This window comes from Procambarus clarkii, chromosome 43, assembly GCF_040958095.1.
Source record: "Procambarus clarkii isolate CNS0578487 chromosome 43, FALCON_Pclarkii_2.0, whole genome shotgun sequence".
NCBI lineage: Eukaryota > Metazoa > Arthropoda > Malacostraca > Decapoda > Cambaridae > Procambarus > Procambarus clarkii.
Window position 1 is genome coordinate 2,073,221 of NC_091192.1, and position 70,437 is coordinate 2,143,657.

At 55.5% G+C, this 70,437-nt stretch overlaps 3 protein-coding genes across 3 annotated transcripts in view; 1 reads left to right on the top strand and 2 right to left on the bottom strand.

Moving 5' to 3' along the window:
• The first annotated feature begins 9,628 nt into the window (after nucleotides 1-9,628).
• On the top strand, nucleotides 9,629-10,624 carry LOC138350054 (serine/arginine repetitive matrix protein 1-like). The gene has a single exon (XM_069300336.1). It carries the CDS (start codon nucleotides 9,629-9,631, stop codon nucleotides 10,622-10,624), a length of 996 nt encoding a protein of 331 aa, XP_069156437.1.
• Nucleotides 10,625-26,709: 16,085 nt separating this feature from the next.
• Nucleotides 26,710-49,816, bottom strand: LOC138350055 (trichohyalin-like). The gene is made up of 3 exons (XM_069300337.1): nucleotides 49,697-49,816; nucleotides 46,908-48,638; nucleotides 26,710-27,498 (listed from the first exon to the last, which is right to left on the bottom strand). Exons 1-3 carry the CDS (start codon nucleotides 49,814-49,816, stop codon nucleotides 26,710-26,712), a joined length of 2,640 nt encoding a protein of 879 aa, XP_069156438.1.
• A 14,516-nt stretch (nucleotides 49,817-64,332) lies between these two features.
• Nucleotides 64,333-70,437, bottom strand: part of LOC138350056 (protein abnormal spindle-like) — a 6,808-nt gene continuing 703 nt past the window's right edge. The window contains exons 2-3 of the mRNA XM_069300338.1: nucleotides 68,608-68,850; nucleotides 64,333-65,067 (exon numbers count right to left, since the gene is read on the bottom strand). Of these exons, the coding sequence (XP_069156439.1) occupies nucleotides 64,333-65,067; nucleotides 68,608-68,850 (978 nt within the window). The remainder of the gene's footprint in view (nucleotides 65,068-68,607; nucleotides 68,851-70,437) is intronic.

Here is a 70,437-nt window from a genome sequence, read left to right on the forward strand (position 1 = left end):
TGCAGGTGGCACAGGTGGTACAGGTGATGCAGGTGGTGCAGGTGGTACAGGTGATGCAGGTGGTACAGGTGATGCAGGTGGCACAGGTGATGCAGGTGGTACAGGTGGTACAGGTGGTACAGGTGGTACAGGTGGCACAGGTGGTACAGGTGATGCAGGTGATGCAGGTGGTACAGGTGGTACAGGTGATGCAGGTGGTACAGGTGGTACATGTGGTACAGGTGATGCAGATGATGCAGGTGGTGCAGGTGATGCACGTGGTACAGGTGGTACAGGTGGTACAGGTGATGCAGATGATGCAGATGGTGCAGGTGGTACAGGTGGTGCAGGAGCGGGGCAAGTGGTACAGGTGGTGCAGGAGCGGGGCAGGTGGTACAGGTGGTGCAGGAGCGGGGCAGGTGGTACAGGTAGTGCAGGAGCGGGGCAAGTGGTACAGGTGGTGCAGGAGCGGGGCAGGTGGTACAGGTGGTGCAGGAGCGGGGCAGGTGGTACAGGTGGTGCAGGAGCGGGGCAAGTGGTACAGGTGGTGCAGGAGCGGGGCAGGTGGTACAGGTGGTGCAGGAGCGGGGCAGGTGGTACAGGTGGTGCAGGAGCGGGGCAGGTGGTACAGGTGGTGCAGGAGCGGGGCAGGTGGTGTAGGTGGTGGGCAGGTGGTAGAGGTGGTGCAGGAGCGGGGCAGGTGGTGTAGGTGGTGGGCAGGTGGTAGAGGTGGTGCAGGAGCGGGGCAGGTGGTACAGGTGGTGCAGGAGCGGGTCAGGTGGGACAGGTGGTGCAGGAGCGGGGCAGGTGGTGCAGGAGCGGGGCAGGTGGTGCAGGAGCGGGGCAGGTGGTACAGGTGGTGCAGGAGCGGGGCAGGTGGTACAGGTGGTGCAGGAGCGGGGCAGGTAGTGCAGGAGCGGGGCAGGTAGTGCAGGAGCGGGGCAGGTGGTACAGGTGGTGCAGGAGCGGGGCAGGTGGTGCAGGAGCGGGGCAAGTGGTACAGGTGGTGCAGGAGCGGGGCAGGTGGAGCAGGAGCGGGGCAGGTGGTGCAGGAGCGGGGCAGGTGGTGCAGGAGCGGGGCAGGTGGTGCAGGAGCGGGGCAGGTGGTACAGGTGGTGCAGGAGCGGGGCAGGTGGTGCAGGAGCGGGGCAGGTGGTACAGGTGGTGCAGGAGCGGGGCAGGTGGTGCAGGAGCGGGGCAGGTGGTGCAGGTGGTGCAGGAGCGGGGCAGGTGGTACAGGTGGTACAGGTGGTGCAGGAGCGGGGCAGGTGGTGCAGGTGGTGCAGGAGCGGGGCAGGTGGTGCAGGAGCGGGGTAGGTGGTACAGGTGGTGCAGGAGCGGGGCAGGTGGTGCAGGTGGTGCAGGAGCGGGGCAGGTGGTACAGGTGGTGCAGGAGCGGGGCAGGTGGTGCAGGTGGTGCAGGAGCGGGGCAGGTGGTGCAGGAGCGGGGCAGGTGGTGCAGGTGGTGCAGGAGCGGGGCAGATGGTGCAGGTGGTACAGGATCGGGGCAGGTGGTGCAGGTGGTGCAGGAGCAGGGCAGGTGGTGCAGGAGCGGGGCAGGTGGTGCAGGAGCGGGGCAGGTGGTGCAGGTGGTGCAGGAGCGGGGCAGGTGGTGCAGGAGCGGGGCAGGTGGTACAGGTGGTACAGGTGGTGCAGGAGCGGGGCAGGTGGTGCAGGTGGTGCAGGAGCGGGGCAGGTGGTGCAGGAGCGGGGCAGGTGGTACAGGTGGTGCAGGAGCGGGGCAGGTGGTGCAGGTGGTGCAGGAGCGGGGCAGGTGGTACAGGTGGTACAGGTGGTGCAGGAGCGGGGCCGGGTCTCAGCACGGTCATAACAAACCACAGTGAACTCCGGTTAATACGGGAGCGTGGTGGCCGTGGCCCCTCCCCCGCCTGGTGGAGGGGCCTCGCGCCGCCCCTCGCCCCCTGGGGCCTGGCTGACACACTGCCCGACACCTGTGTCATGATACATGGCCAGGTGAGGGGACGGTGGCTATGTGTCTTGAGGGCCCTATACTCCTCACACACACACCGCTCACCTTCTCCCACAACTGACAATTTTCATTGTGTTTCGTCCAGTTTTGTTTACATCAAGTTATCGATCAACGTCCGTGAGATGCATTTCGTGAATGTTAGTGTTCAGTTTTCCTGTTCAATGTGGGATGTGTAAATGGTGTTGTGTGTGTGTGTGTATGTGTGTGTGAGGTGTGAGTGTGTGTGTGTGTGTGTGTATGTGTGTGTGAGGTGTGAGTGTGTGTGTGTGTGTGTGTGTGTGTGTGTGTGTAGCGTGTGAGGTGTGAGTGTGGAGGCGTGACACAATATAAGGTGAGGTCGGGAGCACAGTTGAGAGGAGTAGATGTGGCACAAGAGCGTGGCGGACTGTTGCCACCATACATGCATGTGAGGTGGCTATTCTGCCCCCACCACACCCACACCTCCCTCTACACCCTCCACACACCTGCTATCTCTCCCTTCACCCTACCTGACAAAATGACCCGAGTACCGCAAGCAAAGTTTGACACGCCAAAAAAGAGTACAAAGGGAAGACAACAACAACAAAAAAATTAAATTCCTGGGAGTTGCGGCATTTTCTGGCTGGGCCAACTCAAGGTCAAAGTCTCGTCCCCAGCTGGTTACTCCCGGCTGTGGCCAGGCTCGTCCCCAGCCACTGTGACACATATAATGCAGATAAGACCCAACAGTTGTATATGGAGACCTGCATTACCCTGTGGGCCCCTGCACTCTCCCCGGGGCCCAGCACTCTCCCCCGGGGCCCCCGGCACTCTCCCCCGGGGCCCCTGCACTCTCCCCCGTGTCCCAGCACTCTCCCCGGGGCTCAGCACTCTCCCCCGTGTCCCTGCACTCTCCCCGGGGCCCCGGCACTCTCCCCCGGGGCCCCTGCACTCTCCCCGGGCCCCTGCAATCTCCCCCGGGGCCCCTGCACTCTCCCCCGGGGCCCCTGCACTCTCCCCCGTGTCCCAGCACTCTCCCCGGGGCCCAGCACTCTCCCCCGTGTCCCTGCACTCTCCCCGGGGCCCCGGCACTCTCCCACGGGGCCCCTGCACTCTCCCCCGGGGCCCCAGCACTCACCACCGGGGCCCCTGCACTCTCCCCCGTGTCCCTGCACTCTCCCCGGGGCTCCGGCACTCTCCCCCGGGGCCCCTGCACTCTCCCCCGGGGCCCCTGCACTCTCCCCGGGCCCCTGCACTCTCCCCGGGGCCCCAGCACTCTCCCCCGTGTCCCTGCACTCTCCCCGGGGCCCCGGTACTCTACCCCGTGTCCCAGCACTCTCCCCGGGGCCCAGCACTCTCCCCCGTGTCCGTGCATTCTCCCCGGGGCCCCGGCACTCTCCCCCGGGGCCCCTGCACTCTCCCCGGGGCCCCAGCACTCACCACCGGGGCCCCAGCACTCTCCCCGGGGCCCCTGCACTCTCCCCCGTGTCCCTGCACTCTCCCCGGGGCCCCTGCACTCTCCCCCGGGGCCCCTGCACTCTCCCCCGTGTCCCTGCACTCTCCCCGGGGCCCCGGCACTCTCCCCCGGGGCCCCTGCACTCTCCCCCGTGTCCCAGCACTCTCCCCGGGCCCCTGCACTCTCCCCAGGGGCCCCTGCACTCTCCCCCGGGGCCCCTGCACTCTCCCCCGTGTCCCAGCACTCTCCCCGGGCCCCTGCACTCTCCCCCGGGGCCCCTGCACTCTCCCCCGGGGCCCCTGCACTCTCCCCCGGGGCCCCTGCACTCTCCCCGGGCCCCTGCACTCTCCCCGGGGCCCCAGCTCTCTCCCAAGGGGCCCATGCACTCTCCTCCGGTGCCCCAGCACTCTCCCCCGGGGCCCCTGCACTCTCCCCCGGGGCCCCAGCACTCTCCCCCGTATCCCAGCACTCTCCCCCGGGGCCCCAGCACTCTCCCCCGTGTCCCAGCACTCTCCCCCGGGACCCCTGCACTCTCCCACGTGTCCATGCACTCTCCCCCGGGGCCCCTGCACTCTCCCCCGTGTCCCAGCACTCTCCCCCGGGGCCCCTGCACTCTCCCCGGTTCCCCAGCACTCTCCCCCGTGTCCCAGCACTCTCCCCCGGACCCCTGCACTCTCCCCCGTATCCCAGCACTCTCCCCCGGGGCCCCAGCACTCTCCCCGGGGCCCCAGCACTCTCCCCCGTGTCCCAGCACTCTCTTCGGGGCCCCAGCAATCTCCCCCGTGTCCCAGCACTCTCCCCCGGGGCCCCAGCACTCTCCCCCGTGTCCCAGCACACTCCCGGGGCCCCTGCACTCTCCCCGTGGCCCCAGCATTCTCCCCCGTGTCCCAGCACTCTCTTCGGGGCCCCCGCACTCTCCCCCGTGTCCTAGAATTCTCCCCCGGGGCCCCTGCACTCTCCCCGGGGCCCCAGCACTCTCCCCCGTGTCCCAGCACTCTCTCAGGGGCCCCAGCACTCTCCCCCGTGTCCCAGCACTCTCCCCCGGGGCACCTGCACTCTCCCCGGGGCCCCAGCACTCTCCCGCGTGTCCCAGCACTCTCTCCGGGGCCCCTGTACTCTCCCCCGGGGCCCCTGCACTCTCCCCGGGGCCCCTGCACTCTCCCCCGTGTCCCAGCAATCTCCCCCGTGTCCCAGCACTATCCCCCGGGGCCCCTGCACTCTCCCCGGGGCCCCAGCACGCTCCCCCTTGTCCCAGCACTCTCTCAGGGTCCCCTGCACTCTCCCCGTGGCCCCAGCACTCTCCCCCGTGTCCCAGCACTCTCCCCCGTGTCCCAGCAGTCTCCCCCGGGGCCCCTGCACTCTCCCTCGTGTCCCAGCACTCTTTCCGGGGCCCCTGAACTCTCCCCCATGTCCCAGTCTCTCCCCCGGGGCCCCAGCACTCTTCCCCGTGTCCCAGCACTCTCCACGGGACCCCTACAATCTCCCCCGGGGACCCTGCACTCTCCCCGGGGCACCAGCACTCTCCCCCGTGTCCCAGCACTCTCCCCCGGGGCCCCTGAACACTCCCCGGGGCCCCTGCACTCTCCCCGGGGCCCCAGCACTCTCCCCCTTGTCCCAGCACTCTCTCAGGGTCCCCTGCACTCTCCTGGGGGCCCCTGCACTCTCCCCTGAGGCCCCTGCACTCTCCCCCGGGGCCCCTGCACTCTCCCCTGGGGCCCCTGCACTCTCCCCTGGGGCCCCTGCACTCTCCCCGTGGCCCCCTGCACACTCCCCCGGGGCCCCTGCACTCTCCCCCGTGTCCCAGCACTCTCGCCCGGGCCTCTGAACTCTCCCCGAGGCCCCTGAACTCTCCCCGGGGCCCCAGCACTCTCCCCCGTGTCCCAGCACTCTCCCACGGGCCCCTGCACTCTCCCCCGGGGCCCCCTGCACTCTCCCCAGTGTCCCAGCACTCTCCCCCGTGTCCCAGCAGTCTCCCCCGGGGCCCCTGCACTCTCCCTCGTGTCCCAGCACTCTTTCCGGGGCCCCTGAACTCTCCCCCATGTCCCAGTCTCTCCCCCGGGGCCCCAGCACTCTTCCCCGTGTCCCAGCACTCTCCACGGGACCCCTACAATCTCCCCCGGGGACCCTGCACTCTCCCCGGGGCACCAGCACTCTCCCCCGTGTCCCAGCACTCTCCCCCGGGGCCCCTGAACACTCCCCGGGGCCCCTGCACTCTCCCCGGGGCCCCAGCACTCTCCCCCTTGTCCCAGCACTCTCTCAGGGTCCCCTGCACTCTCCTGGGGGCCCCTGCACTCTCCCCGGGGCCCCTGCACTCTCCCCGGGGCCCCAGCACTCTCCCCTGAGGCCCCTGCACTCTCCCCCGGGGCCCCTGCACTCTCCCCTGGGGCCCCTGCACTCTCCCCTGGGGCCCCTGCACTCTCCCCGTGGCCCCCTGCACACTCCCCCGGGGCCCCTGCACTCTCCCCCGTGTCCCAGCACTCTCGCCCGGGCCTCTGAACTCTCCCCGAGGCCCCTGAACTCTCCCCGGGGCCCCAGCACTCTCCCCCGTGTCCCAGCACTCTCCCACGGGCCCCTGCACTCTCCCCCGGGGCCCCCTGCACTCTCCCCAGTGTCCCAGCACTCTCCCCCGTGTCCCAGCAGTCTCCCCCGGGGCCCCTGCACTCTCCCTCGTGTCCCAGCACTCTTTCCGGGGCCCCTGAACTCTCCCCCATGTCCCAGTCTCTCCCCCGGGGCCCCAGCACTCTTCCCCGTGTCCCAGCACTCTCCACGGGACCCCTACAATCTCCCCCGGGGACCCTGCACTCTCCCCGGGGCACCAGCACTCTCCCCCGTGTCCCAGCACTCTCCCCCGGGGCCCCTGAACACTCCCCGGGGCCCCTGCACTCTCCCCGGGGCCCCAGCACTCTCCCCCGGGGCCCCTGAACTCTCCCCCGTGTCCCAACACTCTCCCCCGGGGCCCCTGCACTCTCCCCCGGGGCCCCTGCACTCTCCCCCGGGGCCCCTGCACTCTCCCCCGTGTCCCAGCACTCTCCCTGGGGCCCTAGCACTCTCCTCCGTGTCCCAGCACTCTCCCCCAGGGCCCCTGCACTCTCCCCGGGGCCCCAGCACTCTCCTCCGGGGCCCCAGCACTCTCCACGGGGCCCCAGCACTCTCTCCCGTGTCCCAGCACTCTCCCCCTGGGCCCCTGCACTCTCTCCCGTGTCCCAGCACTCTCCCCCTGGGCCCCTGCACTCTACCCATTGTCCCAGCACTCTCTCCCGTGTCCCAGCACTCTCCCCCGGGGCCCCTGCACTCTCCCCGGAGCCCCAGCACTCTCCCCCGGGGCCCTTGCACTCTCCCCCGGGGCCCTTGCACTCTCTCCCGGGGCCCTTGCACTCTGGCCCGGGGACCTTGCATTCTCCCCCGGGGCCCTTGCACTCTCCCCGGGGCCCTTGCACTCTCCCCGGGGCCCTTGCACTCTCCCCGGGGCCCTTGCACTCTCCCCGGGGCCTACACCATCCCTCACCACTAAACATTTCTCTACAACACAAATAAAAGAAACAATTACGGTGGTGAGCCGCCTGGCCTGGTGACCTGCTCCACCCTCACCTGGTGACCTGCTCCCCCCTCACCTCGTGACCTGCTCCCCCCTCACCTGGTGACCTGCTCCACCCTCACCTGGTGACCTGCTCCCTCCTCACCTGGTGACCTGCTCCCTCCTCACCTGGTGACCTGCTCCCCCCTCACCTGGTGACCTGCTCCCCCCTCACCTGGTGACCTGCTCCCCCCTCACCTGGTGACCTGCTCCCTCCTCACCTGGTGACCTGCTCCCCCCTCACCTGGTGACCTGCTCCACCCTCACCTGGTGACCTGCTCCCTCCTCACCTGGTGACCTGCTCCCCCCTCACCTGGTGACCTGCTCCCCCCTCACCGGGTGACCTGCTCCCCCCTCACCTGGTGACCTGCTCCACCCTCACCTGGTGACCTGCTCCACCCTCACCTGGTGACCTGCTCCACCCTCACCTGGTGACCTGCTCCACCCTCACCTGGTGACCTGCTCCCCCCTCACCTGGTGACCTGCTCCCCCCTCACCTGGTGACCTGCTCCCTCCTCACCTGGTGACCTGCTCCCTCCTCACCTGGTGACCTGCTCCCCCCTCACCTGGTGACCTGCTCCACCCTCACCTGGTGACCTGCTCCACCCTCACCTGGTGACCTGCTCCCCCCTCACCTGGTGACCTGCTCCACCCTCACCTGGTGACCTGCTCCCCCCTCACCTGGTGACCTGCTCCACCCTCACCTGGTGACCTGCTCCCTCCTCACCTGGTGACCTGCTCCACCCTCACCTGGTGACCTGCTCCACCCTCACCTGGTGACCTGCTCCCCCCTCACCTGGTGACCTGCTCCACCCTCACCTGGTGACCTGCTCCTCTCTCACCTGGTGACCTGCTCCCCCCTCACCTGGTGACCTGCTCCACCCTCACCTGGTGACCTGCTCCCCCCCTCACCTGGTGACCTGCTCCCCCCTCACCTGGTGACCTGCTCCCCCCCTCACCTGGTGACCTGCTCCCCCCTCACCTGGTGACCTGCTCCACCCTCACCTGGTGACCTGCTCCACCCTCACCTGGTGACCTGCTCCCCCCTCACCTCGTGACCTGCTCCCCCCTCACCTGGTGACCTGCTCCCCCCCTCACCTGGTGACCTGCTCCACCCTCACCTGGTGACCTGCTCCCCCCTCACCTGGTGACCTGCTCCCCCCTCACCTGGTGACCTGCTCCCCCCTCACCTGGTGACCTGCTCCCCCCCACACCTGGTGACCTGCTCCACCCTCACCTGGGGACCTGCTCCACCCTCACCTGGTGACCTGCTCCCCCCTCACCTGATGACCTGCTCCCCCCTCACCTGGTGACCTGCTCCCCCCTCACCTGGTGACCTGCTCCACCCTCACCTGGTGACCTGCTCCACCCTCACCTGGTGACCTGCTCCACCCTCACCTGGTGACCTGCTCCCCCCCCTCACCTGGTGACCTGCTCCACCCTCACCTGGTGACCTGCTCCACCCTCACCTGGTGACCTGCTCCACCCTCACCTGGTGACCTGCTCCCCCCTCACCTGGTGACCTGCTCCCCCCTCACCTGATGACCTGCTTCCCCCTCACCTGGTGACCTGCTCCCCCCTCACCTGGTGACCTGCTCCCCCCCCCCCTCACCTGGTGACCTGCTCCACCCTCACCTGGTGTCCTGCTCCCCTCTCACCTGGTGACCTGCTCCCCCCTCACCTGGTGACCTGCTCCACCCTCACCTGGTGACCTGCTCCCCCTCACCTGGTGACCTGCTCCCCTCTCACCTGGTGACCTGCTCCACCCTCACCTGGTGACCTGCTTCACCCTCACCTGGTGACCTGCTCCCCCCTCACCTGGTGACCTGCTCCCCCCTCACCTGGTGACCTGCTCCACCCTCACCTGGTGACCTGCTCCACCCTCACCTGGTGACCTGCTCCACCCTCACCTGGTGACCTGCTCCCCCCTCACCTGGTGACCTGCTCCCCCCCTCACCTGGTGACCTGCTCCCCCCTCACCTGGTGACCTGCTCCCCCTCACCTGGTGACCTGCTCCACCCTCACCTGGTGACCTGCTCCCCCCTCACCTGGTTACCTGCTCCCCCCTCACCTGGTGACCTGCTCCCCCTCACCTGGTGACCTGCTCCCCCTCACCTGGTGACCTGCTCCACCCTCACCTGGTGACCTGCTCCCCCCTCACCTGGTGACCTGCTCCACCCTCACCTGGTGACCTGCTCCCCCCTCACCTGGTGACCTGCTCCCCCTCACCTGGTGACCTGCTCCCCCTCACCTGGTGACCTGCTCCCCCTCACCTGGTGACCTGCTCCACCCTCACCTGGTGACCTGCTCCCCCCTCACCTGGTGACCTGCTCCACCCTCACCTGGTGACCTGCTCCCCCCTCACCTGGTGACCTGCTCCCCCTCACCTTGTGACCTGCTCCCCCCTCACCGTGGGGCTCTCACCACGTCACCCTGGGGCCCACACCACGTGACCGACACCACGTCACCCTGGGGCCCACACCTCGTGACCCACACCACGTCACCGTGGGGCCCACACCACGTGACCCACACCACGTCACCGTGGGGCCCACACCACGTGACCCACACCACGTCACCGTGGGGCCCACACTACGTGACCCACACCACGTCACCGTGGGGCCCACACCACGTGTCCCACTCCACGTCACCATGGGGCCCACACCACGTCACCATGGGGCCCACACCACGTCACCATGGGGCCCACACCACGTCACCGTGGGGCCCACACCACGTCACCGTGGGGCCCACACCACGTCACCGTAGGGCCCACACCACGTCACCGTGGGGCCCACACCACGTCACCGTGGGGCCCACACCACGTCACCGTGGGGCCCACACCACGTCACCGTGGGGCCCACACCACGTCACCGTGGGGCCCACACCACGTCACCATGGGGCCCACACCACGTCACCGTGGGGCCCACACCACGTCACCGTGGGGCCCACACCACGTCACCGTGGGGCCCACACCACGTCACCGTGGGGCCCACACCACGTCACCGTGGGGCCCACACCACGTCACCGTGGGGCCCACACCACGTCACCGTGGGGCCCACACCACGTCACCGTGGGGCCCACACCACGTCACCGTGGGGCCCACACCACGTCACCGTGGGGCCCACACCACGTCACCGTGGGGCCCATACCACGTCACCTTGGGGCCCACACCAAGTCACCATGGGGCCCACACCACGTCACCGTGGGGCCCAGAGTACGCCACCGTGGGGCCCACACCACGTCACCGTTGGGCCCACACCACGTCACCGTGGGGCCCACACCACGCCACCGTGGGGCCCACACCACGCCACCGTGGGGCCCACACCACGCCACCGTGGGGCCCACACCACGCCACCGTGGGGCCCACACCACGTCACCGTGGGGCCCACACCACGTCACCGTGGGGCCCACACCACGTCACCGTGGGGCCCACACCACGTCATCATGTGACCCACACCACGTCACCGTGGGGCCCACACCACGTCATCATGTGACCCACACCACGTCACCGTGGGGCCCACACCACGTCACCGTGGGGCCCACACCACGTCACCGTGGGGCCCACACCACGTCATCATGTGACCCACACCACGTCACCATGGGGCCCACACCACGTCACCGTGGGGCCCACACCACGTCACCGTGGGGCCCACACCACGTCATCATGTGACCCACACCACGTCACCGTGGGGCCCACACCACGTCACCGTGGGGCCCACACCACGTCATCATGTGACCCACACCACGTCACCGTGGGGCCCACACCACGCCACCGTGGGGCCCACACCACGTCATCATGTGACCCACACCACGTCACCGTGGGGCCCACACCACGTCACCGTGGGGCCCACACCACGTCTCCGTGGGGCCCACACCACGTCATCATGTGACCCACACCACGTCACCATGGGGCCCACACCACGTCACTGTGGGGCCCACACCATTTCATCATGTGACCCACACCACGTCACCGTGGGGCCTACACCACGTCACCGTGGGGCCCACACCATTTCATCATGTGACCCACACCACGTCACCGTGGGGCCCACACCACGTCACCGTGGGGCCCACACCACGTCACCGTGGGGCCCACACCACGTCATCATGTGACCCACACCACGTCACCATGGGGCCCACACCACGTCACTGTGGGGCCCACACCACGTCATCATGTGACCCACACCACGTCACCGTGGGGCCCACACCACGTTCATCATGTGACCCACACCACGTCACCGTGGGGCCCACACCACGTCACCGTGGGGCCCACACCACGTCACCGTGGGGCCCACACCACGTCACCGTTGGGCCCACACCACGTCACCGTGGAGCCCACACCACATCATCATGTGACTCAGACCACGTCACCGTGGGGCCCATACCACGTCACCGTGGGGCCCACACCACGTCATCATGTGACCCACACCACGTCATCATGTGACCCACACCACGTCACTATGGGGCCCACACCACGTCACCGTGGGGCCCACACCACGTCATCATGTGACCCACACCACGTCACCATGGGGCCCACACCACATCACCAGTTGGGCCCACACCACGTCACCGTGGGGCCCACACCACGTCACCGTGGGGCCCACACCACGCCACCGTGGGGCCCACACCACGTCACCGTGGGGCCCACACCACGCCACCGTGGGGCCCATACCACGTCATCATGTGACCCACACCACGTCACCGTGGGGCCCACACCACGTCAATATGTGACCCACACCACGCCACCGTGGGGCCCACACCACGTCACCGTGGGGCCCACACCACGCCACCGTGGGGCCCACACCACGTCATCATGTGACCCACACCACGTCACCGTGGGGCCCACACCACGTCACCGTGGGGCCCACACTATGTCACCATGGGGCCCACATCAAGTCACCATAGGGCCCACACCACGTCACCGTGGGACCCACACCACGCCACCATGGGGCCCACACCACGTCACCGTGGAGCCCACACCTCGCCACCATGGGGCCCACACCACGTCACCGTGGGGCCCACACAACTCCACCGAAGGGCCCACACCTCGCCACCGTGGGAGCCACACCTCGCCACCATGGGGCCCACACCACGTCACCATGGGGCCCACACAACTCCACCGAAGGGCCCACACCTCGCCACCATGGGGCCCACACCACGCCACCGTGGGGCCCATACAACTCCACCGAAGGGCCCACACCACGTCACCATGGGGCCCACACAACTCCACCGAAGGGCCCACACCTCGCCACCATGGGGCCCACACCACGCCACCGTGGGGCCCACTACAACTCCACCGAAGGGCCCACACCACGTCACCATGGGGCCCACACAACTCCACCGAAGGGGCCCACACCACGTCACCGTGGAGCCCACACCTCGCCACCATGGGGCCCAGAGTACACCACTGTGGGGCCCACACCACGTCACCGTGGGGCCCACACCACGTCACCGTGGGGCCCACACCACGTCACCGTGGGGCCCACACCACGTCACCGTGGAGCCCACACCACGTCACCATGGGGCCCACACCATGTCACCGTGGGGCCCACACCACGTCACCGTGGGGCCCACACCACGTCACCGTGGGGCCCACACCACGTCACCGTTAAGCCCACACCACATCACCATGGGGCCCACACCACGTCACCGTGGGGCCCACACCACGTCACCGTGGGGCCCACACCACGTCACCGTGGGGCCCACACCACGTCACCGTTAAGCCCACACCACGTCACCATGGGGCCCACACCACGTCACCGTGGGGCCCACACCACGTCACCGTGGGGCCCACACCACGTCACCGTGGGGCCCACACCACCGTGGGGCCCACAACGTCACCGTGGGGCCCACACCACGTTACCATGGGGCCCACACCACGTCACCGTGGGGCCCACACGACGTCACCGTGGAGCCCACACCACGCCACCGTTAAGCCCACACCACGTCACCATGGGGCCCACACCACGCCACCGTGGGGCCCACAACGTCACCGTGGGGCCCACACCACATCACCGTTAAGCCCACACCACGTCACAATGGGACCCACACCACGTCACCGTGGGGCCCACACCTCGCCACCGTGGAGCCCACACCACGCCACCATGGGGCCCACACCACGTCACCTTGGGGCCCACAACGCGACCGTGGGGACCCACACCACGCCACCATGGGGCCCACCACATCATCGTGGCGCCCACACCACGCCACCGTGGGCGTGGTGTGGGCGCCACATCAATACGGAACAAGTGAACAAGAGTTTGTTTCAATGATGTTGACTGAAGTCCGCACTCCGCCACACTCAGTCGTTACAAACAATAAGAGCCTGAATAGAGTTAGACAGGTGAATGTTGAGAGACTCTTACTCCCGCCAGTTTCTTGCCACTGTTCAATATAGAAGAGGTTAGGAAAACAGTGAACATATCCAGAGCAACGGCGGGTATATCCACCACCAACCATAGTCCAGAGCAGCTGCGGGTATATCCACCACCAACCATAGACCAGAGCAGCTGCGGGTATATCCACCACCAACTGTAGACCAGAGCAGCTGCGGGTATATCCACCACCAACTGTAGACCAGAGCAGCTGCGGGTATATCCACCACCAACTGTAGACCAGAGCAGCTGCGGGTATATCCACCACCAACTGTAGACCAGAGCAGCTGCGGGTATATCCACCACCAACTGTAGACCAGAGCAGCTGCGGGTATTGTAACACCGCTCTTTGTACCACCACTCTAAAATGTACCACCACTATAATGGAACACCCAACTAATAATGTAAACACTACTTATCCTGAGTAACACTTCCCCATTGGTTGCACTTGATAACACTGTTATGAAACACGGTAATGTGAGCTGACATATGATGGTTACACCGGAACCAAAAGATACACTGCCAATAAGGAAATGCTAACACCAGGATTAAATACGCTGCCACCATCTGCCTTTTACCATTGAAACTATATCAAGCAACGAGGCAAGAAACATTGCTTGACTTGGAGAGTACTTTCTATGACTGTCATTAATTATGAAAACGGTTGTCAGCCACTATATCCAAAAGGCTAAGAGGATTCAACAATTGACACAGACGGGAAATTTAACATGAGTTTATTGAGACCAAAATTATGTCAATCACCACTTATAAATCCTACTCTAACACTGGCAAAAAATTTAAGAAATTTGGACATGGAACAAAACTTCAGAGATCACACACATTACCTTAAGACCTGTCTCTCCCTGGCTGAGATGTTCTTCACAGCCCTCTCTGGACCCCGGTGTCCGGCACTCTGTCCTTACTAAGTCCCTACAGGACCTCTATATACAACCCCCACAGGGGGAGGGGGAGATCTGCTGTTGCTACCCAGATCAGAAATGCTAGGGGGGTCGGGCCACACGTGCACAAACACTTTAAACAATATTTCAATAAGCTTGTTTGACATTCACCATACACTCTTCAAGAGAGGAGTTATTAATTACGTGTGTGACTGACCTCTGACCTGGCCAAAAGGGGGAGATCCAGGGATGTTTACACATAAGAATCTGGAGTCTAACTCCCTTGCCTGAAATATTACATACTTGAAACTATGCTGACTAAGACTAACCCAGGAATTTTTAATCAATATACAAGATAAACCGGAGGTCATCTGGGCTGACCTCTTGGAGAAGGCTTCCCTGGGTGTGACCTCTATGGGGGGGGAGGTCCTGGGTGTTACAGCTCCCATTACCTTGAGGTTACCTTGAGGTGCTTTCGGGGCTTAGCGTCCGCGCGGCTCGGTCGTCGACCAGGCCTCCTGGTTGCTGGACTGGTCAACCGGGCTGTTGGACGCGGCTGCTCGCAGTCTGACATTTGAGTCACAGCCTGGATGATCAGGTATCCTATGGAGGTGTTTATCGAGTTCTCTCTTGAACACTGTGAGGGGTCGGCCAGTTAATCGCCTTATGTGTAGTGGAAGCGTGTTGAACAGTCTCGGGCCTCTGATGTTGATAGTGCTCTCTCAGAGTACCTGTTGCACATCTGCTCTTCAACGGGGGTATTCTGCACATCCAGCCATGCCTGCTGGTCTCATGTGATGTTATTTCTGTGTGCCGGTTTGGGACCAGCCCCTCTACTATTGTCCATGTGTAGATTATTATGTATCTCTCTCGCCTGCGCTCAAGAGAATACTGATTTAGGCTCTTTAGTCGGTCCCAGTAGTTTAGATGTTTTACTGAGTGGATTCTAGCAGTAAAGGATCTCGGCAAGCTCTCCAGGTCTGCAATTTCTCCAGCTTTGAAAGGGGTTGTGCATTGTGCAGCAGTACTCCACTCTAGAGAGCACAAGCGTTTTGAAAAGTATCATCATCGGTATAGCATGTATAGTGTGAAAAGTTCTTGTTATCCAACCAGTCATTTTTCTTGCAGTTGTGACGGCTACTTTGTTGTGCTCTTTAAAGGTAAGGTCTTCCGACATGAGTACACCCAGATCCTTTACTTGCCTTTTCGTTCTATGTTATGATTTGCCTGAGTTTTGTACGTGGTTTCCATTTTTATATTTTCATTTTTTCCGTAGCGCATGAGCTGGAACTTATCTTCGTTAAACACCATATTATTTTCTGTAGCCCATAGAAAGACCTGATCTACATCTGACTGGAGGTTTGCCGTGTCCTCTATGTTGCCTACTTTCATGAAAATCCTACTGTCATCTGCAAAGGATGATACAGTGCTATAGGTTGTGTTCTTGTCTATGTCCGATAGGAGGATGAGAAAAAGTACTGGAGCAAGCACAGTACCCTGGGGGACTGAGATCTTCACGGTTGATGGGCTGGATTTTATTTTGTTGATTATTACACATTGAGTTCTGTTAGTCAGGAAATTGTAGATCCATCTGCCTATTTTTCCGGTAATTCCTTTTGAACGCATTTTATGTGCAATAACACCATGGTCACATTTATCAACACCTTTTGCGAAATCTGTGTAAATTACATCAGCGTTTTGTTTGTCTTCCATAGCATCTAATGCCATATCATAGTGGTCCAGCAACTGCGACAGGCAAGAGCGCCCTGTTCTGAAACCATGTTGTCCGGGGGATGGAGTTGCTCCTGAGCTACCGTGCAGTGAGGACGTGTCGCCTGCTCGCTCCAGTAGTTTGAGGTGGTTGCCGTTTTCGCCGGCAGGAGGTGTGGGTGTCTCTACCCTCCCTGCTGTTCCTGGTGGTGTGGACGTGGCGCTTTTACGATGGGCGGCCATCTTCCCCCTGTCGTGAGGGTAAACTCCATCGGATTGGAGTTTACTGGCCGTGCTGGATACCCGCTGGTGGATGTGGTATTGAGTGCCATGCTTCGAGTTCCGGTTGGGGACGTATATGGCATTGAGCTGGTAACTGCTCACCGTGTTGTTGTCAAGTTTGTGGGTGAGGCGGTGTACCGTGCTTTCTTACGGAGGTACGAGGGACGTACTTTGCAGCTACAGGACGGCACCGGGTCTGTGACCATTTCAGACCGTAGTGGTGCTGTGACGTATGTCAGTGTTCATGGCGCCCCCATGGAGTTTCCTGAGACTCCTCCGGCGAATCTTCCAGAGGTACGGCTCCGTCGTCAGTGTGCGGATGAACTCACTGTCGTCTGGCACGTATTCGGGTGTGAAGACCAACATTCGGACCCTCGGGATGCGACTGAGGTCGGACATACCGTGCTCTGTCCGGCTGTTGGGGTACTACGTGCGTGTGTTTTATGCCCGGCAACCCCGTACTTGCTTCCGGTGTGGCTTGTTGGGGCATCAGGCTGCCGGGTGTACTGCTGATCCGGTCGCTCCTGTGAACTTGTTCCGTGAGGAGGATTTCCCGCCGCTCCCTCTGGAGGAGGACTCCGGGGGTGAGGAGGTGAGCGTCCCGTTCGCTGCTGCGGCTCCCCCAGTGCCACCCGACGTTCCCCCGGTTGTTGCAGACCCTCCTCCGGGTGTTGCGGTGCCGTCGGATGTTCCTCCTGACCATGTCTCTGGCCCTGCTGTTCCCGTGGACCTTCCTGGTGATCCCTGTGGAGCGTCGCCGTCGGCTTCCTCGTCTTCAACTGTGGACCCTGGCACTGCGTCCTCCCCTCGGGTTCCTGCTGTGCTGGGTGCTGGGGTGGCTGCGGTGCCTCCTGCTGTGTGTGGTCCGGTTCCCCCTGTGGTAGAGGCTGCTGCCGTTCTGCGACGGGCGTCGGTTCGCCTGGTTCGTGAGGCCCGTGGTTCTGGGTCCGCCTCCGGCTGTGAGGATGTGCGGCCCAAGCGGTCCAGGCGTTCTTCTACTGCTTGGGCTGATGCGGAGGACTACGACGCAGGTGGAGCTTCGGGAGATGATGTGGCGCCTCCAGGTGCTTCGCGCTCTACGACGCTGGTGGTGGCTGACGTCCGTGTCTGCTGTTAACGATGTTTGTACCTATGATTTACCTCCTGTTCTTTCTCCTGCAGAAGGTTCTCCGCAGTGGGGGGTGGTCGCTCCTACTGACGTGGATGGTGAGAGTTCTGGTGCGCGCCGAGGCATCAAGCTGGTACTGAAGAAGGATGCCAAGCTGGGGGGTCCCGGCAGGAACAACGTCCGGTGGTTGACGCGGAGCGCTGTGGGGCGGCCGAGGAGGCTCCCAGTGCGCTGCCCATTGCCCGGCCTCGTGGGAAGGAGCCTCTCCCTCTCGTCTTGGCCTCCGGAGTGGCGCATCATGCGCAGCATCCTTTGCGGTTTGACATTATTGACCGCGTGCATCCTGTTCCGTGGTGCCCATCTTCCACCTGGGTACAGCGGGCTCGGTGTTTTGTTGTGGGTGTGCCCGAGTTGATGCCTGATCCTCGTACTGTTAATACTGTGCCTGTTCCGGATGACATCATGTTACTGTGGGAGGCGTATTGTGTTCGGTTCCCGGCAGCGGAGTGGCCGGATAAGTATGAACAATTTGAGTAGTCTGTGTGCTTGCTGTGACCTGTGGTTTGTTTGCAATGTATTGTACATATTGTGCGCCCTTCAGGCCGGTGTTGTGTTTTTCATGACTGTTGTTTTGTTGTATTTATTGTATTTCCGTTACCCTTCTGTCCAGTATTGTTGTTTCTTTTTCCTGTGTTTCATTGTGTTTCTGTTCATTGTTGTGATTTTGTTGTCGGCCCTTCAGGCCGGTATTTAGTGTATTTGTGTTACTTTGTGCTAATTTGCTTTGTGTTTTTTGTTGTTGTTGTTGTTTGTTTGTTATTGGTTTCTTATTTTATTATATTTATTGTCTTGTATTTATTCGCATGTAAAAATAAAAATAAAAAAAAATAAAAATGTTGTCCGGGGTTATTGAGATGCTGTGATTCCATGTATTTTGTGATCTTACTTCTTAGCACTCTCTCAAAATTTTTTATGATGTGCGATGTTAGTGCTATCGGATTTTTTGTCGCTGCCTTATTTCTTCCTTTATGGAGTGGTGCTATTTCTGCTGTTTTTAGTATGTCAGGGATAACGCCAGTATCTAGGCTTTGTCTCCACAGAATGTGAAGGGCCTGCGATAGTGGTTTTTTACAGTTCTTGATGAATATGGAGTTCCAAGAATTCGGGCCTGGTGCAGAGTGCATAGGCATACTGTTTATGGCTTCTTCAAAATCCGGTGGGGATAGGGTGACGTCTGATATATGATTTGATGTTGGCATCATATCCATGAAAAATTCATTTGGGTTATCAATCTTTAGTTCGTTTAGTGGCTCGCTGAAAACAGAGTCGTACTGCATCCTCAGTAACTCGCTCATTTCTTTGTTGTCATCAGTGAAAGTTCCATCTCCCTTTCGCAGGGGCCCGATACTAGATGTGGTTTTTGATCTTGATTTTGCATAGGAGAAAAAATATTTCGGATTTCTCTCTATTTCACTGATGGCCTTTTGCTCTCTTTGCCTCTCCTGGGTTTTGTATGATTCTTGTAGCTTCCGTTCAATTGTTTCTATTTCTTTACCTAACCTTCTTCGCCGTTCTTGAGATAGGGTGCTACTCTCAAATTGTTCTGCGATTCGTTTTCTTCGCCTATATAGGGAACGACGCTCCCGTTCCAATCCAATCCCAACCGTAGACCAGAGCAGCGGCGGATATACCCACCATTAAGCGTAGACCAGAGCAGCGGCGGGTATATCCACCACCAACAATAGACCAGAGCAGCGGCGGGTATATCCACCACCAACCATAGACCAGAGCAGCTGCGGGTATATCCACACCACCAACCATAGACCAGAGCAGCGACGGGTATATCCACACCACCAACCATAGACCAGAGCAGCTGCGGGTATATCCACACCACCAACAATAGACCAGAGCAGCGGCGGGTATATCCACACCACCAACCATAGACCAGAGCAGCGGCGGGTATATCCACCACCAACAATAGACCAGAGCAGCGGCGGGTATATCCACCACCAACAATAGACCAGAGCAGCGGCGGGTATATCCACACCACCAACCGTAGACCAGAGCAGCGGCGGGTATATCCACACCACCAACCATAGACCAGAGCAGCGGCGGGTATATCCACACCACCAACCACAGACCAGAGCAGCGGCGGGTATATCCACACCACCATAACCAGGACCCGCCCGCCCCTCACAATGGTAGTCTCTCTGTGCTAAAAGAGTTATGGCTTATTGATGCACTCTCCTCAATAGCAGGAAGAATGCTCTGTGTTGTGTATTCTGTTGCTGGGGCTGCCTATGTCAGTGTGCCCCGTGCCTCACCCTGTGTCAGTGTGCTGCCTGCCTCACCCTATGTCAGTGTGCCCCGTGCCTCACCCTGTGTTAGTGTGCTGCCTGCCTCACCCTATGTCAGTGTGCCCCGTGCCTCACCCTGTGTCAGTGTGCTGCCTGCCTCACCCTATGTCAGTGTGCCCCGTGCCTCACCCTGTGTTAGTGTGCTGCCTGCCTCACCCTGTGTCAGTGTGCCCCGTGCCTCACCCTGTGTTAGTGTGCTGCCTGCCTCACCCTGTGTTAGTGTGCTGCCTGCCTCACCCTGTGTTAGTGTGCTGCCTGCCTCACCCTGTGTTAGTGTGCTGCCTGCCTCACCCTGTGTTAGTGTGCTGCCTGCCTCACCTTGTGTTAGTGTGCTGCCTGCCTCACCCTGTGTTAGTGTGCTGCCTGCCTCACCCTGTGTTAGTGTGCTGCCTGCCTCACCTTGTGTTAGTGTGCTGCCTGCCTCACCCTGTGTTAGTGTGCTGCCTACCTCACCCTGTGTTAGTGTGCTGCCTGCCTCACCTTGTGTTAGTGTGTTCCCTGCCTCACCCTGTGTTAGTGTGCTGCCTGCCTCACCCTGTGTTAGTGTGCTGCCTGCCTCACCATGTGTTAGTGTGCTGCCTGCCTCACCCTATGTCAGTGTGCTGCCTGCCTCACCCTGTGTTAGTGTGCTGCCTGCCTCACCCTGTGTTAGTGTGCTGCCTGCCTCACCCTATGTCAGTGTGCTGCCTGCCTCACCCTGTGTTTGTGTGCTGCCTGCCTCACCCTATGTCAGTGTGCTGCCTGCCTCACCCTGTGTTAGTGTGCTGCCTGCCTCACCCTATGTCAGTGTGCTGCCTGCCTCACCCTGTGTTAGTGTGCTGCCTGCCTCACCCTGTGTTAGTGTGCTGCCTGCCTCACCCTGTGTCAGTGTGCCCCGTGCCTCACCCTGTGTTAGTGTGCTGCCTGCCTCACCCTGTGTTAGTGTGTTGCCTGCCTCACCCTGTGTTAGTGTGCTGCCTGCCTCACCCTATGTTAGTGTGCTGCCTGCCTCATCCTGTGTTAGTGTGTTGCCTGCCTCACCCTGTTTTAGTGTGCTGCCTGTCTCACCCTGTGTTAGTGTGCTGCCTGCCTCACCCTGTGTCAGTGTGCCCCGTGCCTCACCCTGTGTTAGTGTGCTGCCTGCCTCACCCTGTGTTAGTGTGCTGCCTGCCTCACCCTGTGTCAGTGTTCTGCCTGCCTCACCCTGTGTTAGTGTGCTGCCTGCCTCACCCTGTGTTAGTGTGCTGCCTGCCTCACCCTGTGTTAGTGTGCTGCCTGCCTCACCCTGTGTCAGTGTTCTGCCTGCCTCACCCTGTGTTAGTGTGCTGCCTGCCTCACCCTGTGTTAGTGTGCTGCCTGCCTCACCCTGTGTTAGTGTGCTGCCTGCCTCACCCTGTGTTAGTGTGCTGCCTGCCTCACCCTGTGTCAGTGTGCTGCCTGCCTCACCCTGTTTTAGTGTGCTACCTGCCTCACCCTGTGTTAGTGTGTTGCCTGCCTCACCCTGTGTTAGTGTGTTGCCTGCCTCACCCTGTGTTAGTGTGCTGCCTGCCTCACCCTGTGTTAGTGTGCTGCCTGCCTCACCCTGTGTCAGTGTGCCCCGTGCCTCACCCTGTGTCAGTGTGCTGCCTGCCTCACCCTGTATCAGTGTGTTCCCTGCCTCACCCTGTGTCAGTGTGCTCTCTGCCTCACCCTGTGTCAGTGTGTTCCCTGCCTCACCCTGGACCAGTGCCACACTCTCGCTTCACTCTGGACCAGTGCCACACTCCCGCCTCACCCTGGACCAGTGCCACACTCTGGACCAGTGCCACACTCCTGCGTCACTCTGGACCAGTGCCACACTACTGCCTCACTCTGGACCAGTGCCACACTCCTGCCTCACTCTGGACCAGTGCCACACTACTGCCTCACCCTGGACCAGTGCCACACTACTGCCTCACTCTGGACCAGTGCCACACTACTGCCTCACTCTGGACCAGTGCCACACTCCTGCCTCACCCTGGACCAGTGCCACATTCTGGACCAGTGCCACACTCCTGCCTCACTTTGGACCAGTGCCACACTACTGCCTCACTCTGGACCAGTGCCACACTCCTGCCTCTCTCTGGACCAGTGCCACACTACTGCCTCACACTGGACCAGTGCCACACTACTGCCTCACCCTGGACCAGTGCCACACTACTGCCTCACTTTGGACCAGTGCCACACTACTGCCTCACTTTGGACCAGTGCCACACTCCTGCCTCACTCTGGACCAGTGCCACACTACTGCCTCACCCTGGACCAGTGCCACACTACTGCCTCACCCTGGACCAGTGCCACACTACTGCCTCACCCTGGACCAGTGCCACACTCCTGCCTCACCCTGGACCAGTGCCTCACTTTGGACCAGTGCCACACTACTGCCTCACCCTGGACCACTGCCACACTCCTGCCTCACCCTGGACCAGTGCCACTCTACTGCCTCACCCTGGACCAGTGCCTCACTTTGGACCAGTGCCACACTACTGCCTCACCCTGGACCAGTGCCTCACTTTGGACCAGTGCCACACTACTGCCTCAACCCTCGCAAGCACAACTAGGTGAGTACACACACACACTCTCTTGACCATGGAACAAGAGGTCTGGGAAAGGAGAGTTGACTACAGGAAAGGGAACTACAGGAGGATAAGGGACTATTAGGGTGAAGTGCAGTGGGAGGAAGAAATTAGAGGAAAAACAGTCTAAGATATGATGAACCTAGTCATACGGAAATGCCAGGAGGCCGAAGAGAGATTTATACCAACAGCAAAAGAAAAAAGTAATAGGGAATATAATAACCCATGGTTTAATAGACAGTGTCAGGAAGCAAAAATGGCCAGCAGGCGGGAGTGGAGGAAGTACTGAAGACAAAGGACAGAGGACAACAGGATTAGATGCAACAGAGCTAGGAACGATTACATTAACATAAGAAGAGTATCGGAAACAAATTATGAGAATGATATTGCGATCAAAGCGAAAAAGCAACCTAAATTACTACACAGCTATATAAAAAGAAAAATGTTGGTGAACGACCAAGTGACAAGACTAAGGAAGACAGAGGAGGCATATTCTGAAAGTGACAAGTAAATCTGTGAGGCACTGAATGCCAGTTTCCATGGAGTGTTCACTACCGAGCCTGAGCAGCTCCCATTGTTGGAAGGGGTTACCCTAGATGAAAGACTATCAGATATAGAGGTGACAGCAGAGGAGGTCATGAAACAGTTGACAACACTGGATGCAACTAAAGCGGTTGGACCAGACAAAGTATCACCGTGGATACTAAAGGAGGCAGCGCAGGCCCTCAGCGTGCCTCTGGCAATGATCTTTAATGAGTCACTTATGTCAGGAGAATTGCCCAGTTGCTGGAAGAGGGCAAATGTCGTACCAATTTTCAAGAAAGGGAATAGGGAGGAGGCACTTAACTATAGACCTGTATCACTGACAAGCATCCCCTGTAAAATATTTGAAAGAATAATTAGACTAAGACTGGTTGCACACCTGGAGAACATTAGGTTTGTAAACAAACATCAACATGGGTTCTGGTCCCAAAGGTTTTTTAGGCAAGGGAAATCTTGCCTAACAAACCTTTGGGACTTCTATGATAAAATAACGAGGATAAGGCAGGACAGAGAAAGATGGGCAGACAGCATATTTCTGGACTGCCAAAAAGCCTTTGATACAATACCTCACATGACATTGCTATTCAAATTTGAGAGGCAAGCAGGAATAAGTGGAAAGACCCTAGCATGGATAAAGAACTACCTAACAGGAAGGAGACAGAGAGTTACGGTAAGGGACGAGAAGTCGGACTGGCGAACAGTAACGAGTGGAGTACCTCAAGGATCGGTGCTGGGACAAATTCTATTTCTAATATACGTCAATGACATGTTTATGGGAGGGGACATGGGTGGAAGCTGGAAACTCAGATGAGTCACAGAGATGTTAGGAAATTTTCCTGTAGCGTGAGAGTAGTGGAAAAATGGAATGCCCTTAAGGAGCAGGTTGTAGAAGCAAATTCTATTCATAATTTTAAAACTAGGAGGGAGCCGAGCAGACAGCACGCTAGACTTGTGATCCTGTGGTCCCGGGTTCGATCCCGGGCGCCGGCGAGAAACAATGGGCAAAAGTTTCTTTCACCCTATGCCCCTGTTACCTAGCAGTAAAATAGGTACCTGGGTGTTAGTCAGCTGTCACGGGCTGCTACCTGGGGGTGGAGGCCTGGTCGAGGACCGGGCCGCGGGGACACTAAAAAAGCCCCGAAATCATCTCAAGATAATCTCTCAAGATAGGTATGATAGGATAATGGGACCGGAGTCATTGCTGTAAACAACCGATGGCTCGAAAGGCGGGATCCAAGAGTCAATGCTCGATTCTGCAGGCACAAATAGGTGAGTACAATGAGGGGCCGGTAGCTGAGTGAACGGCACGCTGGACACGTAATCCTGTGGTCCGGGGTTCGATTTCCGGCGCCGGCAAGAAACAATGGGCAGAGTTTCTTTTACTCTGATGCCTCTGTTACCTAGCAGTACCTGGGAGTTAGACAGCTGTTACGGGCTGCTTCCTGTGTGTGTGTGTGTCTATGAAAAAAAATAGTTCGCTAGTAGTTAATAACAGTTGATTGATTGACAGTTGAGAGGCGCGCCGAAAGAGCAGAACTCAACCCCGCAAACACAACTAGGTTAATAAAACTATATGAATAAGAATAACATCTGCGGCGTATGCAAGGCTTTCTAATATCAGAACTGCCTTCAGGAACCTGTGTAAGGAACCATTCAGAACCTTGTATACCACATATATAAGACAAATCCTAGAGTATGCGGCCCCAGCATGGAGCCCGTACCTTGTGAAGCACAAGACGAAGTTGGAAAACGTTCAGAGGTATGCTACGAGGCTAGTCCCAGAAATAAAAGGCATGAGTTACGAGGAAAGGCTGCGAGAAATGCATCTCACGACACTAGAAGACAGAAGAGTAAGGGATACTTGATCACTACCCACAAAATTCTCAGAGGAATTGACAGGGTAGATAAAGATAAACTGTTTAACACGGGTGGTACGCGAACAAGGGGACACAGGTGGAAGCAGAGTACCCAAATGAGCCACAGGGACGTTAGAAAGAACTTTTTCAGTGTCAGAGTAGTTAACAGGTGGAATGCATTAGGCAGTGATGTGGTGGAGGCTGACTCCATACACAGTTTCATATGTAGATATGATAGAGCCCAGTAGGCTTGTAACACCCAGGACCTCCCCCCCCCCTTAGAGTTCACACCCAGGGAAGCCTTCTCCAAGAGGTCAGCCCAGATGACCTCCGGTTTATCTTGTATATTGATTAAAAATTCCTGGGTTAGTCTTAGTCAGCATAGTTTCAAGTATGTAATATTTCATGCAAGGGAATTAGACTCCAGATTCTTATGTGTAAACATCCCTGGATCTCCCCTTTTTGGCCAGGTCAGAGGTCAGTCACACATGTAATTAATAACTCCTCTCTTGAAGAGTGTATGGTGAATGTCAAACAAGCTTATTGAAATATTGTTTGAGTGTTTGTACACGTGTGGCTGAGCTTTTACATTTTTGGGGGCAGGTACCAACAGCAGATCTCCCCCTCCCCCTGTGGGGGTTGTATATAGAGGTCCTGTAGGGACTTAGGAAGGACAGAGTGCCGGACACCGGGGTCCAGAGAGGGCTGTGAAGAACATCTCAGTCAGAGAGAGACAGGTTTTAAGGTAATGTGTGTGATCTCTGAGGTTTTGTTCCATGTCCAAATTTCTTAACTTTTTGCCAGTGTTAGAGTAGGATTTATAAGTGGTGATTGACATAATTTTGGTCTCAATAAACTTTTGTTAAATTTCCCGTCTGTGTCAATTGTTGAATCCTCTTAGCCTTTTTGGATATAGTGGCTGACAACCGTTTTCATAATTAATGACAGTCATAGAAAGTACTCTCCAAGTCAAGCAATGTTTCTTGCCTCTTTGCTTGATATAGTCTCAATGGTCAAAGGCAAATAGTGGCAGCGTATTTAATCCTGTGTTAACATTTCCTTGTTGGCAGTGTACCTTTGAGTTCCGGTGTAACCATCATATGTCAGCTCATAACAGTGTTACCAAGTGCAACCGATGGGGAAGTGTTACTCAGGATAAGTAGTGTTTACATTATTAGTTTAGTGTTCCATTATAGTGGTGTTCCATTATGGTGGTACATTTTATAGTGGTGGTACAAAAGAGCGATGTTACAGGCTCAGAAACCTGTACACCTGTTGATTGACAGTTGAGAAGCGGGACCAAAGAGTCAGAGCTCAACCCCCACAATCACAATTAGATGAGTACAACTAGGTGAGTAGACACATACACACACACACAGACATGGAGAACAAAGCTTGTAGAAGTTTTTTATTTTTACTTTTACATGCGTACATGAGAATAAATACAATAAAACAAGAACAAACAAACAGAACACAAACACAAAAACAAAAGCACAAAACATAGAAAGACAAATACAGTAAATACTGGCCTGAAGGGCCGACGACAAAAGCACAACAATGAGCATTAAAACAATGTAACACAGTAAAAAATGAACAACAACACAATACAGGAGAATAATGGAAATAAGCACAAGAAAACTACACAAATTACAAAATCACATAAAATACCGGCCTGAAGGGCCGACAACAAAAACAATAAGTACAGCAGTACAATTACAAAGTACCCAAACCCACACCCAACAACCCAACCCTTGAAACAACACAAAACAAGCCCACTGGCCTCAAAACCCACACGGAGAGGTACAAATACATAACAACAACAAATTAAATAAAATACTCCCACACACTCACGCACGCATGCAACCACATCCCTCGCACACAAACAGACACAACATCAGAACACACAGCACACACACACACAAAAAAAAAAAAATCACTTAAAAGGAGGAAACACGTCAATGGGAGGCGAATATTTCTCAGGAAACTCATGCAGAGGATATTTCTGCTTTTAAGCCTCCCACATTAAGTACTCCCTGTCGGTAGGACAACGATCCCCCTACTTCAGGGGGGTGTGCATAAACTCAAGAATCACCAGATCAGGCGGAAGTGGCAGCACCCGGAGCTGGGCGGCAGTAGTCGCATAACGAGGTAAGGCAGAGCGAAGGGAGGTAGAAGACACAGAAGAAGCAGACGCAGGCCTCCGAGACGGCCCCACCACTGGCACATGGACCTCCACCACCACCGAAGAATGCGACCCAACCGGAAGTTCACCGCCATCGCCGGAAGATCCAGAGTCGTCGAAAGCTCCCACATCAGCCCAGACAGAAGAATGCTGGGAACGCTTGGGTTCTGGCCGCATATCATCAGATCCAGAGGCCGACCCAGAGACACGGGCATCATAAGCCATGCAAACCGACGCTCTCCGCCGGACGGCAGCATCCTCAACCACATGGGGTACCAGGCCGAGCACTGAAGGAGGCCCTGTATCCACCCCAGCACCCAGCACAGCCGAGACACATGTCGAGGGCGCAGGGGAATGCGCAGCAGGTGGAGAAGACAGAGACGACGTACAGAGATCCACCGGAAGACCCACGGGACCATCAGGGACACCAATGGGAGCAGGCTGAACTTCTGAAGGCACCACAACCTCTGGAAGAGGGGTCACCACAGCAGGAGACGCGTTGAGTACCACAGGGGGGCCCCCAGCAGCCAACGGGATGGACACATCCCCACCCACCGAATCCTCCTCCACAGGGAGCGGCGGAAAATCCTCCTCACGGAAAAGGTTCACGGGGGCGATGGCGGCCTCAGAACACCCGGCAGCCTGATGCCCCACCAGGCCACACTGAAAACATGTCCGCGGTTGACGGGATTAATACAACCAAACATAATATCCGAGGAGCCGGACGGAGGACGGAATGTCCGCCCTCAGGCACATCCCCAGAGTCCGAATGTTCGTACGTAAACCCTGGAATTTCCCCGAGGAAAGCTTGTGCAGCCTCACACTGACGACAGCTCCAAACCTCCCAAAGTAACGCCGCAGGAGGTCATCAGGAAACTCCAAGGGCGCCCCATGAACACTCACGTACGTTAACGCACCACTCCAATTGGACCACTCCACAGTGCCGTCACTACCAGGCAGGATCGCCCCTCGAAGCGATGGAGAAACGCCCGGTACTCTGCGTCCCCCACAAACCTAACAATCATTTGAAGAGCAGTAACCAGTTCAATACCGTAAATCACATCCACGGGGACACGGAGCATGTCACACATTACAAGTTCAACCTGCGAATACCCGGCACAACCAGAAAATTCCAGGCCTACAGAGTGCACATGCACAACAGGGGGAAGAGGTCCCCCCCCATCACAAAGAGTCACCGACGAACACCCAAGCACCACTTGATGGCGAATGCAGGGAGGGCAGAAACACCCACACCCCCTAGCGACCAAAGCAGCAAACCACCACCACGGTGACTAGCGGTCCAATCGTGTTCAAGCTTGTAGAAGTGGTACAGAGGAACATCCAGGTTTAACAAGTGAGGTGGCAACCTGTCCTCTTACAAATTACGTCTGAGTTTGGCCGAAAATCGACGTAATTTAAAAATGAAAAATATATAAAATAAATTTTGGATTTTTTTCCAAAACAGCAAATTAAGGGTCCTCTGGTAGGTTAGGAGGGCAGGAAGTTCTCCTAAGATTTCATTACAGGTCATGAAAACCGGTAATTTAAAGTTACCTCTCATAATCTATCCGAGTAAGCTGGAGGACTCAATACAGAAAACAGTACATTAAATTAAATTTTGCCCCGAGGGACGAGTTTATTGGGCAGCGCCACTCATCCTGTGAGTGAACATACCGGCATAGCAGCATGTACAACACTCCACAATAGGAAGAAAACCCGCTGGGTTGTTCATCCTGCCACTTGTACCTAGACACAGCTGAGATTTGCTTAACTGTCTCAAGTGAACAGCTCCTCAAACAAGAAGATTAACATCTATCAACCCTTAAAATATTACGTTATCTTGGGGGTGCAAAATGGGGGAATCTCTTAAAAACAGTCACAATATTTGACAAATAGTGTTTTCCTAACTCAAACAATGTTGGGTTTATTATTCTACACATATTTCTAATGTCTCTCAGGTGTTCATATTCACGTAAATAGTGGTCAAGGCGGTGACCATCACTCTCAACACAGATTCTGCAACTCTGCTGCTCAACTGTTGTTTTCATTCCGAATCTCCATGGATATTTGTATCCAAGACGGATTCTTGCTATTACTGATTCTCTCCCGCGGCCATCTCCTATTCGTCCATAATGATTGGGATTGCCAGCTGGCAATCCCAATCATTGGGCGATGGTACCACTGGCGATGATACAATATGGTTATATTGTACCATCGTACAGATTCACTGGTTTGTGCTTCTATCCTCCTTTCCTCAGTTACCTTGTCACGGTGGTGTTGCCTGACAATACCTCTAATTTGTAGAAGTCTTGGGTATGACGTATTCAATATGGTCTCCTTCAGCAGCCAGCACATCTGCTCGTTCATTTCCACATATTCCAGCATGGGAGGGGATCCACAGAAACTTGACGACTCTTTCCTGGTTGGTTAGTACTATGACAACTCTCTTGATTTCAGCGACTATCGCAAGGTTTTCTGCCCGATTTCTACTAAGGCTTTGTAGTGCTGCTTTTGAAACAGTGCAGATCACTGCATTATTAGTGTTTCGTTCAAGGAATTTTAACGCCATAACAATGGCAGTTAACATTGCTTGCGTTGAAGAGGCATAGTTCTCAATACGTGCTTTTTCTTCATTTCCGCGTTGAAAGGCATTATTCCTAATTACAATGAATGCTGCACCAGCCCTGCCATTGACAGGGCTGGTGCAGCATTCTGATGGGATTAGATGACCCGTCAGTGTAGATTTGATCTAGTTCATCTCCGGCTTCTTTATAAATTTCCTCAAGATACTTGTGCCTCATTTCTTGTGGTATCATGTTGGACTATTTCATTGTCATTTCATTGATGATAATCTTGCATGAGTCATCCTCCCAGGGAGGTAACCTCTTTACAGGCAGGAGCTCACGGGCTTGCTCAAGCAGGTGAAGTTCTTCGAGGTAGCAGACTGATCTGAGATGCTATGTTTTGCTTCTCCTGTTTCCTCCTGTTAGCAGCACAGAACTCAGTTTTTTCTTGCCAATACCATTGTAATGGGGATCTCTGGCTATCTTAATTGCAGTATATCGTAAGCCAATTTTATTTAAAAATACGTCCATTTTTGGCCTTACGGACAAACGAGCGAAAAGCGACGTAATTTTAAGAGGATGAGTTGGCGTGTCATTGCATTAGATAACCAACGGCAAGAAAAGCGGGGTTCAAGAGCTAGAGCTCTATCCTGCAGGCACAAATAGTTGAGTACAAATATTTGAGTACACTCACTGTTTACTTGGATATTTGGAGAGTATGTGGGGTTGTTGCTGTGGTGGTTGTGGTAGAGGGAGCAAGAGTGGGGGTGAGATATGGGGCAGGATCCTGGAGATGACCCCCCCTTCCCAACCACACCCCTCACAGCACGTTGGTGGAGGTGAGTTATTAATGATAGAGATGATAGAGAGGTGTGGGTGGGTGACGGGCCGTAACTGGCCGGCCTCACGCCACGCATCCACACATTACCTGCCATAACTTCCGTCACGCTCATATCATCTACTTAAGTCACCCTTCCATTGTACTAAATATCGATCTTTGAGGCCAGAGGGTGGCGGCCTGGCCTGGGCCGGCAGCGATGGCCGCCGCCACCCCTCTCACCTATGTACCTTATACATTACCATTTTAAAAGCACTACAATCACCTTCTGTGGTTGATTGTTCAGTAAACCCCTGAACTATATGTTTAACACATCTCTCACCCTCTCCATGGAAGACAGAAGAAAATGTATATATGCTGGTTAGCACTGTAACTGTCTGTCCACGTCTGTGGTAGAACACCATCCCTCACCCGGAGTGTAGACAACACAAGTAACACACCACGCTCCATGTAACACTGTGTTACACCTGCCTCATGAATATTGTTCACCTCCACCCTGCACACTCCAACACTCTCACCCCCCCCCCCTCGCCGGCGACGGCTCTCAACACTACAAAATATATTCCAGATAACAGCAGTCACGCAATATATAATATACTCAACACCCGTATATATAGTATACTAAACACCCGTATATATAATATACTTAACACCCGTATATATAGTATACTAAACACCCGTATATATAGTATACTAAACACCCGTATATATAGTATACTAAACACCCGTATATATAGTATACTAAACACCCGTATATACAATATACTTAACACCCGTATATAGTATACTAAACACCTGTATATAGAGTATACTAAACACCCGTATATATAATATACTCACCACCCGTATATATAAAATACTCAACACCATTGCTTATAACCTCCGACAGTACCAGTTCAGTTCATGTTGCTCTACAGTGGTAAACAAGTAAAATATATGGCCGTATAGGAGTCCCAATTGTCTAGGACTAAGATAAACTATCGTCTTATTAATAACATCAATGATGTTATGGGAGGGGGTGAGGGAGGGGGGCGGACAAAACCACTGCACGTAAAATTTCAATCAATCAAGGTTGGATCCAATAAATTCTTGGAATCACTAATGATTCACTAATCACTAATGAATCACTAACGAATCACTAATGAATCACTAATGGAATCACTAAAGCACAAAATCACTAATGACACACACTTGGATAAATGTTGTCATACATAGATAGTTATTTCATCAGATCAATTAAGCAAGACAATGAACATAAAACAGCAACCTGCAAACTTATCTGTGAACCTGGGGCCAGGCGTCAGCCCTGCTCCAGCACCCCGCACCTACTGCCTCGCCCACGCTAGCAAGCCTCGCTTCCACACACTTCCCAAAACTTGACAAACAAGACTTCTCTCTGACACTAGCAAATCCTGACCTACTCACTTCAAAACAAGTCTGAATCTGAAGATATATTAATGTACATTATACAGTAAATAATACAAGAATAAGAATCATCTTTAAACATAAATAAACAGAAGGTCCAACAGGACATTACACGGGAAACAATGCCGCCCCACTCAACCTCACGCAGTTCCCTTATATGGTCATGACGACCACAAGACGCCATTGAAAAGCCTCATATAAAAAACCCACAATATATATATATATATATATATATATATATATATATATATATATATATATATATATATATATATATATATATATATATATATATATATATATATATATAAGACAGTAATCCTCCTTTATTTAATTCCAGTTCCAGGGAAGAGTTGCTATGTCATTTGCAGAATGTTCCTAGACATATATGAAGTTCTTGCAATAACCCCCCCCCCCCCAATGTAGGTGTTTGAGGCTTTGATTCAAGTAAATTATTTATACAGCCCATTAATCACTCAAGTGATTATATTTCCTAATGTTATCCATAGACACTGGTTCTTACAGGAATTTCTAATGATCACATTTTATTAGTTTCCCTCTTTACTATAAAAGCGGGTGGTCCTTCGTAATTGATTTCATTACTTTAATAATTAAATAGAGTCAAGCCCCAAATGTCCCACAATAGTGACAGATAGTGGTGGTGATAGGTAATGGTGGTGACAGGTAGTGATAGTGACAGGTAGTGATAGTGACAGGTAGTGGTGGTGGCCAGGTAGTGGTGGTGACAGGTAGTGATGGTGACAGGTAGTGGTGGTGACAGGTAGTGATGGTGACAGGTAGTGGTGGTGCCAGGTAGTGGTGGTGACAGGTAGTGGTGGTGGCCAAGTAGTGGTTGTGGCCAGGTAGTGGTGGTGGCCAGGTAGTGGTGGTGACAGGTAGTGGTGGTGGCCAGGTAGTGGTGGTGACAGGTAGTGGTGGTGGCCAGGTTGTGGTGGTGCCAGGTAGTGGTGGTGACAGGTAGTAGTGGTGGCCAGGTAGTGGTGGCCAGGTAGTGGTGGTGACAGGTATTGGTGGTGGCCAGGTAGTAGTGGTGGCCAGGTAGTGGTGGTGGCCAGGTAGTGGTGGTGGCCAGGTAGTAGTGGTGGCCAGGTAGTGGTGTTGGCCAGGTAGTGGTGGTGGCCAGGTAGTGGTGGTGGCCAGGTAGTGGTGGTGGCCAGGTAGTGGTGGTGGCCAGGTAGTGGATGTGGCCAGGTAGTGGTGGTGGCCAGGTAGTGGTGGTGGCCAGGTAGTGGTGGTGGCCAGGTTGTGGTGGTGGCCAGGTAGTAGTGGTGGCCAGGTAGTGGTGGTGGCCAGGTAGTGGTGGTGACCAGGTAGTGGTGGTGGCCTGGTAGTGGTGGTGGCCAGGTAGTGGTGGTGGCCAGGTTGTGGTGGTGGCCAGGTAGTAGTGGTGGCCAGGTAGTGGTGGTGGCCAGGTAGTGGTGGTGGCCAGGTAGTGGTGGTGGCCAGGTAGTGGTGGTGGCCAGGTAGTGGTGGTGGCCAGGTAGTGGTGGTGGCCAGGTAGTGGTGGTGGCCAGGTAGTGGTGGTGGCCAGGTAGTGGTGGTGGCCAGGTAGTGGTGGTGGCCAGGTTGTGGTGGTGGCCAGGTAGTAGTGGTGGCCAGGTAGTGGTGGTGGCCAGGTAGTGGTGGTGGCCAGGTAGTGGTGGTGGCCAGGTAGTGGTGGTGGCCAGGTAGTGGTGGTGGCCAGGTAGTGGTGGTGGCCAGGTTGTGGTGGTGGCCAGGTAGTAGTGGTGGCCAGGTAGTGGTGGTGGCCAGTGTCAGGGGACATATTTTCCCTGCTCTCTCGTGCACTGAATTAAGTACGAAATTGCATAGTGCACCAGTGATGTGCACTGTGATTCAACTTTCTGTATATAACTTTTCCGCAGTCGTGTTGGGTGTCGTTGGACAGCCCATGACATTTGCTAGCCATTGATGTCATTTTGATCGCTGTATCAAGTCTGTGAAGGAAATTACAGGAGGGAGTTGATTTCAGGGAAACTTTTGTACAAGTCAAGTGTAGAGAGGGAGGTATGGGGGGTTAACGGCCGTAGACCACCCCCCCTATCACGTGTCCACCTCGTGTGAGAGGGTGTAGCGTCATGGGGCAGGTGCGGGATTGGCTGAGGGCCTGGGCCTCAGAAATGCTGAACCGTGATTGGCCAAGACGCTGAGGGGTACTGCATGGTACCCCCGGGCATAGTGTTGGCGGGAAAGACATTCTTACCTAGGACGTTGCTCCCTGACGACGTGTTTCCCGTGCTAGGCCAAGCATCGGGAAATACCGCCTGCAACGTTACTAAAGTCACACCTACATCTTGCTATCTTTCCGTGTGCCCTGCGTAAGAATCCGGTAATCGGAAAGGGGCTTGTATCGAGCCGTGTGAACTTGTCATCTAGCCGCGTAATTGTGGGACGCCATCTTAGAGGAACTGGACTGAGTGAGGCGTTAATTATCGTGCTACAAAAGTGACATCCGCCGTCGATCGTATCTGTGCTTGAAGATACTGCTGGGAGACGTGCCAGAAAAGGTTTCAGTGTTATGAGAGAAACCTTGAATGTTATAATTCTGAGGAACAGTGAAGGACTCCGTCTCGGGTCTCGTGTACCGTGTAACACCGTGTACCGTCGTATCCTGGGGTACCGTGTCAAGTGGAAGGGGCGTGGTACCGCATTCCTGCTGTTGTGCGCTAACCTTGGCTGCCTGTGCCGGTGTGTCTGCGCCATCCTGGTCTCTGTGTGTGTGGAGCTAACCCCGTGGTCTAGGACCCTGTGCTCCACCTGACCACGTGTAGGAAGTGAGGACGCCTACGTCATCATCCAGCAGCAGCAGTGGGAGTGTGATTGACGTGTATGTGTGAGTGAAAGAAGGTTGCGGGCCATTGATGTAAGTACACTGTTTCCGTTTGGGTAATAAAACTCTGAAGCTGGGTTCGCCCCCAGTGTTCCGTCTGTCCTCTGTCCCTGGGACCACCTGGGGAGGTGAATGGGAATTGGAGACGTGTGAGTCTACCCTGTTTGTCATCAAGTTGAGGTTGGGCCCAACTGGGATTTATGACGTGTGTGAAGACACCTAGTGACACATTCAGAGGTAGAGTAAAGTGAGTTATTTACTTCTAATTTTTCTATGTGTCGTGTATGTATTCGCTGTAATTTGATTCCCTTTTTTCAGCAGTGAAAAGTGGTAACAGTGAGATTTCCCTTGCTTATATATTTTACTGTTGTGTTGTGGTAAAGTGTGAATTATTGGTGGATAATTTACTGGGGGAAGTCATTTACAAGTTTTGCCGTGAGTGGCAAGGATGTACTGTGTTGTACTGTGATGTACTGTGTTGTAATGTGTGTGTAAACCGTAGACAAGTTTGACCTTGGTGGAAGGCGTTGTGTACTGTGAAGGATTCCGTGAGAATTAAAGTCAGTTAACGTCACCGGGGGTCACGATTTACTTAACGAGGTCACTTGTTCGTTGAACATTGTTGTGATTAACGTAGAGACGTGTAAAGGCAACAGTCACGGTGAAGTTCACGCAGTGGAGGAATTGTCAAGTGAAGACTAACGTAGTGTTAACGATTTAACGAGCTATCGTTAATTGAGTGATTAACGTAAGGGGTTGACGGTCTGTTATGATCGGAGTCAATTGCGCTGTAATTAAGCTGTTGTAATTCGTTGGACTGATCAGATCTGTCTGCGGACAGAGTGATTAAGCACTCGTAGCTAATTAAAGATAATTAGTAATCGCCACTTAGTGAATTCACCAGGTGTTGATGTTGTTGTTTACACGGAGTATTGGAACATTGTGTGTGGTACAGTAGTCTACCCTCGTTAAGGTAATCTTGTCGTAAGACCGGAAGTGAACTGTCAGTTGAGAGACAGTAGGCTTTGTCAATACTCGTCTGAATTAATAGGCTGTTGTATTCAGTAATTAATTGGGAATTACTCACCGAATGCTTGACTTTCAAGTTGATGTAATTAATTGATGTACGAGTTATTGCTGCCATTTAAGTGCCGTTGAGACACGTGTGTGTTAACGTAATTGTTTAAATTCAATTAGAGTAACTTTTGTTTGGATTGTCCTGAGAGACAAGTGTTAACGTAAGATTTTTATAAGGGGTTATCATTCTTGGATTAACCGCCTTGTTACTTGGTACCTCGTTGTGGGCAGCGAGCGCCAATCAAGTCCTTTGTGATTATAGTATTGGTCACCGTGAAGCCGTGACAATATTGATTGCAAGCTTGCGTCACCAGTGGGCACCACTTTGTTCAGTTAGTGTCATTGTTCAGTCAGCGACGACGGGATAAGGAGACCGCGGGTCCATCAGGCTGTTGATTAGCTGTCCTTTAATGTGCCACTTGAGTGACAGTAAAGTAACGTAAATTCACTGTGTAGTAGTTTTAGTTTTGTTTTGTGAATAAATTGTTTTGTTACAGAAAACGGTCGTTTACGTCAAACCTTCCAATATTACTGCCCCACATTTTATGTTCTGCAACGCTTTGCCTGCTTATGTTCATATTAAGTCTGTATCTAAAGCTCGAGTCCATTGCACAGCACCACACTTCTATAAATAAGAGGTGAGAATCCGTCGGCTACCCTTTATTAGTTTGTTAAATAGGAGGAGCCAGCGACCTAAGTGACAGGTGTTACCCGAGTGGTTTCACCTGGCGGTTTGCTCCCGCGGTCCTATGATCTTAGGCTTTAAGATTAAATATCTGCCACTGGCAGCTCTTGCTGTTTAAGGTCTGCCTCTCCTGCGAGGTAGTTGCGATTAACGTAACATCAATAGGACTTAATTCTTTTGATAACCTGTCAAAGAAAAAATCTCACAGCCAGGTAGTAGTGGTGGCCAGGTAGTGGTGATGCCAGGTAGTGGTGATGCCAGGTAGTGGTGGCCAGGTAGTAGTGATGCCAGGTAGTGGTGATGCCAGGTAGTGGTGGCCAGGTAGTGGTGGCCAGGTAGTAGTGGTGGCCAGGTAGTGGTGATGCCAGGTAGTGGTGGCCAGGTAGTGGTGGCCAGGTAGTGGTGATGCCAGGTAGTGGTGGCCAGGTAGTGGTGATGCCAGGTAGTGGTGGTGGCCAGGTAGTGGTGGCCAGGTAGTGGTGATGCCAGGTAGTGGTGGCCAGGTAGTGGTGATGCCAGGTAGTGGTGGCCAGGTAGTGGTGATGCCAGGTAGTGGTGGCCAGGTAGTGGTGATGCCAGGTAGTGGTGGTGGCCAGGTAGTGGTGATGCCAGGTAGTGGTGGCCAGGTAGTGGTGATGCCAGGTAGTGGTGGTGGCCAGGTAGTGGTGATGCCAGGTAGTGGTGGCCAGGTAGTGGTGATGCCAGGTAGTGGTGATGCCAGGTAGTGGTGGCCAGGTAGTGGTGGCCAGGTAGTGGTGATGCCAGGTAGTGGTGGCCAGGTAGTGGTGGCCAGGTAGTGGTGGCCAGGTAGTGGTGATGCCAGGTAGTGGTGGTGGCCAGGTAGTGGTGATGCCAGGTAGTGGTGGTGGCCAGGTAGTGGTGGTGGCCAGGTAGTGGTGGCCAGGTAGTGGTGGTGGCCAGGTAGTGGTGGTGGCCAGGTAGTGGTGTGCCAGGTAGTGGTGGTGGCCAGGTAGTGGTGGTGCCAGGTAGTAGTGGTGGCCAGGTAGTGGTGATGCCAGGTAGTGGTGATGCCAGGTAGTGGTGGCCAGGTAGTGGTGGCCAGGTAGTGGTGGTGGCCAGGTAGTGGTGGTGGCCAGGTAGTGGTGATGGCCAGGTAGTGGTGGTGGCCAGGTAGTGGTGATGCCAGGTAGTGGTGGCCAGGTAGTGGTGGCCAGGTAGTGGTGATGCCAGGTAGTGGTGGCCAGGTAGTAGTGGTGGCCAGGTAGTGGTGGTGGCCAGGTAGTGGTGGTGGCCAGGTAGTGGTGATGCCAGGTAGTGGTGGCCAGGTAGTGGTGGCCAGGTAGTGGTGGCCAGGTAGTAGTGGTGGCCAGGTAGTGGTGGTGGCCAGGTAGTGGTGATGCCAGGTAGTGGTGGCCAGGTAGTGGTGGCCAGGTAGTGGTGGTGGCCAGGTAGTGGTGGTGGCCAGGTAGTGGTGATGCCAGGTAGTGGTGGTGCCAGGTAGTGGTGGCCAGGTAGTAGTGGTGGCCAGGTAGTGGTGGATGCCAGGTAGTGGTGGCCAGGTAGTAGTGGTGGCCAGGTAGTGGTGGTGGCCAGGTAGTGGTGTGCCAGGTAGTGGTGGCCAGGTAGTGGTGTGGCCAGGTAGTGGTGGTGGCCAGGTAGTGGTGATGCCAGGTAGTGGTGGCCAGGTAGTAGGTGGTGGCCAGGTAGTGGTGGTGGCCAGGTAGTGGTGATGCCAGGTAGTGGTGGCCAGGTAGTAGTGGTGGCCAGGTAGTGGTGGATGCCAGGTAGTGGTGGCCAGGTAGTGGTGGCCAGGTAGTGGTGGTGCCAGGTAGTAGTGGTGGCCAGGTAGTGGTGATGCCAGGTAGTGGTGGCCAGGTAGTAGTGGTGGCCAGGTAGTGGTGATGCCAGGTAGTGGTGGCCAGGTAGTGGTGGCCAGGTAGTAGTGGTGGCCAGGTAGTGGTGATGCCAGGTAGTGGTGGCCAGGTAGTAGTGGTGGCCAGGTAGTGGTGATGCCAGGTAGTGGTGGCCAGGTAGTGGTGGCCAGGTAGTGGTGGTGGCCAGGTAGTGGTGGTGGCCAGGTAGTGGTGGCCAGGTAGTGGTGGTAGCCAGGTAGTAGTGGTGGCCAGGTAGTGGTGGTGGCCAGGTAGTGGTGATGCCAGGTAGTGGTGGCCAGGTAGTAGTGGTGGCCAGGTAGTGGTGATGCCAGGTAGTGGTGGCCAGGTAGTGGTGGCCAGGTAGTGGTGGTGGCCAGGTAGTAGTGGTGGCCAGGTAGTGGTGATGCCAGGTAGTGGTGGGCCAGGTAGTAGTGGTGGCCAGGTAGTGGTGTGGCCAGGTAGTGGTGATGCCAGGTAGTGGTGGCCAGGTAGTAGTGGTGGCCAGGTAGTGGTGATGCCAGGTAGTGGTGGCCAGGTAGTGGTGGTGCCAGGTATGGTGGTGACCAGGTAGTGGTGGTGCCAGGTAGTGGTGATGCCAGGTAGTGGTGGCCAGGTAGTAGTGGTGGCCAGGTAGTGGTGGCAGGTAGGTGGGCCAGGTAGTGGTGGTGGCCAGGTAGTGGTGGCCAGGTAGTGGTGTGCCAGGTAGTGTGGTGCCAGGTAGTGTGGTGCCAGGTAGTGGTGGTGCCAGAGCCAGGTAGTGGTGGTGGCCAGGTAGTGGTGGCCAGGTAGTGGTGGCCAGGTAGTGGTGGTGCCAGGTAGTGGTGATGCCAGGTAGTGGTGGCCAGGTAGTGGTGGCCAGGTAGTGGTGGTGACCAGGTAGTGGTGGTGGCCAGGTAGTGGTGGCCAGGTAGTGGTGGTGGCCAGGTAGTGGTGGTGGCCAGGTAGTAGTGGTGGCCAGGTAGTGGTGGTGGCCAGGTAGTGGTGGTGGCCAGGTAGTGGTGGTGGCCAGGTAGTGGTGGCCAGGTAGTGGTGGTGGCCAGGTAGTGGTGATGAGAGGTAGTGGTGGTGGCCAGGTAGTGGTGGCCAGGTAGTGGTGGTGCCAGGTAGTGGTGGTGGCCAGGTAGTGGTGGTGCCAGGTAGTGGTGGCCAGGTAGTGGTGGTGCCAGGTAGTGGTGATGCCAGGTAGTGGTGGCCAGGTAGTGGTGGTGACCAGGTAGTGGTGGTGGCCAGGTAGTGGTGGCCAGGTAGTGGTGGTAGCCAGGTAGTGGTGGTGCCAGGTAATGGTGGTGACCAGGTAGTGGTGGTGCCAGGTAGTGGTGATGCCAGGTAGTGGTGGCCAGGTAGTGGTGGTGGCCAGGTAGTGGTGGTGCCAGGTAGTGGTGGTGACCAGGTAGTGGTGGTGGCCAGGTAGTGGTGATGCCAGGTAGTGGTGATGCCAGGTAGTGGTGGCCAGGTAGTGGTGGTGCCAGGTAGTGGTGATGCCAGGTAGTAGTGGTGGCCAGGTAGTGGTGGTGACCAATTAGTAGTGGTGGCCAGGTAGTGGTGGTGGCCAGGTAGTGGTGGTGGCCAGGTAGTGGTGGCCAGGTAGTGGTGGTGGCCAGGTAGTGGTGGTGGCCAGGTAGTGGTGGTGGCCAGGTAGTGGTGGTGGCCAGGTAGTGGTGGTGGCCAGGTAGTGGTGGTGGCCAGGTAGTGGTGGTGGCCAGGTAGTGGTGGTGGCCAGGTAGTGGTGGTGGCCAGGTAGTGGTGGTGGCCAGGTAGTGGTGGTAGCCAGGTAGTGGTGGTGGCCAGGTAGTAGTGGTGGCCAGGTAGTGGTGGCCAACTGCACCTGTTGGATGTATCCAGGGGAGGCAATAATCAATAAGAGAGGAGGATGTAAAGTCTCTCGTTACTCTTTAAAACCTTCACAACAATATTTCACATGTTGTTGAGAATCGTTATATTGATCACGTTGTGTACCAAGTCACCCTCCAGCCTCATGCTGTGGACGTATTATTTACGTCCATGTATGAACTTAACTGTAATTACTGGTGAGTCGTGAAATGGAATATGAATCAGTTTTGTATTTTACGTGAAGGTGAGCGCTCAGTATGAGTGAACATCTCACCACAACAGGTGTCTGGGGCAGGTGTCCTGGACCTGTGTCTGGGGCAGGTGTCCTGGACCGGTGTCTGGGGCAGGTGTCCTGGACCGGTGTCTGGGGCAGGTGTCCTGGACCGGTGTCTGGGGCAGGTGTCCTGGACCGGTGTCTGGGGCAGGTGTCCTGGACCAGTGTCCTGGACCGGTGTCCTGGACCGGTGTCTGGGGCAGGTGTAATGGACCGGTGTCTGGGGCAGGTGTCCTGGACCGGTGTCTGGGGCAGGTGTCCTGGACCGGTGTCTGGGGCAGGTGTCCTGGACCGGTGTCTGGGGCAGGTGTCCTGGACCGGTGTCTGGGGCAGGTGTCCTGGACCGGTGTCTGGGGCAGGTGTCCTGGACCGGTGTCTGGGGCAGGTGTCCTGGACCGGTGTCTGGGGCAGGTGTCCTGGACCGGTGTCTGGGGCAGGTGTCCTGGACCGGTATCCTGGACCGGTGTCTGGGGCAGGTGTCCTGGACCGGTGTCTGGGGCAGGTGTCCTGGACCGGTGTCTGGGGCAGGTGTCCTGGACCAGTGTCTGGGGCAGGTGTCCTGGACCGGTGTCTGGGGCAGGTGTCCTGGACCGGTGTCTGGGGCAGGTGTTCTGGACCGGTGTCTGGGGCAGGTGTGCTGGATCGGTGTCTGGGGCAGGTGTCCTGGACCGGTGTCCTGGACCGGTGTCTGGGGCAGGTGTCCTGGACCGGTGTCCTAGCAAGTGTCTGGGGCAGGTGTCCTGGACTGGTGTCTGGGGCAGGTGTACTGGACCGGTGTCTGGGGCAGGTGTCCTGGACCGGTGTCTGGGGCAGGTGTACTGGACCGGTGTCTGGGGCAGGTGTACTGGACCGGTGTCTGGGGCAGGTGTACTGGACCGGTGTCTGGGGCAGGTCTACTGGACCGGTGTCTGGGGCAGGTGTACTGGACCGGTGTCTGGGGCAGGTGTAATGGACCGGTGTCTGGGGCAGGTGTACTGGACCGGTGTATGGGGCAGGTGTCCTGGACCGGTGTCTGGGGCAGGTGTCCTGGACCGGTGTTTGGGGCAGGTGTACTGAACCGGTGTCTGGGGCAGGTGTCCTGGACCGGTGTCTGGGGCAGGTGTCCTAGACCGGTGTCTGGGGCAGGTGTCCTGGACCGGTGTCTGGTTCATGGGTCCTGGACCAGTGTCTGGGGCATGGGTCCTGGATCAGTGTCTGGGGCATGGGTCCTGGACCGGTGTATGGGGCAGGTGTCCTGGACCGGTGTCTGGGGCAGGTGTCCTGGACCGGTGTTTGGGGCAGGTGTACTGAACCGGTGTCTGGGGCAGGTGTCCTGAACCGGTGTCTGGGGCAGGTGTACTGGACCGGTGTCTGGGGCAGGTGTACTGGACCGGTGTCTGGGGCAGGTGTACTGGACGGGTGTCTGGGGCAGGTGTCCTGGACCGGTGTCTGGGGCAGGTGTCCTGGACCAGTGTCTGGGGCAGGTGTCCTGAACCGGTGTCTTGGGCAGGTGTCCTGGACCGGTGTCTGGGGCAGGTGTCCTGGACCGGTGTCTGGGGCAGGTGTACTGGACCGGTGTCTGGGGCAGGTGTACTGGACCGGTGTCTGGTTCATGGGTCCTGGACCAGTGTCTGGGGCATGGGTCCTGGACCGGTGGTTATGGCATGGGTCCTGGACCGGTGTCTGGGGCAGGTGTACTGGACCGGTGTCTGGGGCAGGTGTACTGGACCGGTGTCTGGGGCATGGGTCCTGGACCGGTGTCTGGGGCAGGTGTACTGGACCGGTGTCTGGGGCAGGTGTCCTGGACCAGTGTCTGGGGCAGGTGTCCTGGACCGGTGTTTGGGGCAGGTGTCCTGGACTGGTGTCTGGGGCAGGTGTCCTGGACCAGTGTCTGGGGCAGGTGTCCTCAACCGGTGTCTGGGGCAGGTGTCCTCAACCGGTGTCTGGGGCAGGTGTCCTCAACCGGTGTCTGGGGCATGGGTCCTGAACCAGTGTCTGGGGCAGGTGTCCTGAACCGGTGTCTGGGGCAGGTGTCCTGAACCGGTGTCTGGGGCAGGTGTCCTGGACCGGTGTCTGGGGCAGGTGTCCTGAACCCGTGTCTGGGGCAGGTGTCCTGGACCGGTGTCTGGGGCAGGTGTCCTGGACCAGTGTCTGGGGCAGTTGTCCTGGACCAGTGTCTGGGGCAGGTGTCCTGGACCGGTGTCTGGGGCCGGTGTCCTGAACCGGTGTCTGGGGCAGGTGTCCTGGACCGGTGTCTGGGGCAGGTGTCCTGGACCGGTGTCTGGGGCAGGGTTCCTGGACCGGTGTCTGGGGCAGGTGTCTTCAACCGGTGTCTGGGGCAGGGTTCCTAGACCGGTGTCTGGGGCAGGTGTCCTGGACCGGTGTCTGGGGCAGGGGTCCTGGACCGGTGTCTGGGGCAGGGTTCCTGGACCGGTGTCAGGGGCAGGGTTCCTGGACCGGTGTCTGGGGCAGAGGTCCTGGACCTGTATCTGGGGCAGGGTTCCTGGACCGGTGTCTGGGGCAGGTGTCCTAGACCGGTGTCTGGGGCAGGGTTCCTAGACCGGTGTCTGGGGCAGGGTTCCTAGACCGGTGTCTGGGGCAGGGTTCCTAGACCGGTGTCTGGGGCAGGGTTCCTGGACCGGTGTCTGGGGCAGGGTTCCCAGGGGTCCTAGTGGTGGTGGTGGTGCTGGTGGAAAATTTCCACCAAAATTATAGTATAACATATGTTAGTAACATGGTGTATGAGAGCACAAGGACCAGGCATGACTATTTATAGAGGAAGCCAAGCTCTCCCAAGACGTAGAGAGTGTCAGCATATTTCGACCATTTTGAGAACACCCCACACCAGGAGAAGCATTTATAATGGTTCTATACCAGGATATGTAATTAAATCTAATAGCTATAAACATTTTATGATAATACTCCAAAATAAATACATATAATCCATAAATAATTGTTTAACCAGATACGTTTGTTAACGATAATATAAACCGATCGGTAAAACAGAGTGGGCAACTGTGCCACCTTCGGGTGGATGCAGTGTGTCAGGACGCTGCAGCGACAGAATTAAATATTTATAAAGAAATGCAAAGTGCCAAAGTAGCCCCGGCACTCAGTATAGTGTGGAGGAAGAGCTTGGACACAGGGGAGATACAGATGCGCTTAAAGCAGCAGACATAGCCCCTCTACACAAGGGTGGTAGCAAAGCATTGCCAAAGAATTATAGACCAGTTGCACTAACGTCCCACATAATAAAAGTATTTGAGAGAGTGATCAGGAGTCAGGTCACTAGATTCATGGAAACCAATGACCTCCACAATCTATGCCAACATGGATTTAGAGCAGGAAGATCATGCCTCACAGTTTCTTGACCACTATGACAAAATCTCTGAGGCATTAGAAGAAAAACATAAGGCAGATGTCGTATACACAGATTTTGCAAAGGCATTCGACAAATGTGACCATGGAGTGATTGCACACGAAATGAGGTCAATGGGTATAACTGGTAAAGTAGGACGCTGGATACTCAATTTCCTGTCGAACAGAACACAAAGAGTAACAGTCAATCAAGTAAAATAGAGTCCGAGCGTAGTTAAAAGCTCTGTACCACAAGATACAGTCTTTGCACCACTGCTGTTCCTTATTCTCATATCAGATATAGACAAAAACACAAGTCACAGCTTCGTGTTATCCTTTGCTGATGATACAAAAATCAGCATGAAAATTACCTCTGCTGAAGACATTGATAAACTACAAACAGATATTAACAAAGTTTTCGATTGGGCAGCAGAAAATAAGATGATGTTTAACGGTGATAAATTCCAGGTACTCAGATATGGCAAAAATGAGGATCTTAAACATAATACACGGTACAAAACACAATCGAATCTGCCCATAGTAGGAAAACAGCATGACAAGAATTTGGGAATAATGATGTCTGATGACCTACCGTTTAGGGAGCATAACCAAGCAAGTATTGCGTCAGCCAGAAAAATGATAGGATGGATTACGATCGTGAACCTTCAAATCCAGAGATCCCATCACAATGGTTGTACTCTTCAAATCACTTGTGTTGTCCCGTCTCGAGTACTGCTCAGTACTCACTTCCCTCTTCAGAGCAGGAGAGATTGCTGAAATAGAGGGAATACAGAGAACATATACGGCACGCATAGACGAGATAAAGCACCTAAATTATTGGGATCGTCTCAAAGCTCTCCAAATGTACTCACTAGAAAGGAGACGAGAGAGATACCAAATCATATACACATAGAAAATACTGGAGGGCCAGGTCCCAAATCTGCACAGTAAAATAACAACGTACTGGAGTGAACGATATGGAAGAAAATGCAGAATAGAACCAGTGAAGAGCAGAGGTGCCATAGGCACAATCAGAGAACACTGTATAAACATCAGAGGTCCACGGTTGTTCAACGTCCTACCAGCGAGCAGCAGAAATATTGCCGGAACAACCGTGGACATCTTCAAGAGGACACTAGATTGTTTTCTTCAAGGAGTGCCGGACCAACCGGGCTGTGATGGGTATGTGGGCCTGCGGGCCGCTCCAAGCAACAGCCTGGTGGACCAAACTCTCACAAGTCAAGTCTGGCCTCTGGCCGGGCTTGGGGAGTAGAAGAACTCCCAGAACCCCATCAACCAGGTATCAACCAGCGATAGTAAACATGACTCCCGCACCTTAAAAAGGTTGACCCCATGTTACTTAATGCACTTTAACTCCCTGCTATAATCTACCCTAACTTATCTAAATTGCGACCAGCTCGCAAACATACTTACTCACACTCTGTCTCGTGACTAATCCGCACTTTTCATAAAACAGCAACATTTGGATGCCACCAGTTGCACCATCCCTCATCTTTACCATACTAATGTAACACTAGATTATACTGAACACTAGTTGTTTGTAACACTAAAGTATTGTAAACTATAAACTCAGCCACTGAACTCTGGTAACACTCGATTGAAATAACCCTTGGAATACTAGTTATTGTAACACTGGTAATTTAGATGCAATGTAATATGAACTGAAATATGGTGTACCATGGATGATTACACCCGGAACCCATGGTACCCTGGTCAGGAGGTCTGGTCGACGACCGGGCCGCGGGGACGCTAAGCCCCGGAAGCCCCTCAAGGTAACCCTTCCAAGAACAACGCTACATAGAGACATCTTACTGACTAGACACCGCTACCATCCAGCCAGGTGTTTAGCTGTATCAAGTAATGAGGCATGAATCATTGCTTGACTTTGAGAGTCCTCTTCTAACTGCCATTAATTACTGACCGGTTGTTAATTAAGCTGAACTCAGAGCATTAAGAGGTTCCATTAATTGACACACACAGATGCAAATTTTAACATGTGTAAATTTAGGACAAATTATGATATTCACCAAACAATAAGTCCCTACCCTAACACTGGCAATGGGTAGGACATCACACATGGAAAATATGGTGGTAATATTGGTAGTAACATTACTGGTGGTACTAGTGGTAGTGACATTACTGGTGGTAATAGTGGTAGTGACATTACTGGTGGTACTAGTGGTAGTGACATTACTGGTGGTAATAGTGGTAGTAACATTACTGGTGGTAATAGTGGTAGTAACATTACTGGTGGTAATAGTGGTAGTAACATTACTGGTGGTACTAGTGGTAGTGACATTACTGGTGGTAATAGTGGTAGTAACATTACTGGTGGTAAGATAGAGAGGAAGAGGAAAGACGAGCAGTGTTGTGTAGTGTGGATGTAACGGGGGGCAAGGGGGGGGGGAATAAATTGTCAATAATGTAATTAATGGCTGGAAGGAAAGAGAAGTAGGCGAACAGTCAGGGAGGAAGAGTGAGGTAAGAGGAAGGAGGGAGGAAGAGTGAGGTAAGAGGAAGGAGGGAGGAAGAGTGAGGTAAGATATATACTGGAAAAGTAAAGTTGAGAAAGAATTAGGGATGAAAAGAGGGGATTATAAGAGAGTATTGGCGATGACATGGAAGGCTTAGAGTAGGAGAGGAAGAGTGAACAGCTGCCACCATCCATTTATTATATATTTTTAGACGAGAAATGAAACTCATTTTTTACCGCGCAGTTATCACATTGATGATAACGTCCAGTAACATTCAAACATTTATAGAAAATAATACCCTAGAGATATTATTCACAAACATATAAAACTTGGAAGTTTGCATATATTTTCGAACTATCATTTCAAATACTACTTTACATCAAAATTTAACATTGATTAAATTCTGCAAAGGAGTAGCCTGACTGAACCAGAAGTGGAGAACACAATACGGCTGACTGTCCCTGGGGCCTCACACAACACATACTCATGGAACACAAAGTTTATCACCTCACAGACACTCGCCAGAATTACATTTGACTTTTGTAAATGCACATTAATGACACTATGTAAAAGACACATCGAACACTTTATGTAGGGTATACGTAAATCTGTGTATCTAAGTATTTACATATGTAGGTTAGCTTAGCATTTTAAAAGCACCGAATCACCTTCTGTGGTTGATTGTTCAATAAACCCTTGAACTGTATGTTTAACACATCTCTCACCCTGTCCATGGAGGACAGAAGAAAATGTATATATGCTGGTTAGCATTGTAAATGTGTGGCCACGTCTGTGGTAGAAGAAAAAAACTCGACAGGTTCAACCCGATGGGGAGGACTTTGTTGGCGTCCAAAACTCTTACGCTCTGCAGCCTCAGGTCACGCTGTCTTCCCTGGAACCTCAGGTCACGCTGTCTTCCCTGGAGCCTCAGCTCACGCTGTCTTCCCTGGAACCTCAGCTCACGCTGTCTTCCCTGGAGCCTCAGCTCACGCTGTCGTCCCTGGAGCCTCAGCTCACGCTGTCTTGCCTGCAGCCTCAGGTCACACTGTCTTCCCTGGAGCCTCAGGTCACACTGTCTTCCCTGGAGCCTCAGCTCACGCTGTCTTGCCTGGAGCCTCAGGTCACACTGTCTTCCCTGGAACCTCAGCTCACGCTGTCTTGCCTGGAGCCTCAGGTCACACTGTCTTCCCTGGAGCCTCAGGTCACGCTGTCTTGCCTGGAGCCTCAGGTCACGCTGTCTTGCCTGGAGCCTCAGGTCACACTGTCTTCCCTGGAACCTCAGCTCACGCTGTCTTGCCTGGAGCCTCAGGTCACACTGTCTTCCCTGGAACCTCAGGTCACGCTGTCTTGCCTGGAGCCTCAGGTCACGCTGTCTTGCCTGGAGCCTCAGGTCACGCTGTCTTGCCTGGAGCCTCAGGTCACGCTGTCTTGCCTGGAGCCTCAGCTCACCCTGTCTTCCCTGGAGCCTCAGGTCACGCTGTCTTGCCTGGAGCCTCAGCTCACACTGTCTTCCCTGGAGCCTCAGCTCACACTGTCTTCCCTGCAGCCTCAGGTCACACTGTCTTCCCTGCAGCCTCAGGTCACACTGTCTTCCCTGGAACCTCAGCTCACACTGTCTTCCCTGGAACCTCAGCTCACACTGTCTTCCCTGGAACCTCAGCTCACGCTGTCTTGCCTGGAGCCTCAGGTCACGCTGTCTTGCCTGGAGCCTCAGGTCACGCTGTCTTGCCTGGAGCCTCAGGTCACGCTGTCTTGCCTGGAGCCTCAGCTCACGCTGTCTTCCCTGGAACCTCAGCTCACACTGTCTTCCCTGGAACCTCAGCTCACGCTGTCTTGCCTGGAGCCTCAGGTCACACTGTCTTCCCTGGAACCTCAGGTCACGCTGTCTTGCCTGGAGCCTCAGGTCACACTGTCTTCCCTGGAGCCTCAGCTCACGCTGTCTTGCCTGGAGCCTCAGGTCACACTGTCTTCCCTGGAGCCTCAGCTCACGCTGTCTTGCCTGGAGCCTCAGGTCACACTGTCTTCCCTGGAGCCTCAGCTCACGCTGTCTTGCCTGGAGCCTCAGCTCACACTGTCTTCCCTGGAACCTCAGCTCACGCTGTCTTGCCTGGAGCCTCAGGTCACACTGTCTTCCCTGGAACCTCAGCTCACGCTGTCTTGCCTGGAGCCTCAGGTCACACTGTCTTCCCTGGAACCTCAGGTCACGCTGTCTTGCCTGCAGCCTCAGGTCACACTGTCTTCCCTGGAGCCTCAGCTCACGCTGTCTTGCCTGGAGCCTCAGGTCACACTGTCTTCCCTGGAGCCTCAGCTCACGCTGTCTTGCCTGGAGCCTCAGGTCACGCTGTCTTCCCTGGAGCCTCAGCTCACGCTGTCTTGCCTGGAGCCTCAGGTCACGCTGTCTTCCCTGGAGCCTCAGCTCACGCTGTCTTGCCTGGAGCCTCAGGTCACGCTGTCTTGCCTGGAGCCTCAGCTCACGCTGTCTTGCCTGGAGCCTCAGGTCACTCTGTCTTGCCTGGAACCTCAGGTCACGCTGTCTTGCCTGGAGCCTCAGGTCACTCTGTCTTGCCTGGAGCCTCAGCTCACGCTGTCTTGCCTGGAGCCTCAGGTCACGCTGTCTTGCCTGGAGCCTCAGGTCACGCTGTCTTGCCTGGAGCCTCAGGTCACACTGTCTTGCCTGGAGCCTCAGGTCACGCTGTCTTGCCTGGAGCCTTAGTACAAAGTGTCTTGCCTGGAGCCTTAGTACACAGTGTCTTGCTTGGAGCCTCAGCTCCCACTGTCTTACCTGGAGCCTCAGCTCACACTGTCTTGCCTGGAGCCTCAGTTCACACTGTTTTGCCTGGAAGTCTCAGCACACACTATCCTGCCTGGAGCCTCAGCACACACTGTCATGCCTGGAGCCTCAGTACACAGTGTCTTGCCTGGAGCCTCAGCACACACTGTCTTGCCTGGAGCCTCAGCACACACTGTCTTGCCTGGAGCCTCAGCTCACACTGTCTTGCCTGGAGCGTCAGCTAACACTGTCTAGCCTGGAGCCTCAGATCACATTGTCTTGCCTGGAGCTCCAGATCACATTGTCTTGCCTGGAGCCTCAGCTCACACTGTTTTGCCTGGAGCCTCAGCTCACACTGTTTTGCCTGGAGCCTCAGCTCACACTGTTTTGCCTGGAGCCTCAGATCATATTGTCTTGCCTGAAGCCTCAGCTCACATTGTCTTGCCTACAAGCCTCAGTACACACTGTATTGCGTGGCGCCTCAGCTCACACTGTCTTCCCTGGAGCCTCAGCTCACACTGTCTTGCCTGAAGCCTCAGATCACACTGTCTTGCCCGGAGCCTCAGCTCACATTGTCTTGCCTACAAGCCTCAGTACACACTGTATTGCGTGGCGCCTCAGCTCACACTGTCTTCCCTGGAGCCTCAGCTCACACTGTCTTCCCTGGAGCCTCAGCACACACTGTCTTGCCTGGAGCCTCAGATCACACTGTCTTGCCTGGAGCCTCAGCTCACATTGTCTTGCCTACAAGCCTTTGTACACACTGTCTTACGTGGCGCCTCAGCACACACTGTCTTCCCTGGAGCCTCAGTTCACACTGTTTTGCCTTTAACCTCAGCTCACACTGTTTTGCCTGGAAGCCTCAGCACACACTTTCTTGCCTGGAGCCTCAGCTCACACTGTCTTGCCTGGAGCCTCAGCTCACATTGTCTTGTCTGGAGCCTCAGCTCACACTGTCTTGCCTGGAGATTCAGCTCACACTTCCTTGCCTGGAGCCTCATCTCACATTGTCTTGCCTGGAGCCTCAGCTCACACTGCCTTGCCTGGAGTCTCAGCACACACTGTCTTGCCTGGAGCCTCAGCTCACACTGTTTCGCCTGGAGCCTCAGCACACACTGTCTTGCCTGGAGCCTCAGATTACATTGTCTGGCATGGAGCCTCAGCTCACACTGTTTTGCCTGGAGCCTCAGCTCACACTGTCTTGCCTGGAGCCTCAGATCACATTGTCTTGCCTGGAACCTCAGCTCACATTGTCTTGCCTGGAGCCTCAGATTACATTGTCTGGCCTGGAGCCTCAGCTCACACTGTTTTGCCTGGAACCTCAGATCACATTGTCTTGCCTGGAGCCTCAGCTCACATTGTCTTGCCTAGAGCCTCAGATCATATTGTCTTGCCTGGAGCCACAGCTCACATTGTCTTGCCTACAAGCCTCAGTACACACTGTCTTACGTGGCACCTCAGCTCACACTGTCTTTCCTGGAGCCTCAGCTCACACTGTCTTGCCTGGAGCCTCAGATCATATTGTCTTGCCTGGAGCCTCAGATTACATTGTCTGGCCTGGAGCCTCAGCTCACACTGTTTTGCCTGGAGCCTCAGCTCACACTGTCTTGCCTGGAGCCTCAGATCACATTGTCTTGCCTGGAGCCTCAGCTCACATTGTCTTGCCTAGAGCCTCAGATCATATTGTCTTGTCTGGAGCCTCATCTCACATTGTCTTGCCTACAAGCCTCAGTACACACTGTATTGCGAGGCGCCTCAGCTCATACTGTCTTTCCTGGAGCCTCAGCTCACACTGTCTTGCCTGGAGCCTCAGATCACATTGTCTTGCCTGGAGCCTCAGCTCACATTGTCTTGCCTGGAGCCTCAGATTACATTGTCTGGCCTGGAGCCTCAGCTCACACTGTTTTGCCTGGAGCCTCAGATCACATTGTCTTGCCTGGAGCCTCAGCTCACATTGTCTTGCCTAGGGCTTCAGATCATATTGTCTTGCCTGGAGCCACAGCTCACATTGTCTTGCCTACAAGCCTCAGTACACACTGTCTTACGTGGCGCCTCAGCTCACACTGTCTTGCCTGGAGCCTCAGCTTACATTGTCTTGCCTGGAGATTCAGCTCACATTGTCTTGCCTGGAGCCTCAGCTCACACTGTCTTGCCTGGAGCCTCAGATCACATTGTCTTGCCTGGAGCCTCAGCTCACATTGTCTTACCTACAAGCCTTTGTACACACTGTCTTACGTGGCGCATCAGCTCACACTGTCTTGCCTGGAGCCTCAGCACACACTGTCTTCCCTGGAGCCTCAGTTCACACTGTTTTGCCTGGAACCTCAGCTCACACTGTTTTGCCTGGAAGCCTCAGCACACACTTTCTTGCCTGGAGCCTCAGCTCACACTGTCTTGCCTGGAGTCTCAGCTCACACTGTCTTGCCTGGAGCCTCAGCTCACACTGTCCTGCCTGGAACCTTAGCTCACACTGTCTTGCCTGGATCCTCAGCTCACACGTTCTTGCCTGGAGCCTCAGCTCACACTGTCTTACCTGGAGCCTCAGCTCACACTGTCTTGCCTGGAGCCTCAGTTCTCGTTGTCATGCCTGGAGCTTCAGATCACATTGTCTTGCTTGGAGCCTCAGCTCACATTGTCTTGCCTGGAGCCTCAGCTTACACTGTCTTGCCTGGATCCTCAGCACACACTGTCTTGCCTGGAGCCTCAGCTTACACTGTCTTGCCTGGGGCCTAAGCTTACACTGTCTTGTCTGGAGCCTCAGCACACACTGTCTTGCCTGGAGCCTCAGCTTACACTGTCTTGCCTGGAAACTCAGCTCACATTGTCTTGCCTGGAGCCTCAGATCACATTGTCTGGCCTGGAGCCTCAGCTCACATTGTTTTGCCTGGAGCCTCAGCTCAGACTGTCTTGCCTGGAGATTCAGCTCACATTGTCTTGCCTGGAGCCTCAGCTCACACTGTCTTGCCTGGAGCTTCAGATCACATTGTCTTCCCTGGAGCCTCAGCTCACATTGTCTTGCCTAGAGCCTCAGATCATATTGTCTTGCCTGGAGCCTCAGCTCACATTGTCTTGCCTAAAAGCCTCAGTACACACTGTCTTACGTGGCGCCTCAGCTCACACTGTCTTGCCTGGAGCCTCAGCCCACATTGGGCTTGCCTGGAGCCTCAGCTCACACTGTCTGGCCTGGTGCCTCAGCTCACACTGTCTTGCCTGGAACCTCAGCACACACTGTCCTGCCTGGAGCCTCAGCACACACTGTCTTGCCTGGAGCCTCAGCTCACACTGTCTTGCCTGGAGCCTCAGCTCACACTGTCCAGCCTGGAGCCTTAGCTCACACTGTCTTGCCTGGAGCCTCAGCTCACACTGTCCTGCCTGGAGCCTCAGCACACACTTTCTTGCCTGGAGCCTCAGCTCACACTGTCTTGCCTGGAGCCTCAGCTCACACTGTCTTGCCTGAAGCCTCACCTCACACTGTCTTGCCTGGAGCCTCAGCTCACACTGTCTTGCCTGGAGCCTCAGCTCACATTGGGCTTGCCTGGAGCCTCAGCTCACACTGTCTGGCCTCGTGCCTCAGCTCACACTGTCTTCCCTGGAGCCTCAGATCAAATTGTCTTGCCTGGAGCCTCAGCTCACATTCTCTTGCCTACAAGCCTTTATACACACTGTCTTACTTGGCGCCTCAGCTCACACAGTCTTGCCTGGAGCGTCAGCACACACTGTCTTCCCTGGAGCCTCAGTTCACACTGTTTTGCCTGGAACCTCAGCTCACACTGTTTTGCCTGGAAGCCTTAGCACACACTTTCTTGCCTGGAGCCTCAGCTCACACTGTCTTGCCTGGAGACTCAGCTCACACTGTCTTGCCTGGAGCCTCAGCTCACACTGTCTTGCCTGGAGCCTCAGCTCACACTGTCTTGTCTGGAGCTTCAGCTCACACTGTCTTGCCTGGAGCCTCAGCTCACATTGTCTTGCCTGGAGCCTCAGCTCACACTGTCTGGCTTGGTGCCTCAGCTAACACTGTCTTGCCTGCAGCCTCAGGACACAATGTCCTGCCTGGAACCTCAGCACACACTGTCTTGCCTGGAGCCTCAGCTCACACTGTCTTGCCTGGAGCCTCAGCTCACACTGTTTTGCCTGGAGCCTTAGCTCACACTGTCTTGCCTGGAGCCTCAGCTCACACTGTCTTGTCTGGAGCCTCAGCTCACACTGTCTTGCCTGGAGCCTCAGCTCACACTGTCTTGCCTGGAGCCTCAGTTCTCGCTGTCATGCCTTGAGCTTCAGATCACATTGTCTTGCTTGGAGCCTCAGCTCACATTGTCTTGCCTGGAGCCTCAGCTTACACTGCCTTGCCTGGAGCCTCAGCACACACTGTCTTGCCTGGAGCCTCAGCTTACACTGTCTTGCCTGGAGCCTCAGCTTACACTGTCTTGCTTGGAGCCTCAGCACACACTGTCTTGCTTGGAGCCTCAGCACACACTGTCTTGCCTGGAGCCTCAGCTTACACTGTCTTGCCTGGAGACTCAGCTTACACTGTCTTGCCTGGAGCCTCAGCACACACTGTCTTGCCTGGAGCCTCAGCACACAATGTCTTGCCTGGAGCCTCAGCGCGCACTGTCTTGCCTGGAGCCTCAGCACACACTGTCTTGCCTGGAGCCTCAGCACACACTGTCTTGCCTGGAGCCTCAGCACATACTGTCTTGCCTGGAGCCTCTGCACACACTCTCTTGCCTGGAGCCTCAGCACACACTGTCGTGCCTGGAGCTTCAGCTCACACTTCCTTGCCTGGAGCCTCAGCTCACATTGTCTTGCCTGGAGCCTCAGCTCACACTGCCTTGCCTGGAGCCTCAGCATACACTGTCTTGCCTGGAGCCTCAGCTCACACTGTTTTGCCGGGAGATTCAGCTCACATTGTCTTGCCTGGAGCCTCAGCTCACACTGTCCTGCCTGGAGCCTTAGCTCACACTGTCTTGCCTGGAGCCTCAGCTCACATTGTCTTGCCTGCAAGCCTCAGTACACACTGTCTTACGTGGTGCCTCAGCTCACACTGTCTTGCCAGGAGCCTCAGATCACATTGTCTTGCCTGGAGCCTCAGCTCACATTGTCTTGCCTACAAGCCTCAGTACACACTGTCTTACGTGGAGCCTCAGCTCACTCTGTCTTGCCTGGAACCTCAGCTCACACTGTTTAGCCTGGAAGCCTCAGTACACACTTTCTTGCCTGGAGCCTCAGCTAACACTGTATTGCTTGGAGCCTCAGCTCACACTGTCTTGCCTGGAGCCTCAGCTCACACTGTCTTGCCTGGAGCCTCAGCTCACACAGTCTTGCCTGGGGCCTCAGCTCACGCTGTCTTGCCTGGAGCCTCAGCTCACGCTGTCTTGCCTGGAGCCTCAGGTCACGCTGTCTTCCCTGGAGCCTCAGCTCACGCTGTCTTGCCTGGAGCCTCAGCTCACGCTGTCTTGCCTGGAGCCTCAGGTCACTCTGTATTGCCTGGAGCCTCAGGTCACGCTGTCTTGCCTGGAGCCTCAGGTCACACTGTTTTGCCTGGAGCCTCAGATCATATTGTCTTGCCTGGAGCCTCAACTCACATTGTCTTGCCTACAAGCCTCAGTACACACTGTATTGCGTGGCGCCTCAGCTCACACTGTCTTCCCTGGAGCCTCAGCTCACACTGTCTTGCCTGGAGCCTCAGATCACACTGTCTTGCCTGGAGCCTCAGCTCACATTGTCTTGCCTACAAGCCTCAGTACACACTGTATTGCGTGGCGCCTCAGCTCACACTGTTTTCCCTGGAGCCTCAGCTCACATTGTCTTGCCTACAAGCCTCAGTACACACTGTATTGCGTGGCGCCTCAGCTCACACTGTCTTCCCTGGAGCCTCAGCTCACACTGTCTTGCCTGGAGCCTCAGATCACACTGTCTTGCCTGGAGCTTCAGCTCACATTGTCTTGCCTACAAGCCTCAGCACACACTGTATTGCCTGGAAGCCTCAGCACACACTGTCTTGCCTGGAGCCTCAGCTCACATTGTCTTGCCTGGAGCCTCAGCTCACACTGTCTGGCCTGGTGCCTCAGCTAACACTGTCTTGCCTGCAGCCTCAGCACACACTGTCTTGCCTGGAGCCTCAGCACACACTGTTTTGCCTGGAGCCTCAGCACACACTGTCTTGCCTGGAGCTTCAGCTCACACTTCCTTGCCTGGAGCCTCAGCTCACATTGTCTTGCCTGGAGCCTCAGCTCACACTGCCTTGCCTGGAGCCTCAGCACACACTGTCTTGCCTGGAGCCTCAGCTCACACTGTTTTGCCTGGAGCCTCAGATCATATTGTCTTCCCTGGAGCCTCATCTCACATTGTCTTGCCTGGAGCCTCAGATTACATTGTCTGGCCTGGAGCCTCAGCTCACACTGTTTTGCCTGGTGCCTCAGATCACATTGTCTTGCCTGGAGCCTCAGCTCACACTGACTTGCCTGGAGCCTCAGATCACATTGTCTTGCCTAGAGCCTCAGCTCACATCGTCTTGCCTGGAGCCTCAGATTACATTGTCTGGCCTGGAGCCTCAGCTCACACTGTTTTGCTTGGAGCCTCAGATCACATTGTCTTGCCTGGAGCCTCAGCTCACATTGTCTTGCCTAGAGCCTCAGATCATATTGTCTTGCCTGGAGCCTCAGCTCACATTGTCTTGCCTGGAGCCTCAGCTCACATTGTCTTGCCTACAAGCATTTATACACACTGTCTTACGTGGCGCATCAGCTCACACTGTCTTGCCTGGAGCCTCAGCACACACTGTCTTCCCTGGAGCCTCAGTTCACACTGTTTTGCCTGGAACCTCAGCTCACACTGTTTTGCCTGGAAGCCTCAACACACACTTTCTTGCCTGGAGCCTCAGCTCACACTGTCTTTCCTGGAGCCTCAGCTCACACTGTCTTGCCTGGAGCCTCAGCTCACAAAGTCTTGCCTGGAACCTTAGCTCACACTGTCTTGCCTGGAGCCTCAGCTCACACTGTCTTGCCTGGAGCCTCAGATCACATTGTCTTGCCTGGAGCCTCAGCTCACATTGTCTTGCCCAGAGCCTCAGATCATATTGTCTTGCCTGGAGCCACAGCTCACATTGTCTTGCCTACAAGCCTCAGTACACACTGTCTTACGTGGCGCCTCAGCTCACACTGTCTTGCCTGGAGCCTCAGCTCACACTGTCTTGCCTGGAGCCTCAGCTTACATTGTCTTGCCTGGAGATTCAGCTCACATTGTCTTGCCTGGAGCCTCAGCTCACACTGTCTTGCCTGGAGCCGCAGATCACATTGTCTTGCCTGGAGCCTCAGCTCACATTGTCTTGCCTACAAGCCTTTGTACACACTGTCTTACGTGGCGCATCAGCTCACACTGTCTTGCCTGGAGCCTCAGCACACACTGTCTTCCCTGGAGCCTCAGTTCACACTGTTTTGCCTGGAACCTCAGCTCACACTGTTTTGCCTGGAAGCCTCAGCACACACTTTCTTGCCTGGAGCCTCAGCTCACACTGTCTTGCCTGGAGCCTCAGCTCACACTCTCTTGCCTGGAGCCTCAGCTCACTCTGTCTTGCCTGGAGCCTCAGTTCTCGCTGTCATGCCTGGAGATTCAGATCACATTGTCTTGCTTGGAGCCTCAGCTCACATTGTCTTGCCTGGAGCCTCAGCTCACACTGTCCTGCCTGGAGCCTCAGCACACACTTTCTTGCCTGGAGCCTCAGCTCACACTGTCTTGCCTGGAGCCTCAGCTCACACTGTCTTGCCTGGAGCCTCAGCTCACACTGTCTTGCCTGGAGCCTCAGCTCACACTGTCTTGCCTGGAGCCTCAGCTCATATTGGGCTTGCCTGGAGCCTCAGCTCACGCTGTCTGGCCTGGAGCCTCAGTTCTCGCTGTCATGCCTGGAGATTCAGATCACATTGTCTTGCTTGGAGCCTCAGCTCACATTGTCTTCCCTGGAGCCTCAGCTTACACTGTCTTGCCTGGAGCCTCAGCACACACTGTCTTGCCTGGAGCCTCAACTTACACTGTCTTGCTTGGGGCCTCAGCTTACACTGTCTTGTCTGGAGCCTCAGCTTACACTGTCTTGCCTGGAGCCGCAGATCACATTGTCTTGCCTGGAGCCTCAGCTCACATTGTCTTGCCTACAAGCCTTTGTACACACTGTCTTACGTGGCGCATCAGCTCACACTGTCTTGCCTGGAGCCTCAGCACACACTGTCTTCCCTGGAGCCTCAGTTCACACTGTTTTGCCTGGAACCTCAGCTCACACTGTTTTGCCTGGAAGCCTCAGCACACACTTTCTTGCCTGGAGCCTCAGCTCACACTGTCTTTCCTGGAGCCTCAGCTCACACTCTCTTGCCTGGAGCCTCAGCTCACACTGTTTTGCCTGGAAGCCTCAGCACACACTTTCTTGCCTGGAGCCTCAGCTCACACTGTCTTGCCTGGAGCCTCAGCACACACTGTCTTGCCTGGAGCCTCAACTTACACTGTCTTGCTTGGGGCCTCAGCTTACACTGTCTTGTCTGGAGCCTCAGCTTACACCGTCTTGCCTGGAAACTCAGCTTACTCTGTCTTGCCTGGAGCCTCAGCACACACTGTCTTGCCTGGAGCCTCAGCACACAATGTCTTGCCTGGAGCCTCAGCACACACTGTCTTGCCTGGAGGCTCAGCACATACTGTCTTGCCTGGAGCCTCAGCACACACTGTCTTGCCTGGAGCCTCGGCACATACTGTCTTGCCTGGAGCCTCAGCACACACTGTCTTGCCTGGAGCCTCAGCACATACTGTCTTGCCTGGAGCCTCAGCACACACTGTTTTGCCTGGAGCCTCAGCACATACTGTCTTGCCTGGAGCCTCAGCACACACTGTCTTGCCTGGAGCCTCAGCACATACTGTCTTGCCTGGAGCCTCAGCACACACTGTTTTGCCTGGAGCCTCAGCACATACTGTCTTGCCTGGAGCCTCAGCACACACTGTCTTGCCTGGAGCCTCAGCACACACTGTCTTGCCTGGAGCTTCATCTCACACTTCCTTGCCTGGAGCCTCCGCTCACATTGTCTTGCCTGGAGCCTCAGCTCACACTGCCTTGCCTGGAGCCTCAGCACACACAGTCTTGCCTGGAGGCTCAGGTCACACTGTTTTGCCTGGAGCCTCAGGTCATATTGTCTTGCCTGGAGCCTCATCTCACATTGTCTTGCCTACAAGCCTCAGTACACACTGTATTGCGTGGCGCCTCAGCTCACACTGTATTTCCTAGAGCCTCAGCTCACACTGTCTTGCCTGGAGCCTTAGATCACATTGTCTTGCCTGGAGCCTCAGCTCACATTATCTTGCCTGGATCCTCAGATCACATTGTCTTGCCTGGAGCCTCAGATCACATTGTCTTGCCTGGAGCCTCAGCTCACATTCTCTTGCCTACAAGCCTTTGTACACACTCTCTTACTTGGCGCCTCAGCTCACACAGTCTTGCCTGGAGCCTCAGCACACACTGTCTTCCCTGGAGCCTCAGTTCACACTGTTTTGCCTGGAACCTCAGCTCACACTGTTTTGCCTGGAGCCTCAGCTCACACTGTCTTGCCTGGAGCCTCAGCTCACACTGTCTTGCCTGTAGCTTCAGCTCACACTGTCTTGCCTGAAGCCTCAGCTCACATTGTCTTACCTGGAGCCTCAGCTCACACTGGCTTGGTGCCTCAGCTAACACTGTCTTGCCTCCAGCCTCAGGACACAGTGTCCTGCCTGGAGCATCAGCACACACTGTCTTCCCTGGAGCCTCAGCTCACACTGTTTTGCCTGGAGCCTCAGTTCTCGCTGTCATGCCTTGAGCTTCAGATCACATTGTCTTGCTTGGAGCCTCAGCTCACATTGTCTTGCCTGGAGCCTCAGCTTACAGTGTCTTGCCTGGAGCCTCAGCACACACTGTCTTGCCTGGGGCCTCAGCTTACACTGTCTTGCCTGGAGCCTCAGTTTACACTGTCTTGCCTGGAGCCTCAGCTTACACTGTCTTGCCTAAAGACTCAGCTTACACTGTCTTCCCTGGAGCCTCAGCTCACACTGTCTTGCCTGGAGCCTCAGCTCACACTGTCTTGCCTGGAGCCTCAGTTCTCGCTATCATGCCTTGAGCTTCAGATCACATTGTCTTGCTTGGAGCCTCAGCTCACATTGTCTTGCCTGGAGCTTCAGCTCACACTTTCTTGCCTGGAGACTCAGCTCACATTGTCTTGCCTGGAGCCTCAGCTCACACTGCCTTGCCTGGAGCCTCAGCATACACTGTCTTGCCTGCAGCCTCAGCTCACACTGTTTTGCCTGGAGCCTCAGATCATATTGTCTTGCCTGGAGCCTCATCTCACATTGTCTTGCCTACTAGCCTCAGTACACACTGTATTGCGTGGCGCCTCAGCTCACACTGTCTTGCCTGGAGCCTCAGCTCACACTGTCTTGCCTGGAGCCTCAGATCACATTGTCTTGCCTGGAGCCTCAGATCACATTGTCTTGCCTGGAGCCTCAGATCACATTGTCTTGCCTGGAGCCTCAGCTCACACTGTTTTGCCTGGAGCTTCAGCTCACACTGTCTTGCCTGGAGATTCAGCTCACATTGTCTTGCCTGGAGCCTCAGCTCACACTGTCTTGCCTGGAGCCTTAGATCACATTGTCTTGCCTGGAGCCTCAGCTCACATTGTCTTGCCTGGAGCCTCAGATCATATTGTCTTGCCTGGAGCCTCAGCTCACACTGTCTGGCTTGGTGCCTCAGCTAACACTATCTTGCCTCCAGCCTCAGGACACAGTGTCCTGCCTGGAGCATCAGCACACACTGTCTTCCCTGGAGCCTCAGTTCACACTGTTTTGCCTGGAAGCCTCAGCACACAATATTCTGCCTGGAACTTCAGCACACACTGTCTTGCCTGGAGACTCAGCTCACACTGTCTTGCCTGGAGCCTCAGCTCACACTGTCCTGCCTGGAGCCTTAGCTCACACTGTCTTGCCTGGAGCCTCAGCTCACACTGTATTGCCTGGAGCCTCAGCTCACACTGTCTTGCCTGGAGCCTCAGCTCACACTGTCTTGCCTGGAGCCTCAGCTCACACTGTCTTGCCTGGAGCCTCAGTTCTCGCTGTCATGCCTTGAGCTTCAGATCACATTGTCTTGCTTGGAGCCTCAGCTCACATTGTCTTGCCTGGAGCTTCAGCTCACACTTCCTTGCCTGGAGCCTCAGCTCACATTGTCTTGCCTGGGGCCTCAGCTTACACTGTCTTGCCTGGAGCCTCAGCTTACACTGTCTTGCCTGGAGCCTCAGCTTACACTGTCTTGCCTGGAGACTCAGCTTACACTGTCTTCCCTGGAGCCTCAGCTCACTCTGTCATGCCTGGAGCCTCAGCTCACACTGTCTTGCCTGGAGCCTCAGTTCTCGCTGTCATGCCTTGAGCTTCAGATCACATTGTCTTGCTTGGAGCCTCAGCTCACATTGTCTTGCCTGGAGCTTCAGCTCACACTTCCTTGCCTGGAGCCTCAGCTCACATTGTCTTGCCTGGAGCCTCAGCTCACACTGCCTTGCCTGAAGCCTCAGCATACACTGTCTTGCCTGGAGCCTCAGCTCACACTGTTTTGCCTGGAGCCTCAGATCATATTGTCTTGCCTGGAGCCTCATCTCACATTGTCTTGCCTACAAGCCTCAGTACACACTGTATTGCATGGCGCCTCAGCTCACACTGTCTTCCCTGGAGCCTCAGCTCACACTGTCTTGCGTGGAGCCTCAGATCACATTGTCTTGCCTGGAGCCTCAGATCACATTGTCTGGCCTGGAGCCTCAGCTCACACTGTTTTGCCTGGAGCTTCAGCTCACACTGTCTTGCCTGGAGATTCAGCTCACATTGTCTTGCCTGGAGCCTCAGCTCACACTGTCTTGCCTGGAGCCTTAGATCAAATTGTCTGGCCTGGAGCCTCAGCTCACATTGTCTTGCCTGGAGCCTCAGATCATATTGTCTTGCCTGGAGCCTCAGCTCACATTGTCTTGCCTACAAGCCTCAGTACACACTGTCTTACGTGGCGCCTCAGCTCACACTGTCTTGCCAGGAGCCTCAGATCACATTGTCTTGCCTGGAGCCTCAGCTCACATTGTCTTGCCTACAAGCCTCAGTACACACTGTCTTACGTGGAGCCTCAGCTCACACTGTCTTGCCTGGAGCCTCAGCACACACTGTCTTCCCTGGAGCCTCAGTTCACACTGTTTTGCCTGGAACCTCAGCTCACACTGTTTTGCCTGGAAGCCTCAATACACACTTTCTTGCCTGGAGCCTCAGCTCACACTCTCTTGCTTGGAGCCTCAGCTCATAATGTCTTGCCTGGAGCTTTAGCTCACATTGGGCTTGCCTGGAACCTCAGCTCACACTGTTTTGCCTGGAAGCCTCAATACACACTTTCTTGCCTGGAGCCTCAGCTCACACTCTCTTGCTTGGAGCCTCAGCTCATAATGTCTTGCCTGGAGCTTTAGCTCACATTGGGCTTGCCTGGAGCCTCAGCTCACACTGTCTGGCCTGGTGCCTCAGCTCACACTGTCTTGCCTGGAGCCTCAGTACACAGTGTCTTGCCTGGAGCCTCAGCTCACACTGTCTTGCCTGGAGCCTCAGCACACACTGTCTTCCCTGGAGCCTCAGCACACACTGTCTTCCCTAGAGCCTCAGTTCACACTGTTTTGCCTGGAAGCCTCAGCACACACTGTCCTGCCTGGGGCCTCAGCACACACTGTCTTGCCTAGAGCTTTAGCTCACACTGTCTTGCCTGGAGCCTCAGGTCACACTGTCCTGCCTGGAGCCTTAGCTCACACTGTCTTGCCTGGAGCCTCAGCTCACACTGTCTAGCCTGGAGCCTCAGTTCTCGCTGTCATGCCAGGAGCTTCAGATCACATTGTCTTGCTTGGAGCCTCAGCTCACATTGTCTTGCCTGGAGCCTCAGCTTACACTGTCTTGCCTTGAGCCTCAGCACACACTGTCTTGCCTGGAGCCTCAGCTTACACTGTCTTGCCTGGAGTCTCAGCTTACACTGTCTTGCCTGGCGCCTCAGCACACACTGTCTTGTCTGGAGCCTCAGCTTACACTGTCTTGCCTGGAGCCTCAGCTTACACTGTCTTGCCTGGATCCTCAGCACACACTGTCTTGCCTGGAGCCCCAGCACACACTGTTTTGCCTGGAGCCTCAGCACACACTGTCTTGCCTGGAGCCTCAGCACATACTGTCTTGCCTGGAGCCTCAGCACACACTGTCTTGCCTGGAGCCTCAGCACATACTCTCTTGCCTGGAGCCTCAGCACACACTGTCTTGCCTGGAGCCTCAGCACATACTCTATTGCCAGGAGCCTCAGCACACACTGTTTTGCCTGGAAACTCTGCTCCCACTGTCTTGCCCGGAGCCTCAGCTCACACTGTCCTGCCTGGAGCCTCAGCACACACTGTTTTGCCTGGAGCCTCAGCACATACTGTCTTGCCTGGAGCCTCAGCACACACTGTCATGCCTGGAGCCTCAGCACACACTGTCTTGCCTGGAGCTTCAGCTCACACTTCCTTGCCTGGAGCCTCAGCTCACATTGTCTTGCCTGGAGCCTCAGCTCACACTGCCTTGCCTGGAGCCTCAGCACACACTGTCTTGCCTGGAGCCTCAGCTCACACTGTTTTGCCTGGAGCCTCAGATCATATTGTCTTGCCTGGAGCCTCAGCTCACATTGTCTTGCCTACAAGCCTCAGTACACACTGTATTGCGTTGCGCCTCAGCTCACACTGTCTTCCCTGGAGCCTCAGCTTACACTGTCTTGCCTGGAGCCTCAGATCACATTGTCTTACCTGGAGCCTCAGCTCACATTGTCTTGCCTGGAGCCTCAGACCACACTGTCTGGCCTTGAGCATCAGCTCACAATGTTTTGCCTGGAGCCTCAGCTCACACTGTCTTGCCTGGAAATTGAGCTCGCATTGTCTAGCTGGAGCCTCAGCTCACACTGTCTTCCCTGGAGCCTCAGCTTACACTGTCTTGCCTGGAGCCTCAGATCACATTGTCTTACCTGGAGCCTCAGCTCACATTGTCTTGCCTGGAGCCTCAGATCACACTGTCTGGCCAGGAGCATCAGCTCACAATGTTTTGCCTGGAGCCTCAGCTCACACTGTCTTGCCTGGAAATTGAGCTCGCATTGTCTAGCTGGAGCCTCAGCTCACACTGTCTTGCCTGAAGCCTCAGATCACATTGTCTTGCCTGGAGCCTCAGATCACATTGTCTTGCCTGGAGCCTCAGCTCACATTGTCTTGCCTGGAGCCTCAGATCACACTGTCTTGCCTGGAGCCTCAGATCACATTGTCTTGCCTGGAGCCTTAGTACACACTGTCTTGCCTGGAGCCTCAGCTCACATTGTCTTGCCTAAAAGCCTCAGCACACACTGTCTTCCCTGGAGCCTCAGTTCACACTGTTTAGCCTGGAGCCTCAGCACACACTTTCTTGCCTGGAGCCTAAGCTCACACTGTCTTGCCTGGTGCTCAGCTCACACTGTCCTGCCTGGAGCCTTAGCTCACACTGTCTTGCCTGGAGCCTCAGCTCACACTGTCTTGCCTGGAGACTCAGCTTACACTGTCTTGCCTGGAGCCTCAGCACGCACTGTTTTGCCTGGAGCCTCAGCACACACTGTCTTGCCTGGAGCCTCAGCACATACTGTCTTGCCTGGAGCCTCAGCACACACTGGCTTGCCTGGAGTCTCAGCACATACTGTCTTGTCTGGAGCCTCAGCACACACTGTTTTGCCTGGAGCCTCAGCACATACTCTCTTGCCTGGAGCCTCAGCACACACTGTCTTGCCTGGAGCCTCAGCACACACTGTCTTGCCTGGAGCTTCAGCTCACACTTCCTTGCCTGGAGCCTCAGCTCACATTGTCTTGCGTGGAGCGTCAGCTCACACTGCCTTGCCTGGAGCCTCAGCACACACTGTCTTGCCTGGAGCCTCAGATCACATTGTCTTGCCTGGAGCCTCAGCTCACATTGTCTTGCCTGGAGCCTCAGATCACATTGTCTTGCCTGGAGCCTCAGCTCACATTGTCTTGCCTGGAGCCTCAGCTCACATGGTCTTGCCTGGAGCCTCAGTACACACTGTCTTGCCTGGAGCCTCAACTCACATTGTCTTGCCTGGAGCCTCAGCTCACATTGTCTTGCCTGGAGCCTCAGCTCACATTGTCTTGCCTGGAGCCTCAGATCACATTGTCTTGCCTGGAGCCTCAGCTCACACTGTTTTGCCTGGAGCCTCAGCACACACTGTCTTCCCTGGAGCCTCAGCACACACTGTCTTCCCTAGAGCCTCAGTTCACACTGTTTTGCCTGGAAGCCTCAGCACACACTGTCCTGCCTGGGGCCTCAGCACACACTGTCTTGCCTAGAGCTTTAGCTCACACTGTCTTGCCTGGAGCCTCAGCTCACACTGTCCTGCCTGGAGCCTTAGCTCACACTGTCTTGCCTGGAGCCTCAGCTCACACTGTCTAGCCTGGAACCTCAGTTCTCGCTGTCATGCCTGGAGCTTCAGATCACATTGTCTTGCTTGGAGCCTCAGCTCACATTGTCTTGCCTGGAGCCTCAGCTTACACTGTCTTGCCTTGTGCCTCAGCACACACTGTCTTGCCTGGAGCCTCAGCTTACACTGTCTTGCCTGGAGTCTCAGCTTACACTGTCTTGTCTGGCGCCTCAGCACACACTGTCTTGTCTGGAGCCTCAGCTTACACTGTCTTGCCTGGAGCCTCAGCTTACACTGTCTTGCCTGGATCCTCAGCACACACTGTCTTGCCTGGAGCCTCAGCAAACACTGTTTTGCCTGGAGCCTCAGCACACACTGTCTTGCCTGGAGCCTCAGCACATACTGTCTTGCCTTGAGCCTCAGCACACACTGTCTTGCCTGGAGCCTCAGCTTACACTGTCTTGCCTGGAGTCTCAGCTTACACTGTCTTGCCTGGCGCCTCAGCACACACTGTCTTGTCTGGAGCCTCAGCTTACACTGTCTTGCCTGGAGCCTCAGCTTACACTGTCTTGCCTGGATCCTCAGCACACACTGTCTTGCCTGGAGCCTCAGCACACACTGTTTTGCCTGGAGCCTCAGCTCACATTGTCTTGCCTGGAGCTTCAGCTCACACTTCCTTGCCTGGAGACTCAGCTCACATTGTCTTGCCTGGAGCCTCAGATCACACTGTCTGGCCTGGAGCCTCAGCTCATAATGTTTTGCCTGGAGCCTCAGCTCACACTGTCTTGCCTGGAAATTGAGCTCGCATTGTCTAGCTGGAGCCTCAGCTCACACTGTCTTGCCTGAAGATTTAGATCACATTGTCTTGCCTGGAGCCTCAGCTCACATTGTCTTGCCTGGAGCCTCAGATCACACTGTCTTGCCTGGAGCCTCAGATCACATTGTCTTGCCTGGAGCCTTAGTACACACTGTCTTGCCTGGAGCCTCAGCTCACATTGTCTTGCCTAAAAGCCTCAGCACACACTGTCTTGCCTGGAAGCCTCAGCTCGCACTGTCTTGCCTGGAGCCTCAGCACACACTGTCTTCCCTGGAGCCTCAGTTCACACTGTTTAGCCTGGAGCCTCAGCACACACTTTCTTGCCTGGAGCCTCAGCTCACACTGTCTTGCCTGGTGCTCAGCTCACACTGTCCTGCCTGGAGCCTTAGCTCACACTGTCTTGCCTGGAGCCTCAGCTCACACTGTCTTGCCTGGAGACTCAGCTTACACTGTCTTGCCGGGAGCCTCAGCACACACTGTTTTGCCTGGAGCCTCAGCACACACTGTCTTGCCTGGAGCCTCAGCACATACTGTCTTGCCTGGAGCCTCAGCACACACTGTCTTGCCTGGAGCCTCAGCACATACTGTCTTGCCTGGAGCCTCAGCACACATTGTCTTGCCTGGAGCCTCAGATCACACTGTCTGGCCTGGAGCCTCAGCTCATAATGTTTTGCCTGGAGCCTCAGCTCACACTGTCTTGCCTGGAAATTGAGCTCGCATTGTCTAGCTGGAGCCTCAGCTCACACTGTCTTGCCTGAAGATTTAGATCACATTGTCTTGCCTGGAGCCTCAGCTCACATTGTCTTGCCTGGAGCCTCAGATCACACTGTCTTGCCTGGAGCCTCAGATCACATTGTCTTGCCTGGAGCCTTAGTACACACTGTCTTGCCTGGAGCCTCAGCTCACATTGTCTTGCCTAAAAGCCTCAGCACACACTGTCTTGCCTGGAAGCCTCAGCTCGCACTGTCTTGCCTGGAGCCTCAGCACACACTGTCTTCCCTGGAGCCTCAGTTCACACTGTTTAGCCTGGAGCCTCAGCACACACTTTCTTGCCTGGAGCCTCAGCTCACACTGTCTTGCCTGGTGCTCAGCTCACACTGTCCTGCCTGGAGCCTTAGCTCACACTGTCTTGCCTGGAGCCTCAGCTCACACTGTCTTGCCTGGAGACTCAGCTTACACTGTCTTGCCGGGAGCCTCAGCACACACTGTTTTGCCTGGAGCCTCAGCACACACTGTCTTGCCTGGAGCCTCAGCACACACTGTCTTGCCTGGAGCCTCAGCACATACTGTCTTGTCTGGAGCCTCAGCACACACTGTTTTGCCTGGAGCCTCAGCACATACTCTCTTGCCTGGAGCCTCAGCACACACTGTCTTGCCTGGAGCTTCAGCTCACACTTCCTTGCCTGGAGCCTCAGCTCACATTGTCTTGCGTGGAGCGTCAGCTCACACTGCCTTGCCTGGAGCCTCAGCACACACTGTCTTGCCTGGAGCCTCAGCTCACACTGTTTTGCCTGGAGCCTCAGATCATATTGTCTTGCCTGGAGCCTCAGCTCACACTGTCTTGCCTGGAGCCTCAGATCACATTGTCTTGCCTGGAGCCTCAGCTCACATTGTCTTGCCTGGAGCCTCAGATCACATTGTCTTGCCTGGAGCCTCAGCTCACATTGTCTTGCCTGGAGCCTCAGCTCACATGGTCTTGCCTGGAGCCTCAGTACACACTGTCTTGCCTGGAGCCTCAACTCACATTGTCTTGCCTGGAGCCTCAGCTCACATTGTCTTGCCTGGAGCCTAAGATCACATTGTCTTGCCTGGAGCCTCAGCTCACATTGTCTTGCCTGGAGCCTCAGCTCACATTGTCTTGCCTACAAGCCTCACTACGCACTGTCTTACGTGGCGCCTCAGCTTACACTGTCTTGCCTGAAGCCTCAGCACACACTGTCTTCCCTGGAGCCTCAGTTCACACTGTTTTGCCTTTAACCTCAGCTCACACTGTTTTGCCTGGAAGCCTCAGCACACACTTTCTTGCTTGGAGCCTCAGCTCACAGTGTCTTGCCTGGAGCCTCAGCTCACACTGTCTTGCCTGGAGCCTCAGCTCACACTGTCTTGCCTGGAGCCTCAGCTCACACTGTCTTGCCTGGAGCCTCAGCTCACACTGTCTTGCCTGGAGCCTCAGCTCACATTGGCTTGCCTGGAGCCTCAGCTCACACTGTCTGGCCTGATGCCTCAGCTCACACTGTCATGCCTGGAGCCTCAGTACACACTTTCTTCCCTGGAGCCTCAGTACACACTGTCTTGCCTGGAGCCTCAGCACACACTGTCTTCCCTGGAGCCTCAGTTCACACTGCTTTCCCTGGAAGCCTCAGCACACACTGTCCTGCCTGGAGCCTCAGCACACACCATCTTGCCTGGAGCCTCAGCTCACACTGTCTTGCCTGGAGCCTCAGCTCACACTGTTTTGCCTGGAGCTTTAGCTCACACTGTCTTGCCTGGAGCCTCAGCTCACACTGTCTTGCCTGGAGCCTCAGCTCACACTGTCTTGCCTGGAGCCTCAGTTCTCGCTGTCGTGCCTGGAGCTTCAGATCACATTGTCTTGCTTGGAGCCTCAGCTCACATTATCTTGCCTGGAGCTTCAGCTTACACTGTCTTGCTTGGAGCCTCAGATCACACTGTCTTGCCTGGAGCCTCAGCACACACTGTCTTGCCTTGAGCCTCAGCATACACGGTCTTGCCTGGAGCCTCAGCTTACACTGTCTTGCCTGGAGCCTCAGCTTACACTGTCTTGCCTGGAGCCTCAGCACACACTGTCTTGCCTGGAGCCTCAGCTTACACTGTCTTGCCTGGCGCCTCAGCACATACTGTCTTGCCTGGAGCCTCAGCACACAAAGTCTTGCCTGGAGCCTCAGCACACACTGTTTTGCCTGGAGCCTCAGCACATACTGTCTTGCCTTGAGTCTCAGCACACACTGTCTTGCCTGGAGCCTCAGTTCTCGCTGTCTTGCCTGGAGCCTCAGCACACATTGTTTTGCCTGGAGCCTCAGCACACATTGTTTTGCCTGGAGCCTCAGCACACACTGTCTTGCCTGGAGCCTCAGCACATACTGTCTTGCCTGGAGCCTCAGCACACACTGTCTTGCCTGGAGCCTCAGCACACACTGTCTTGCCTGGAGCTTCAGGTCACACTTCCTTGCCTGGAGCCTCAGCTCACATTGTCTTGCCTGGAGCCTCAGCTCACACTGCCTTGCCTGGAGCCTCATCACACACTGTCTTGCCTGGAGCCTCAGCACACACTTTCTTGCCTGGAGCCTCAGCACACACTGTCTTGCCTGGAGCCTCAGTTCTCGCTATAATGCCTGGAGCCTCAGTACACACTGTCTTGCGTGGCGCCTCACTTCACACTGACTTCCCTGGAGCCTCAGCTCACACTGTCTTGCCTGGAGTCTCAGCTTACACTGTCTTGCCTGGCGCCTCAGCACACACTGTCTTGTCTGGAGCCTCAGCTTACACTGTCTTGCCTGGAGCCTCAGCTTACACTGTCTTGCCTGGATCCTCAGCACACACTGTCTTGCCTGGAGCCTCAGCACACACTGTTTTGCCTGGAGCCTCAGCTCACATTGTCTTGCCTGGAGCTTCAGCTCACACTTCCTTGCCTGGAGACTCAGCTCACATTGTCTTGCCTGGAGCCTCAGATCACACTGTCTGGCCTGGAGCCTCAGCTCATAATGTTTTGCCTGGAGCCTCAGCTCACACTGTCTTGCCTGGAAATTGAGCTCGCATTGTCTAGCTGGAGCCTCAGCTCACACTGTCTTGCCTGAAGATTTAGATCACATTGTCTTGCCTGGAGCCTCAGCTCACATTGTCTTGCCTGGAGCCTCAGATCACACTGTCTTGCCTGGAGCCTCAGATCACATTGTCTTGCCTGGAGCCTTAGTACACACTGTCTTGCCTGGAGCCTCAGCTCACATTGTCTTGCCTAAAAGCCTCAGCACACACTGTCTTGCCTGGAAGCCTCAGCTCGCACTGTCTTGCCTGGAGCCTCAGCACACACTGTCTTCCCTGGAGCCTCAGTTCACACTGTTTAGCCTGGAGCCTCAGCACACACTTTCTTGCCTGGAGCCTCAGCTCACACTGTCTTGCCTGGTGCTCAGCTCACACTGTCCTGCCTGGAGCCTTAGCTCACACTGTCTTGCCTGGAGCCTCAGCTCACACTGTCTTGCCGGGAGCCTCAGCACACACTGTTTTGCCTGGAGCCTCAGCACACACTGTCTTGCCTGGAGCCTCAGCACATACTGTCTTGCCTGGAGCCTCAGCACACACTGTCTTGCCTGGAGCCTCAGCACATACTGTCTTGTCTGGAGCCTCAGCACACACTGTTTTGCCTGGAGCCTCAGCACATACTCTCTTGCCTGGAGCCTCAGCACACACTGTCTTGCCTGGAGCTTCAGCTCACACTTCCTTGCCTGGAGCCTCAGCTCACATTGTCTTGCGTGGAGCGTCAGCTCACACTGCCTTGCCTGGAGCCTCAGCACACACTGTCTTGCCTGGAGCCTCAGCTCACACTGTTTTGCCTGGAGCCTCAGATCATATTGTCTTGCCTGGAGCCTCAGCTCACACTGTCTTGCCTGGAGCCTCAGATCACATTGTCTTGCCTGGAGCCTCAGCTCACATTGTCTTGCCTGGAGCCTCAGATCACATTGTCTTGCCTGGAGCCTCAGCTCACATTGTCTTGCCTGGAGCCTCAGCTCACATGGTCTTGCCTGGAGCCTCAGTACACACTGTCTTGCCTGGAGCCTCAACTCACATTGTCTTGCCTGGAGCCTCAGCTCACATTGTCTTGCCTGGAGCCTAAGATCACATTGTCTTGCCTGGAGCCTCAGCTCACATTGTCTTGCCTGGAGCCTCAGCTCACATTGTCTTGCCTACAAGCCTCACTACGCACTGTCTTACGTGGCGCCTCAGCTTACACTGTCTTGCCTGAAGCCTCAGCACACACTGTCTTCCCTGGAGCCTCAGTTCACACTGTTTTGCCTTTAACCTCAGCTCACACTGTTTTGCCTGGAAGCCTCAGCACACACTTTCTTGCTTGGAGCCTCAGCTCACAGTGTCTTGCCTGGAGCCTCAGCTCACACTGTCTTGCCTGGAGCCTCAGCTCACACTGTCTTGCCTGGAGCCTCAGCTCACACTGTCTTGCCTGGAGCCTCAGCTCACACTGTCTTGCCTGGAGCCTCAGCTCACATTGGCTTGCCTGGAGCCTCAGCTCACACTGTCTGGCCTGATGCCTCAGCTCACACTGTCATGCCTGGAGCCTCAGTACACACTTTCTTCCCTGGAGCCTCAGTACACAC

Coding starts and splice junctions, on each gene's coding strand:
- LOC138350054 (XM_069300336.1), top strand. CDS start 9,629: ATGGGGCCCACACCACGTCACCATGGGGCCCACACCACGTCACCGTGG.
- LOC138350055 (XM_069300337.1), bottom strand. CDS start 49,816: ATGAGGCTCCAGGCAAGGAAGTGTGAGCTGAATCTCCAGGCAAGACAG. Junction 48,639..49,696: donor AGTGTGAGCTGAGGCTCCAG/GCAAGAAAGTGT, acceptor CTGAGGCTCCAG/GCAAGACAGCGTGAGCTGAG. Junction 27,499..46,907: donor GTGACCTGAGGCTGCAGAGC/GTAAGAGTTTTG, acceptor ACATGTTTTCAG/TGTGGCCTGGTGGGGCATCA.